Source organism: Ursus maritimus, unplaced genomic scaffold (assembly GCF_017311325.1).
Source record: "Ursus maritimus isolate PB19 unplaced genomic scaffold, ASM1731132v1 scaffold_28, whole genome shotgun sequence".
Taxonomy (NCBI): domain Eukaryota; kingdom Metazoa; phylum Chordata; class Mammalia; order Carnivora; family Ursidae; genus Ursus; species Ursus maritimus.
In genome coordinates this window covers 19,422,359-19,494,447 of record NW_024425341.1, presented here as the reverse complement: position 1 = coordinate 19,494,447, position 72,089 = coordinate 19,422,359, and the positions used below count along the sequence as shown (strand labels likewise).

Genomic DNA, 72,089 nt, shown 5'->3' with positions numbered 1-72,089 from the left:
TATAGGGTATTGATTAATTCTAGGGAGAGGTTTTGAGGTATCTATTTGAACCCTGATGGGAGGTATGCTGTAGACTCTGCCAATCTCGTTTGAAGGTTTTGCCCATAGAGAGGATGGTAGCTGATCCAATAGGAATAAATGAGTAGCAACCCCAGACTCAGCTGGAGTGTCGTCAGAGACTGAACATAGACAAGATGGCAAGGGCTCATTTATTTTCCCTTGTTCACCATTTTGGGTACTACTGTCAAATACTGGAATTATTTTCCCCTTTTGAGAAATGTTGTGGTGTGATATTTTTCTAAGAAATCTCAGCCCAGTAAATGAATAGAGTCAGAAGAAATAAGGGGAAAAGAGTGTGAATCTCTCAGAGGCCTACAGAAAGGGATAGACTCATAGGAACCCGCTGAGGTTTCTCAGAGGCTCCCACTCTCCGAGCTGTTTGGGGGGCTCTGTGGCAGGGCTGCTTTAAGCAGTGGGGTTAGGCACCGAGAGTGTAGCTCTAGTGTCCGTGAGGACAGAGACATTCATCCCCAGTCTGGAGAGTAGTGTCCCCAAGCTGATTAAGAGAGGATTGGGAAGAGCCCCATCATCGGGGCTTAAGAGGACATTGAAAAGGTTGGCTAGAGGGCTGAAGGTATCCAAACTCTTAAATTTGTTACAATTTTTTTTTCCAAAGTCCTGGCTTCTTGCAATGATAGCTTCTGGTTTGGTTGAAGGACCTTCATTGACTGGAGTTGGACATTGAAAATGTTAGCAGTCCTTCCTCCAGCTGACTGATCCAGCATGTGAGCAAGCTGGTTTGCCAGGTCAATTAAATCTGGAGTGGACCTCCTTTTCCATTTTATCCTGGTCCCTCTAACTAAAAGGAAAAGATCCCAGATTAGCTCATGAATAAGTAAAGTTAAATGCTACCCGGGTGATTTCGGCATTTAAAGGAAGACCAGAATTTTCTTTAAAGACAATTTGGAGTTTGTTGTAATAATCGTGAATGGATTGATCAGGCTTTTGGGCATGAGTATGAATTTTGTTTCAGTCAACAGACTCAGGAAAAGTCATTATAATTGCTCTGTGAAGATTCCCAGCAGGTTTTCTAGCATCTTGCCGAAAGTTAGGGATCTAGTTCTCTAAATCCACTTAGGGTATTCTCCGTGAGCTAGCTTCATCCGATGTTTAGCCTGGCCCTCACCAACAAGCATGTGGACCAATTGATACATAATTGAGAAACCAGGTTGGTAAGTTTGAATAACTACATTAAATTCTTTGCAAACCAATGGAGGTGCTCAGAAATTTCAGGAAGTTCTTTAACTATGGCTCTCAGTTCAGCCTAGACCTGGGAAGATCAGAAACTTGGGTTCTACTTAGATCTTCAGAAGACTTGACTTTAAAGGGGCACGTTGTAATAGGTTCGGGAGAGGAGGTGATAGAGGGAGTTTCAGAGGCGAGGAAGCAATGAGCCAAAACAGCTCCAAGGGTACTGCACCTGTTTGCTCACCCACCCTGGAGCTGTCGGGGGTCTTCTCTAGGTCCCATCTCTGATCACCAAGTAAAATAAACAAGTTGTGGCAAAACTATAGGCAGGTCTGAGGACAAAGGAGAGGCACGCTTTCAGGAGGAAGAGGGTTAAGTCGGGAAGGCTGTTAAGAACTAAAAGTCCATTCGAGTGTCACCAAAACCCAAGTTCAATTGCTTGCTGCTGGAAAGCCAATACTCAAGGAACAAGCATTAGTGGGAAACGAAAGGTTTGCCCTCTTTAGGAAGCTGGCAGTATGGAAAGATGGCGCACTCATGTCCAAAGACCATCTCCCAAGTCCCAGATCAAGCAGGGGGTTTTGAAGGGAGAGGCACAGAGATGTGGTAAGGGTTGGTGTGCCCGGGCAGCATTCTTGATATGGACTCAAGCACACTTGCTGGCATCAGGGAAGGCTGCTTTCCAGCGTGGTCAAGCTTAATCTTCTGGGAACCTGGTTCCTTGTTTCCCCAGGGTCAGTGTTCTGTTGACATGTCAAGCTATAATTGGTCAAGTTATAAGCTAGGGGACACAGTTTAATGAGTTAAATATACATAGAGTTTATGCTACTTGGAACACAAGTTATAGGAATAATCCAGGAGTTCCAAGTACGGTGGCTTTTCTTTGGAGCTATTGCCAATGAGGAAAGCATCTCTTCCTCTGGCTGGAGTAGCAAGGTAGTATCCATGTGCAAGGTCAAATCCACGTTTGGGTCTGCAATTGAGTACAATTGGTAGGGTGTGGGAGCTCCCCCTGTGGAAACCTCCCGACTCTTTAGTGAGACTTATTATTAATTTTTACAGTGTCAGAAGAAAATGTGTTTTTTTTTTAAAAAAAGAAAACAAAAGAGAATTCTTTGAAATTTATAAAAGTGGTAATTTAAGTCATAAATTTTGAAGGCTAACATTGAAGAAATTCCATGAATTCCACAAAATTCCATGAACATAAAAAAGTAGGTAAAAAATAGGGGATGAAAGAAATTTAAAGTTGAGAACAAAGCTAAGTGGGGAAATCTGTCTAATGGGATTTTCAGAAAAAGAAAAGAGGTGTTGTGTGATTTCCCAATGATGTATCTTGGTGGGGCCTTTCAGACCACGTATTATGATGGGTACTTGGTAAACATTTCAGTAAAGAGACCGGTTATCCCATTCTGGGAAACGTTCTTACAGAGCTTTCCATGGCAGCAGAGTTCATTGTCATTTCTTAAAATTTACTTTTATTTTTTATTTTAATTCCAGTATAGTTAATATGCAGTGTTACATTAGTTTCAGGCGTACGATATAGTGATTGAACGGTTCCGCACATCACCCGGGGCTCATCTAAGGAGGGCACTTGTTAACCCATCACCTGTTTCACCCAACCCCCCACCCACCTCCCCTCTGGCAACCACCAGTTTGTTTCCTATAGTTAAGAGTCTGTTTCTTGGTTTGCCTCTCTCTTGCTCTTTTTTTTTTCCTTTTGCTCATTTGTTTCATTTCTTATTTTTCACGTATGAGTGAAATCATATGGTATTCATCTTTCTCTGACTTATTTCACCTAGCATTATACTCTCTAGTCCATCCCTGTCATTGTAAATGGCAAGATTTCATTCTTTTTTTTACGGTGAATAATGTCCCATTTGTGTGTGTGTGTGTGTGTGTGTGTGTGTGTGTGTATAAAAATATACCACCTCTTCCTTACCCATCCATCAATCAATGGACACTTTGGCGGCTTTTATATCTTGGCTATTGTAAATAATGTTGCTAAAAACATCAGGGTGCGTGTATCCCTTTGAATTAGTGTTTTTGTATTCTTTGGGTAAATTTCCAGTAGTTCAATTACTGGGTCGTAGGGTAGCTCTATTTTTTCCTTTTTGAGGACACTTCATATATTTTCCACAGTGGCTGCACCAGTGTGCATTCCTACCAACAGTGCTAGAAGGTTCCTTTTTATCCACATCCTCTCCAACACTTTCTTCTTGCATTTTTGGTTCTAGCCATTCGGACAGGGGTGAGGTGATATCTCATTGTAGTTTTGATTCGCAATCCCTGATGGTAAGTGATGAACATCTTTTCATGTGTCTGTTGGCCATCTGGGTGTCTTCTTTGGAGAAATAGCTGTTCGTATCTTCTTCCCATTTTTTAATTGGATTATTTGTTTTTTGGGTGTTGATTTGTGTACTTGCCTTATATATCTTGGACACTAACCCTTTATTGGATATATCATTTGCAGATATTTTCTCTGATTCGGGAGGTTGTCTTTTAGTTTCGCTGGTTGTTTCCTTCGCTGTGCAGAAGCTTTCTATTTTGATGTAGTCACGATAGTTTCTTTTTGCTTTTATATCCCTTGCCTCAGGAGACGTACCTAGAAAAATGTTATGACCAGCATCAATGACATACTGCCTGTGCTCTCTTCTAGGGTTTTTATAGGTTTCAGGTCTCACATTTAGGTCTTTAACCTATTTTGAGTTTATTTCCGTGTATGGTGTTAGAAAGTGACCCAGTTTTATTCTTTTGCGAGTAAGCAGACCAGTTTTCCCAACACCATTTTTCAAAGAGACTTTTTCCCATTGGATATTCTTTCCTGCTTTGTTGAAGATTAATTGACCATACAGTTGTGGGTTTATTTCTGGGTTTTCTATTCGGTTTCGTTGATCTAGGTGTCGATTTTTGTGCCAGTACCATACTGTGTTGATCACTACATCTTTGTAATAGAACTTGAACTCTGGAATTATGTCTCCAGCTTTACTTTTCCTTTTCAAGATCGCTTCGGCTATTTGCGGTCTTTTGTGGTTCCATACAAATTTTAGGATTGTTTGTTCTAGCTCTGGAAAAAATGCTGGTGGTGTTTTGGTAAGAATTGCATTAAATGTGTAGATTGCTTTGGGTTTTATAGACATCTTAACAATATTTGTTCTTCCATTCCATGACCATGGAATGTCTTTCCATTTCTTTGCGTTATTTCAATTTCTTTCATCAGTGTTTTATAATTTTCAGAGTACAGGTCTTTCTCCTCTTGAGGTTTTTTCCTAGGTATCTTATTATTTTTGGTGCAATTGTAAATGGGATTGTTTTCTTAATTTCTCTTCTACTTCATTATTAGTATATAGAAATGCAACAGATTTCTGCCCATTGGTTTTGTATCCTGTGCCTTTACTGAATTCATTGATCAGTTTTAGTAGGTTTTGTTTGGTGGAGTTCTTAGGATTTTCTATATAGAGTATCAGGTCATCCACAAAGAGTGAAAGTTTTACTTCTTTGCCAATTTGGATGCCCTTTATTTCTCTTTATTGTCTGAATGCTGAGGCTGGGACTTCCAGTACTATGTTGAGTAAAAGTGGTGAGAGTGGACATCCTCGTTCCTGACCTTAAGAGGAAAACTATCAGTTTTGCCCATTGAGTACGATGTTCACCGTGGATTTTTCATACATGGCCTTTATTAAGTTGAGGTATGTTCCCTCTAGACCTACTTTGTTGAGGGCTTTTATAGTGAATGAATGTTGTACTGCGTCAGATGTGTCTACTGAAATTATCATAAGATTTTTATCATTCCTCTTGTTGATGCGATGTGTCATGTCAGTTGATTTGTGAACATCGAACCACCCTTGCATCCCAGGAATAAATCCTACTTGATCGTGGTGAATGATTGTGTTTAATGTACTGTTGGATTCAGTGTGCTGACATTTTGTTGAGGATTTTTGTATCTGTGTTCATCAGAGATATTGGCCTGTTGTTCTTTTTTCATAGTATCTTTATCCGGTTTTGGTATCAGGGTGATATTGGCCTCATAGAATGAATTTGGAAGTTTTCTTCCTTCTATTTTTTGGGATAGTTTAAGAAGAATAGCTCCTAACTCTTCATTAAATGTTTGGTGGAATTTACCTGTGAAGCCCTCTGGTTCTGGGCGTTGTTTTGGGGGAGGTTTTTTGTTTTTTTGTTGTTATTGCTTCAATGTCCTTGCTGGTAATCAATCTGTTCAAGTTTTCTATTTCTTCCTGCTTCAGTTTTGGGAGGTTATACGTTTCTAGGAATTTATCCATTTCTTCCAGATTGTCTACTGGCTGATAGTTTTTCATATTCTCTCTTACAAGTGTATTTTGGTAGTGGTGTTATTTCTCTCATTTCTGATTTTGTTTGAGTCTTTTTTTTTTTTTTTTTTGGATGAGTCTGGCTAGAGGTTTATCAGTTTTGTTGATCTTTTGAACAGACAATAATCTCATTGATCTGTTCTATTTTTTTCAGTTTCTGTTCTTTATTTCTATTCTAATCTTCATTATTTCCTTCCTTCTGCTGGTTTAGGGTTTCATTTGTTCTTTTTTTTTTTAGCTCCTTTAGATGTAAGGTTAGTTTATTTGAGACTTTTCTTCTTGAGATAGGCTTGTAGTGCTATAAACGTCCCTCTAAGAACCACTTTTGCTTCATCCCAAAGGTTTTGGGCTGTTGAGTTTTCATTTTTGTTTCCATGCATTTTTAGATTTTTTTTTAAAAAAGATTTTACTTATTTATTTGAGAGAGAGCATGCAAGAGAGCATGAGAAGTGGGGAGGGGGAGAGGGAGAGGGAGAAACAGAGTCCCTGCTGAACAGGGAGCCTGATGTGGGACTTGATGCCAGGATGCTGGGACCATGACCTGAGCTGAAGGCAGACGCTTAACCAAGTGAGCCACCCAGGTGCCCTCTTCTTTGATTTCTTGGTTGACTCTTTCATTGCTTATTAGCATGTTGCTTAACCTCCATGTATTTGTGGTCTTTCCAGATTTTTGTGGTTAATTTCTAGTTTCATGGTGTTGTGGTCAGAAAAGATGCATAGTATGACTTAGGTCCTTCTGAATTTGAAGCTTGTTTTGTGACCTATCATGTGATATATTCTAGAGAATGTTCCATGTACACTTGAAAAGAGTGTGTATTCTGAAGGGTTCGTATTTAAATGCTTCATAATATTCTGTTGTCCAGAACTAAATAGCATATTTATTCCTTCTTCTAATGAGCATTTAACTGTTTTCTATTTCTTGGCATTACAAATAACACTGCTATAAACATCCTATAATCCTTTTCCTTGCAGGTGTTTTACTCTTTCTCCAAGAAATATACCTCAAAACAAAATTTCTGGATCACAGAATATGAACATTTTAATTTAAAATCCAAAGGTTGCCTCTTCCTCCCAACACACAAATTTACACTGTCACCCACAGAGTCCAGTGGTGCCATTTTCCCCATACCTTAGCCAATACTGGGTGCTAATGGTCTTTTAAATTGTTTTCCAGCCTAATAGGTTATAAAAATGAGGTCTCATTATTATCTTAATTTGCATTTTCCTGAAAATTACTGAGGTTGGACAGTTTATCATTTGTATTTCTTATTCTATGTTCTCTGAATTGGCCATTCATATCTTTTGGATATTGGATTATTTTTTTCTTACTGATTTATAGGAGCTATTTCTGTGTTCTGCATAGACGCTTTTATCTTACACTTGTAATATTTTATTCTAATCAGTTTTGTCTTTTAGGTTGAGGATGTCTTAATTATACAGAAGTGTGTAATAAGTATGTCGTCAAAATTATCTAGGTTTTGTGTCTTACTTACCTGCAACTTAAAATAGACTTTTGTATATTTTTCTGCAAAACTCGTCTTACTTTTTTATGTTTAGCACTTTATTCTTCAGGAATTAACTGTGGTACAATAATAATCTTACTATGTTTTCCTGAATGAATTCACTGGCCGCAACATTATTTATTGAATAACCTAACCTTTTCTCATTAAGGTGAAATGACACTATGATGAATGGTATGTGGGTCTGGTCCATTGATCTACTTGTCTGCTCTAGGCCAATACCACGTTTTTCTTATTCTTCATTATAGTTTTATGCTATATTTTAATATTGCCTCAAGAATACGCTCCCTCGCTCTTCCTTTTTAAAGGACTGATTAAAAAAACCTACTTTGTATTTTTAGTCCTTTTTTTTCCTGGGGTGTTGAAAACCATTTCATTCCGTTTGAACACTCCCTCCTGCCCTTTTCTCTAGGATTGCCGTAGATGCAAGGGGGTGGATGGGCTCAGGGCACCATCTCAGGGACCTGCTTGTGCGTGACTGTGGTATATTCCCTGCAATGCACTCTGCTTCCTCCCTAGAAAGCCCAGAGTTTTACTTTTTTTCTTTTTCAAATTTTGCTAAGCCATTTCTTCCATTAGGGCTCCTGTCTAATGGAGAAGGTCACAGCACAACAGAAATGACTAAAAATACAGTGGGTATGTACGGAACTGTTAATTTACACATTATCACAGAAGAAGGAAGTCCATGTTCTGTATCGGGAGTTTGGATGAGCTTTTCCAAGACTGTGGATCCTTCACATTTAGTGAATCTTACATCTGATCTGCTTTACAGTTTTCTTTCAAATGTTACACAGTCCAGTCGACTCAGTGAATGTCGATATTTTCTATTAGCCTGACATTGACCAGATTCCTTGTAAACTATCAGCCTGGTCTTATTGTGTCAAAGAGTCTTTGGCCTTTTTCCTGAATTGGGCTTCATTATAAAGAGTTCTTTTCTTATCTGATAATACCTTTTGATGAGTCATCAAGGTTAAACAGCACCACTCTGAAAATTCCTCTTGCCACCCAAACACGTGATTTTGCTCCTTTGACACAATCACCCTATCCGAATTTGTAAACAAGTTGTTCTTTTAGGCTACTGGAGATGAAATCTTCATGACTTGCCACTTAGGTTTGCCCTAAAATCAAAGGCATTAACCCCAGACAGTCTACAAAGAAGATAAACTAATTGCTAGTTTCTCGTTCTCATCATGTTAAACTCCCAACATTTATTTTATTAATACATAAGCTAATATTCCCTAATAAGTTTGCAGCAGAGATCAATGTATGTGTTTCTTTGCATTTATGGGGTAATCAAACATTATATGTGCTTATTGATGTAGGGAAGTTTATGAAATTTCAGATAGTATCTGAGTTATTTCTCGTCTGGGACGTTGGCAGAATCATCCCAGGCTAACTGGGCTTTTGTGCCCAAGTGTACCCATCTTCCTTAGTAATTACTGTAGTTTATAGAGAATTCTAGGTTTTCACTCATGCTGCTCCATCTAGTTCATTCCTCTTCCCCCAGTTAAACACATTTCCTCTTTAAGACAGCCTAGAGTCCCTAATTCCAGCAGCCTTGTACAACACCATTGCCACCCAACCCAACACTCACAGCCTCACACCAATCAAGTGAGCATTTTTAGAATTCACATAATACCCCACATAATACCCCAGGTGTTTCTCCATTCCTTGTTTCTACTATAATGAGCTGTCCCTGAGGGCAGGGATTTGGTGTTACTTTGGTTGTCAAGCACTTGGTGGGACTACTGAATGTTCGTTGTGTGAATGAATACAGAAATCACAGTTGCCCTGGAAGAAAATTTAAAGGTGGTTCTATAGCCAAAGCTCTCCTGGCCGTGGGTGTTTCTCAGGCTGTGGGGTCAGGGACTGGCTTGAATTTAAAATGTGACAGAAGTCAGAGTGGACCACAGGAATGACAGTGTCAAGCACAGTCATTAAGAGGCATAAAGAACATAATAAAAAGATATTATTAAAAAAAAAAAAAGAGGCATAAAGAACAATAACATGGTGGGGGCCTAGGTGGCTCAGTCAGTTAAATGTTGCCGTAGGCTCAGGTCATGATCTCAGGGTCCTGGGAATCCCTGCTCAGTGGGGAGCCTTTCCCTCTCTCCCTCTGCCTGCTGCTCCCCCTACTTTTGCTCGTGCTCTTTCACTCTCTCTCTCAAATAAATAAAATCTTTAAAAAGTCCAACTTGACAACTCACTGCAGTATTTCATACTTTACCATCAGCAGCAAGAAAGTATCAACCAAATGGGGTATAAACTAGTAAGATTGGGTTAAAGAATGTGCCACATCTTATCTTTAAATGGTATCATCTTACTAGAGCATGAAGCTTGAGATTTGGTATTTATTCATCTATTTGTGTCAATTTTTACAGATTTTGAATCTTTGAAAGCTCATGGGGAATTTTTAGATTTATTAATATTTATTGCTACAACTGAGGAAATGTGGCAGGTGGTGCTTCCTACTGCATTGGTTTTTTTCCAGTTTTCTACCAATTTAGGATGCAGAAACCTCTGGTAAGCCTCTTCTGTCTAAAACATGTCCAAACAGTGAACAGAGCGCTTACAGGGCTGGGTAATTAGAATGATGGGAAAATTTTGCTTCTTTTTAAATGTCTATATTATTTAATTTTCTTTGAAAAATGTACATTATACCAATATTAAAACAAACGACTGAATAACCCTCTAAATCAGCTTGTGGTGGGTGGTCTGCCTAACCCACACTTTCCAGGGTTTGGGCAGTATTCTTCACAGCATTTACAAGCCTTTCTGGGGGAGGGGGAGGGAAGGAGGTCTGAGCCTTGACACTTCCAAGCAAGCCCCCTTATTTCCTCTTATTTTTCCAGCCCCCAAGGACTCTGCAGGAAACAGGCTAGAAAGGGCTCTAAAAGCTTGACATTTCAGCCTGCAGTTGATCTTCCCGGACACTAGGTGGCACTTATGTGTCTCTACAGAGAAACCATCTAGACAGAATTTTTTTAAAAATTAGGAACATTGGACAAATCACCAGATGAACCCAAGGAGAAATGGGGTATGTGTGTTTCCTTGACACATTTTTATGAGCAGATCGGAAAATTTTATCTCGGTAAGAAATTCTAGTTTCTCCTCAATTAGGAAAAGATAACATTCTGATATCTGTGTGAACATCCCCGTATCTAAACTCTAAACTCATATATAAGCTTATGGACATTGACTTAATCAAAATGTGCATTGTGTATACATACTCACTTCATTCCAAATCTTTGGGTGCCCCCATGCAGTAAAAAGTCAAGACATGTCTTAGACTTAGCCTCCCCCACAGCATAACTGGGAAACATCTGCTTCCTTCCAAACTTTGGGTTACATTGCAAATCAAGCTTCCATTATTGAACACAAGATGGCGCCAAACCCAGCCCCAACCAGTTCCTGGATTTTCCGAATAGCTGACAGTAATGCCACCACACTTAGACTCAGAGCATTTTTTGACCTTCCTAATGTATGCTGGTGTCCTCATTAAGACATATACACACATGCATTACTGATAAGGGCAAAAAAAAAAAAATGTAACACACATGTTTATTAACAGTAGAGAAATAAATTGTGGTAGGTTTATAAAATGGAATGCTATACAGCAAGGATAATGAGCAAACTATAATATTGATTGAAATAAGCTGGACACAGAATATGATTCCATTTTTGTACATTTAAAAACAGGCAGAATGAATCAATGGTTTTAGAAATTAAGGTAGTAGTTAAATTTGGGGAGGAGGTGAGATTAGTAATTCAGAGTGGCTACAAGAGGAACTTTTAGGTAGTAGTTATGTCCTTGTTCGTCAACTAGGTATCTTCATTTTGTGATAGTTCATTAAGCTATACATTTATGGTCTGTTCACTTTTCTATATGTCATACTTTGAATTAAAAAGTTAAAATACATATAAATCTTGTTCTTAACATCTCTGAACAACCCAGAGATTTAAAATCAACAGGCATGAGATTTTAGGGTCTCTCTAAATGTTATATATACATAGCAAATCTCAACAAACAGTAAATTGGTCAACCAATTTCATCTACTAATTAAAGATATTTTGATATTCTGGATGCGGATATTTTTGTTATAAACTTTTGAGTGCAGAAATAACATGGGGTCAGCCAAATGTGAATAGCTTTTTGTGCTCTGTCACATAGGGGAAAACATCACGGTGAGATGAATAGGTGAATATCTGAGAAAGGATGCTTTCTAGGAGAAAGTTCTAGTTCTTTCTAATGCCTTTGTAATTTGACATCGCCCACTGCTTCAATGGCTTCTAGGTCCGCTTTTCCCCTCCCCCACTCTCCTTTTGGCCACACTGTAAGCCATACAAAACTCCTTGTGGTTCCTCTGATGCCTTTATGTGAACCACTACCCCCCCCCACCTCCCCATTTCTCCCCCTGTCCAATGCCGGCCATTTTTCACTTACCTGCTATGCTCACTTCATCTGCTTCACAGCTGCCACCTCCCCAGATAGCAAGGCCAATCCTGGCACATTAATTGGGCACTTGACACATCTATGGACCTGTTTTTCCTACAAAACTATAAGCTTCTAAAAGGCTAATTCAAGTATCCCAAGTACCTGTCCCAATGTTGAAACAAGATACATGCTAACGCATATCTTTAGAACCCAAGGTCTAACTGTGAACAAGAGGGTGTCACTTATAGTGATCTAGATTTTCTCTATTTGGCATTCCTAACCTTCATACATTGCCAACAATATGAAACACAGGTGGCATTAGAATCTGCGAAATTAAGAATGAAAATAACTTACAGACTGCATTGTCCCAATAAATACACAGATACCTATGACTTCATAAAATTTTTATTCCCCGGGGGTGCCTGGGTGGCACAGCGGTTAAGCTTCTGCCTTCAGCTTAGGGCGTGATCCCGGCATTATGGGATCGAGCCCCACATCAGGCTCCTCTGCTATGAGCCTGCTTCTTCATCTCCCACTCCCCCTGCTTGTGTTCCCTCTCTCGCTGGCTGTCTCTATCTCTGTCAAATAAATAAAATCTTTAAAAAAAAATTTTTTTTATTCCCCGATCCCATTGATGTTTTAATATTGAAAATCTTTTTTAAAAACATTTTAATTCTAGTATAATTAACATACAGTGTATATTAGTTTTAGGTATTCAATATAGTGACTCAGCAATGCTCTCCATCACTCAGTGCTCATCATGGTAAGTGTGCTCTCAGTCCCCTTCACCTATTTCCCTCACCTGCCTCCCCTCTGGTAACCATCAGGTTCTCTATAAGAATCTATGTTTTGGGGGGGCACCTGGGTGGCAGAGTCAGTTGAGCATTGGACTCTTGGTTTTGGCTCAGGTTGTAATCTCATGGGTCATGGGATGGAGCCCCGTGTCTGGCTCCATGCTCAGTGGGGAGTCTGCTTGAAGATTCTCTCCCTCTGCCCCTCCTCCTACTCACACATGCACATGCTCTCTCCCTCTCTTTCTAAATCTTTAAAAAAATATTTTCTGTAACTTTTTTCTTTGCTTGTTTGTTTCTTCCACAGATGAGCAAGATCATGGTATTTGTCTTTCTCTTACTGACTTCACTTAGCATTACACCCTCTAGATCCAGCCATGTTGTCGCAAATGGCAAGATTTCATTCTTTTTTATGACTAATATTCCATTGTGTGTATGGGTGTGTGTGTGTATATGTGTATGTATACATATATATGTATATACATCACTTTTTCTTTATCTGTTCATCTATCAATGAACCCTTGGATTGCTGCCATAATTTGGCTATTGTTAATAATCCTGCGATAAACGTAGGGGTGCATATAGCTTTTTGAAATAGTGTTTTAATGTCTTTTGGGTACATACTCAGTAGTGAAATTACTAGATAATATAGTAGTCCTATTTTTAATTTTTTAAAAAGATTTTATTTATTTGACAGAGAGAGACAGCCAGCGAGAGAGGGAACACAAGCAGGGGGAGTGGGAGAGGAAGAAGCAGGCTCCCAGCGGAGGAGCCTGATGTGGGGCTCGATCCCAGAATGCCAGGATCACACCCTGAGCCAAAGGCAGCCGCTTAACGACTGAGCCACCCAGGCGCCCCCTATTTTTAATTTTTTGAGGAATCTCCATACTGTTATCCTTAGTGGCTACACCGGTTTGCATTTCCATCAACAGTGCACAAGTGTTCCTTTTTCTCCATGTCCTTGCTAACACTTGTTTGTTGTGTTTTTGATTTTAGCCATTCTGACGGATGTGAGGAGATACTGTGGTTTGGATTCGCATTTCTCTGGTGATTAGTGACGTTTAGCATCTTTCCATGTGGATGTTGGCTATTTGTATGTCTTTGGAGAAATAGCTGTCCATGTCTTCTGCCCATTTTTAAATTAGATAATTTGGGGTTTTTTGGTGTTGTACAAGTTCTTTATATACTTTGGATACTAACCCTTTATCAGATATGTCATTTTGCATGTTTCTTCTCCCATGTAGGAGGTTGCCTTTTATTTTTGTTGATTGTTTCCTTTGCTGTGCAAAAGTTTTTGTTTTGATGTAGTCCCACTAGTTTATTTTTGCATTCTTTCCCTTAGGGAACATATCTAGAAAAACGTTGCTGTGGCCAATGTCAGAGAAACTACTGCCTGTGCTCTCTTCTCCGATTTTTATGGTTTCAGGTCTCACGTGTAGTTTCTTTTTGTGTATGGTGTTAGGCAGTGGTTCTGTTTCATTCTTTTGCACGTAGCTGTCCAGTTTTTGCAATACCACTTGTTAAAGACACTTTTTCTTAGTATCTCATTGTGCTGTTTCATCATTAGTGTATAGAAATGCAAGAGATTTCCACACAATGATTTTGTATCCTGCAACCTTAGTGAATTCATTGATGAGTTCTAGTAGTTTTTTGGTGGAGTCTTTAAGGTTTTCTGTTTATAATATCATGTCCTCTGCAAATAGTGAAAGTTTCACTTCCACCTTACCAATTTGGATGTCTTTTATTTGTTTTTGTTGTCTGATTGCTGTGACTAGAACTTCCAGTACTATGTTGAGTAAAAGTGGTAAGAGTGGACATCCTTATCTTGTTCTTGATTTAGGGGAAAAGTTCTCAGTTTTTCCCCACTGAGTATGATGTTAGTTATGGGTTTTTTATATATGGCCTTTACTATGTTGAGGTGTGTTCCCTCTAGACCTTCTTTGTTGAGGGTTTTTATCATGAATGGACATTGTACCTTGTCAGATGCTTTCTCTGCATCTATTAAAATGATCTTTAAAATATATCACATCAGCAAGGGAAGGATCGTGTTCATGGATTTGCCACTATTGAATCACCCTGGTATCCCCAGAATAAATCCCACTTCATTGTGATGAATGATTTTTTAATGTGCTGTTGGATTTGATTTGCTAATACTTTTTTTTAGGATTTTGGCATTTATGTTCATCAGAGATAATCGGCCTGTAGTTCTCTTTCTTTATAGTGTCTTGTCTGGTTTTGTTATCAGGGTTTTGCTGGCCTCATAGAATGAACTGGGAAGCTTTCCTTCCTCTTCTATTTTTTTGAAATAGTTTCAGAAGAATAGCTATTCTTTAAATGTTTGCTAGAATTCGCCTGTGAAGCCATCTGGCCCTGGACTTCTATTTGTGGGAGTTTTCTGATTACTGATACAATTTCATTGCTGGTAATTGGTCTGTTCAAATTTTCTATTTTTTCCTGATTGTTTTGGGAGCTTGTGTTACTCAGAATCTATCCATTTCGTCTAGGTTATCCAATTTGTTGGCATATAATTTCTCATCATATTCTCTTATCCTTTGTCTTTCTGTGATGTTGGTCATTTCTCTTTCATTTCTCATTTTGTTTGAATTTTCTCTCTCCTTCCCTCCCTCTCTCTTTCTGTCTCAATGAATCTGGCTAACGCTTTATCAATTTTGTTATATTTTCAAAGAATCAGCTCCTGGTTTCATTCATCTGCTCTAGTAGGGTATTTTTAGTTTCCATATCATTTATTTCTGTTCTTTTTTTTTTTTTTTTTAAGATTTTATTTATTTGACAGAGATAGAGACAGCCAGCGAGAGAGGGAACACAAGCAGGGGGAGTGGGAGAGGAAGAAGCAGGCTCCCAGCGGAGGAGCCCGATGTGGGACTCGATCCCGGAACGCCAGGATCACGCCCTGAGCCGAAGGCAGACGCTTTAACGACTGCGCCACCCAGGCGCCCCTATTTCTGTTCTAATCATTATTTCCTTCCTTCTACTGGTTTTGGGTTTTGTCTGTTGTTCTTTTTCTAGCTTCTTTAGATGTAAGGTTGACCCATTGTTTAGTAGCATGTTATTTAACCTCCCTTCATTTGTTTTCTTTCCAGACTTTTTTCTTGTGGCTGCTTTTTGCTTTCATAGCATGGTTGGAAAAGATGCCTGGTGTGACAGCAAACTGTCTGAATTAGTTGAGGCCTTTGAGGTCTAACATGTGATCTATTCTGGAGAATGTCCCATGTACACTTGAAAAGAATATGTACTCTGCTGTTTTAGGCTGGAATGTTCTGAATATACCTGTTAGATCCATCTGGTGCGGCATTTCATTCAAAGCCACCTCTTCCTTGTCGATCTTCTATTTAGATAATCTATCCATTGATGTAAGTGCTGTGTTAAAGTCCCCTGCTGTTACTGTATTATTATCAGTGTTTTCCTTTATGTTTATTATTAGCTGCTTTGTTTTGGCTGCTCCCATGTTGGGTACATAAATATTTACAATTGTATCTTCTGTGGGCTTGTTTCCTTTATGATTATGTAGTGTTATTCTTTCTCTCTTGTGACAGTCTTTGTTTTAAAGTCTCTTGTCTGGGGTGCCTGGGTGGCACAGTGGTTAAGCACCTGCCTTCGGCTCAGGGCGTGATCCCGGCATTATGGGATCGAGCCCCACATCAGGCTCCTCTGCTATGAGCCTGCTTCTTCCTCTCCCACTCCCCCTGCTTGTGTTCCCTCTCTTGCTGGCTGTCTCTATCTCTGTTGAATAAATAAATAAAATCTTTAAAAAAATAAAAATAAAAAATAAATAAAAAATATATAAAAATTACATCTTGTCTGATGTAATTATTGCTACTCACGTTCTTTTCACTTCCATTTACATAATAACTGCTTTTCCATTCCTTTCAATCTGCAGGCGTCTTTAGTGTTGAATGAGTCTTGTAGGCAGCGTGTAGATGGGTCTTCCTTTTTTTAAATCTATTCTGTCTCCCTATGTTTTTTTATTGGAGCAGTTAGTACATTTATATTCAAAGGGAATTATTGATAGGTATGTACTTATTGCCATTTTTGTTACTTGTTTTACAGTTGTTTTTGTAGTTCTTCTCTGATCCTTTTTTCTCTGGCTTTCTTCTGCCATGGTTTGCTGGCTTTCTTTAGTGGTATACTTGGATTTCTTTTTATTTTTTTAGATATCACTGGGTTTTCATTTTTGGTTACCGTTTGGTTTCTATATAACATCTTGTGCATGTAGCCGTCTACATTAGGGTGATGATTGCTTATGTTTAAACCTATTCGAAAAGCACTACATTTTTACTCCTCTCCTGCCACCACATTTTAGATATGTGGTGCCATAGCTTACATCCTTTTATTTTTTTAATCCCTTGATTGATTTTTACAGATACCCTTAATTTTACTGCTTTTGTGCTTCCTCCTTTTCTTACTGCTGCTTATGGTCTTTCCATTCCACTTAAGGAATCCCCTTTAACGTTACATGTAGTCCTGGCTTAGTGGCCATGAATTCCTTTAACTTTTGTTTGGCTGGGAAACTCTTTATCTCTCTTTCTGTACTGGATGATAGCCTTGCTGGACAGAGTAGTCTTGGTTGCAGGTTCTTCTGTTTTCAGCATTTTGAGTATATTATGCCCCTCCCCTCTGGCCTGCAGAGCTTCTGCTGAAAAATCTGCTGATAACCTTATGGGGTCTCCTTTGTATGTTACTGGCTTTGTTTGTTTTCTCTTGCTGCTTTTAAAATTCTCTTAATCACTTTTTTGCCATTTTAATTACTATGTGTCTTGGTACTGGACTTCCCGGGGTTGATTTTTTTGGGGTTGTCTGTGCCTCCTGTATCTGCATTTCTTTTTCCATCCCCAGATTCAGAAAGCTTTCAGCTGTTGTTTCTCTAATTTTCTGCCCTCTTTACTCTGATGCATCTCCTTCTGGGATCCCCATAATGCAAATGGTGCTATACTTGATGGTGTCACTGAGTTCCCTTCGTCTAGTCTCATTTTTAATTTTTTTTTTCCTCTGTTCTCTTCAGCCTGATTGCTATGCATTACCGTGTCCTCCAGGCTGCAGATCCATTCTTCTGCTTCCTGTAGTCTATCTATTCCCTGGAGTATGTTTTCGATCTCAGTTATTGAATTCTTCATCTCTGATACATTCTTTTTTATGTTCTCTATCTCGTTGTGGAGGGCCTCACTGGGATCCTCTACTCTTTCTTTCAAGTCCAGTGACTATCTTTATGACCATTAAATTCTCGATCAAGCATATTACCTATCTCCATTTTGTTTAGCTCTCTTGCTGTGTTTTTGTCCCATTCTTTCATTTGGGACATATTCTTCTGTCTACTCCTTCTGTCTAACTCTGTGTCCATTTCTGTGTGTTGGGAAAGTCAGCCAAGTCTCCTGCTCTTGAAAGTAGTGGCCTTATGAAGAAGAGGTCCTATAGTGTCCTACAGTACAAGTCCCCTGTTCACCAGAACCTGGCACTTCAGGGGATGTCTCCTATGTGTGTTGTTAGAGTCCTACTGTTGTGACTGAGATACTTTTGCCTTTAGACGAGTCATCTGCAATCGCTCTCTTTGCCTGTTGTGGGCAGAGTTTGAACCCTGTGTTGTTGGCCAGTCCGAGCTGCCTTGGGCTTGAGTTGAGTCAGACCAGGTGTTTGCCAGAGATGCAGTAGTGCCCAGCGGCAGGTGCTTTCCCTGTGTTGTCCCCTGAGAAGGTATTGTTGTTGAGTGGGGCCTTCCGTCAGACCATTTGACTGCTCCCAGCCCATTGCTGGGGCAGCAGTTGACCTGGTGTATGTTTTTCTTCCCCTCTCCCTGTGGCAGGAGTCACTTTGGGGTGGTGCTGACCCTGTGGTGGCTGCTTGCACAACGCCACTCTTGTGCTAGTTTGGATAAACCCCCTGGAAGGTGTGTTGGAGGGGCCGAGTCCACAGGAGAACTCGGGCATGAGGCACACCGTTAGCAAGCTAGGTAGACTGTTGGAATTGAGCTTGTTCCCACAGATATCGCTGTATCTAGGCTGGGGGGCAGGAGAGGGAGGTGGCACCTGGCAGCTCTTTTGTCCTAAGAGAAGTCTTCCAATGATCCCTGCCCCTCTGGCGTACACTCTGATATTAATAAATAAATCTTTCCATCACTCCAGGCATCTTTCAGATTGCTGCTTCTATGCTGTATCTAGTGGGTCTGTTTGCTGTGCTGTCTCCTTAAGGGCAGGAGCTCAGTTTCCTATTGCCCTCCTGGCTCTCCCAGAGCCAAGCCCACTGACTTTTAAAATTCCAGGTGTTAAGCCTCACTGATTGTAAGAACTCATGCAGTTAGGCCCCTGTGGTTTTCAAAGCTAAATGTTGTCAGGGATTGGTCTTCTCAGTGTGAGTCCCCTGCACCTGGGGTGGTTGCTGTTAGGTCTACTGCTCTCGCTCTCCCTTCTGTGTGCCTGCAACACCCCTCCCTCACACGGACCTTAGTGCAGTTTGCTCCTGACCTCCTCTGCCTTCCTTGATGTGGCCTCTTCTCTACATTTGCTTTGGAGAATCTGGTCTGCCAGTCTTTGGGTCATTATTTACACCGACTGGGTGTTATCTAGATGTATCCAAATGGCGAGGTGAGCCTGTGATGCCCCTTCTCTGCCATTTTCCCCCAGTCTGAAACCTTACCAAGTTGCTGGTAACATGAAATGATTTTTTCATGTATATCCAGCTTGCTAGTCATCCGGTACATGTTTATTGAGTAACTAGTATACGTCCAAGGTGCTGGAAGCATTCCGATATTTTGACTTGGGGTGGATGGGTGGGTTTTCCTGTCTGTCTCACATTTACCAGCTAGTCTAAGTGGATTTATAAATAAATGTTCCTGGATCCGAAAGCATGATTATTTTGACTCTGACCTGCTGATTTTTCTCTAAGTCCCTTCCTTGGCGATTTTATCTCTGCCTACAAATTCTCCTCCTCTAGTGCCTAGAATCAGTTCTAATCTGAACAAGGACATTTTCAAGCAGTTGCACACAGCCTTTGCATCGTAATCCGTATCAGTATGAAGTGAAGGCTGCGTTAATAACCTGAGGCTGCCGTAGCAGAGTGCACGCCTTGTTCACTACAGCTTTGTAGTAAATCTTGGAATCAGGAGGTGTGAGTACTTCGACTTTTTTATATTGTTTTAGCATTTCCATTAATTTTAGGATTGGTTTGTTCAATTCTTCAAAACAAAGGCATCTATGTGCATAAGGAATATTGGTCTATAGTTTTTTTGTGGTATCTTTGTGGAGCCAGGAATAAATCTGATTTTTAAGAAACCTACGAAATAGAGAAAAATTATAACACAATATTCTGGAATGAATTTCTTATCATTAAGGTAGCATTTGAAAAGATTAAAGAACATTTCTAATCAAAACATTAAAAATCACATTTAACTGTGGGGCATAGGTGGCTCAGTTGATTAGGCAACTGACTCTTGATTTTTGTCTCTGGTCACGATCGCAGGGTCATGAGATCAAGCCCTATGCTGGCGTGGAGTTTGCTTGATATCCCTCCCTCCTTCTGTGCCCCTCCCCCCTCTTCCGGCCTCTCTAGAAAAAAGAAAAATCAGCATTAACCTGAAATATGATAGAAAGTAGAAGAAAGTCATCTTAGCAATGAGGACTTAATTACATTATGCTCAAATAAGAACACATTTAAGTAAATATATTGACTGACTTTGAGGAGGATAATAAAAACAGTGTAGGGAACTGAAAACAAAAAGGTAAGAAGGATACAAGAGAAAGTAAGAGATATAGAAGATAGGGAAGAGCAGCCAATAGAAGAAAATCAAATTATTGTTTAGAATTATATTCAGGAGAACTTTTTAGAAATAAGCGGTCTGAATCTACACATTAAGAGTCCACCGTGTAGGGGCGCCTGGTGGCATAGCGGTTAAGCGTCTGCCTTCGGCTCAGGGCGTGATCCCGGCGTTATGGGATCGAGCCCCACATTAGGCTCCTCCACTGGGAGCCTGCTTCTTCCTCTCCCACTCCCCCTGCTTGTGTTCCCTCTCTCGCTGGCTGTCTCTGTCTCTGTCGAATAAATAAAATCTTTACAAAAAAAAAAAAAGTCCCCTGTGTACCTAAGAAAAATGAACTATAGTGTTCAAGGGTGAGTCCTAGCCTTACAAGCTATTAGACTCAAAGGAATTCTTGTTTTTAAATTGGAGGCTCCAGGTAAAAATCTAGGTCACTTGCCAGACTGATTTTGTGTTCTTTTGTTATGCATACACAAACACGCACGCACACATGCACGCACGCACGCCTGCTGTGGTATCTGGTACTTAGGAGGAGCTCGGTTAATAGCAACTATTGCAACTATTTCACTTGCCACTTACGGCCCTATTTGGGGGTTGAGCATTTGAGTGCAAGAGGTAAATCACAGGTGTTTTCTAATTCCACTGATGTGGAAATATTCTTGGAACTAAAGGTATGTTTTTCTTTTACTCCCTGGGTTACGTAAGAAGTTCTTAAAACCTTTCACCTTGCCATTTTGTTTCTTTTTGTCCTTGCTTAGACATGTCCTAGCATGTTCTGTTCAACAATGGTTTACACTGTATGCCACCACATCATGATTTCTTTACCTTCATACTCAATTTGTTGGTGATAGTAAAATTCACTTCAGTAGCCCCACATACACACACCTTTTCCCTCCCTCCCTCCCTCTCTCTCATCCTTCCTTCTTTGCCTTTTGGAAGTATCTGATCTGCTTTTGCTTTCTTGGAGTATCTTAACTAATTTCAGTGGCACTGGTTTATAATGAATCAAGTGGATTAAAGTTTGGTTATTATTCATTGCGTACTCAGCAATAAAGGCATTTCAAAAAACGCAGAAGCTCTTTTAAATATGGGGCACATAAACATATGAGATTTTTCTGATTTAAATGTTTTATGCCATTGTTGTTTGTTTTGTTTTAATTTGGATCTCTGCTAGTTGAAACTACATGAGGGGATAAGAATATCCTACATGAAATCTGAGTAAACTATACAAAACATGGAAAAAGTACAATACATGATGAATGTTATAATCAGAACAGGAAGCAAGTAATTAATATAGGGGTAAAGCAGAAAGAGCATTCGTGCTGCTTGAGAAGTTAGGCATTTGTTTAACAGGAGAGTGATTTCTTTTTTTTCAGCCTTGGAGGATAATTTTCACGGTATTGTATGAAAGAATATGGCTTCTATGGCAAGATACCAGTGCATAGGGGTATTGGAGGAGGGTTCTTGGAGACTGTGTCAAGAAAGCTGTGACAAAAATGCAGTAAGAGGCTGGGGAGCGCTGTAGGCTGAGGGCAGAGCTAAACAGGTTAGACGTTATCCTTCCGCTGACAAGGAGCATCAGAGGTTTTCAAGCCCAGGAACAGGATGATTGGATCAGAATTTTAGAAACCTTCTTCCTGAAGTGGTGAAGGGGGTAAACGATGGAGAGACTATCAGAATAATTCATGAGAAGAGGTGGTCTACACAAGTAGTCTTCAAATATTTTTGCTCATGAAGTCCCTAAAAAATTTGAAAAACAATGTTCCTCTTCACATGTTTTAAGTGGAAGTATAGTTTTTATCATAAATTTAGATAATGACAAAATGCAATTTTCAGCTTATAGTAACAATATTTTAAAATAAAACAGTATAAGACTGTTTTTAAATGTATTCAATGGAGTAAATATGATAGCAATTTGATTTGGTTTTGATGACTACAGCTTTGTAGTATAACTTGAAATCTGGGATCGTGATACCTCCAGTTTTGTTTTTCTATTTCAAGACCACTTTGGCTATTCAGGGTCTTTTGTGGTTCATACACATTTTAGGATTATTATTCTGTGAAAAATGCTGCTGGTACTCTGATAGGAATTGCATTAAATCTGTAGAATGCTTTTGGTAATATGGACATTTTAACAATATTTGTTCTTTAGTCCAGTCCACAGGCATGAAATATCTTTCCATTTGTTTATGTCCTCTTCAGTTTCTTTCATCCATGTTTTCGTTTTCACAGTACAGGTCTTTCACCTCTTCAGTAAAATTTATTCTTAATTTCTCTGCTGATTCATTATTAGTGTGTAGAAAGGCAATGAATTTCTATATATTGATTTTGTATCCTGCGACCTTACTGAATTCATTTATCAGTTTTAGTAGGTTTTTTGATGGATTCTTTAAGGTATTCTGTATATAGTATCATATCTCTGCAAATAGTTAAAGTTGTACTTCTTTACCAATTTGGACAGCTTTCATTCCCTTTTCTTATCTGATTGCTGTGGCTAGAACTTCTAATATTATGTTGAATAAAAGCAGTGAGAGTGAACATTCTTGTCTTGTTTCTGATGTTAGGGAAAAGCTCTCAGTTTTCACCATTATGATGTTAATTATGGGTTTTTTGTATATGGACTTTATTATGTTGAGGTATCATGAATGGACTTTATACTTGGTCACATGCTTTTTCTGTGTCTATTGAGATGAACATATGCTTTTTATCCTTTCTCTTGTTGATGCGGTGTATCATGTTGATTGATTTGGGAATATTGAACCATGCTTGCAGCCCAGGAGTAAATCCCACTTGGTCTTGGTGATGATTGTTTTTAATGTACTGTTGGATTTGGTTTACTAATCCTTTTTGATGATTTTGGCATCCACATTCATCAGAGAAATTGGCTTATAGTTTTGGCTGTTTTTGTCTGTTTTGGGTGTTTCTATTTCTGGTGTGTGTGTGTGTGTGTGTGTGTGTGTTGTTGTTGTTGTTGTTGTTGTTTTTTGTAGAGTCTTCATCTGCTTTTGGTATGAGGGCAATTCTGGCCTCATGGGATGAATCTGGAAGCTTGCTGTCCTCTTCTGTTTTTTGGAATAGTTTGACTCTTCATTAAATATCTGGTAGTATTTGCCTGTAAAGCTGTATGGTCTTGGACTTTTCTTTGTTGGAAGTTTTTTGGTTACTGATTCAATATCATTGCCAGTAATTGGTCTGTTCAAATTTTCTATTTCTTCCTGCTTCAGTTTGGGAGGGTTATATGTTTGTAGGAATTTATCCATTTCTTCAAGATTCTCCATTTGTTTATATAACTTTTCATAATATTCTCCAATCCTTTGTCTTTCTGTGGCGTTGGTTATTTCTCCTTTCATTTCCGTTTTGAGTCCTCTCTCTCTTTCTCTTTGATGAATATCTATAAAGGTTTATCAGTTTTCTTTTAAACAACCAGTTCCTGGTTTCATTAATTTGTTCTCTTTTTTTAGTTTTTATTTCACTGGTTTGGGTTTGTCATTCTTCTAGCTCCTGTAGGTGTAAGATTAGTTTGCGATTTTTCTTCCTTCTTGAGGTAGGCCTGTGCTGCTATCAGCTTCCCTCTTAGAATAGCTTTTGCTGCATGCCAGAGATTTGGGACCATTGTGTTTTCATTTTCATTTGTCTTCATGTGTTTTTTTGAAATACTCTTTGGTATCTTGGTTGATCCATTTACTTTTTAGTAGCATGTTATTTAACCTACATGTATTTGTGTTCATTCCATTTTTTCTTGTGTTTTATTTCTAGTTTCATAGCATTGTGGTTGGAAAAGATGTGTGGAATGTCTTCAGTGTTTCTGAATTTGTCAGTGCTTGTTTTGCAGCCTAATATGTGATCTATTCTGAAGAATGTTCTGTGCACTTGAAAAGAATGTGTACTCTGCTGTTTTAGGATGGAATGTTCTGACTATATCAGGTTCATCTTGTCCAATGTGTCATTCAAAGTCATTGTTTCCTTGTTGATTTTCTGTTTAGAGGATCTATTCATTGGTGTAAGTGGGGCGTGAAAGCATTTTACTCTTATTATATTACTATCAATTACTTTCCTTGTTAACAGGTGCTTTATGTGTTTGGGTGCTCCCATGTTGAGTGCATCAACATTTACAATAGTTATATCTTCTTGGATTGTTCCCTTCATGATGATGTGGTGTTCTTCTTTGTCTCTTGTTACATTATTTAAGGTCTATTTTGTCCCATATGAGTCTTGCTACCCCCGCTTTCTTTTCACTTCCATTTGCGTAATAACTGCTTTCCCATCCCTTCACTTTCAATCTGCAGGTGTCTTTAGGTCTGAAATGAGTTTTTTGTAGGCAGCAGATAGATGAGTTTTGCTTTTGTATACATTCTGTCACCCTGTGTCTTTTGATGGAATGTTTAGTTCATCATTTACATTCAAGGTATTTTTTTTTTTTTTGAGAGAGAGAGAGAGAGCATGAACAGGCAGTGGAGAGGGGTAGAGGGAGAGCGAGAGAATCTTAAGCAGGTTCCACCCCAGCACAGAGCCCTACATGGGGCTTGTTCTCAGAACCCTGAGATCATGACCTGAGCGGAAATCAAGAGTCAGACACTTAACTGATTGAGACACCGTACCCCTCCGCCCAAGGTAATTATTGATAGGTGTGTTCTTACTGGCATTTTGTTACTTGCTGTAGGATTGTTTTCTGTCTTCCTTTCTTCTCTACTCTTCTTTCATGGTTTATTGGCTTGCTTTAGTGAGATATTTGTATTCCATTTCTTTATTTTTTGCAATTCTGTTACCAGTTTTTATAATTTAATGGTTACCATTAGGTTTCTATATGACATCTTGTGCACATAGCCGTCTATATTTCGTGGCTAAGTTTGAACACATTCTAAAAGCACTAAACTTTTACTCCTCCCTCACCCCCCATTTTAGATATATAGGTCATAATTTACATCTTTTATTGAAACCCTTGACTGATGTTTATAGATATAATTTTTGCTTTTGTGTTTCCTACTTTTCTTATTCCTGCTTATTGATTTTTCTTTCCACTCAAAGAGTGCCCTTTAATATTTTTTTGTAAGGCTGGTTTAGTGGTGAAGCATTCCTTTAAGGTTTTTTTTTTTTTTTTTTGGTCTGAGAAACTCTTTCTCTCTACTGTTCTGAATGATAGCCTTGCTGGGTGTACTATTCTGTCATAGGTGTTTCTCTTTCCACACTTTGAACATGCTACTGCCTTCTGGTTTGTGCAGTCTCTACTGAAAAAGCCTCTGATAACTGTTACACAGAAGGGAAACCCCATAAAGTTTTCTTTTCTCTTGCTACTTTTAAAATCCTCTTTATCACTATTTTTTGCTATTTCTCCAGATTAGGGAAATTTTCAGCCATTTCTCCCAATTTTCGGCCCCCTTTGTTCTCTCTTCTCCTTCTGGGGTCCCTTTAATGTGTGTATTAGTACGCTTGGTGGGGGTCACTGAGTTCCCTTAGTCTCTTCTCATTTTATTTCTTATGAAATGTTTTTCTTTCTCCTATTCAGCTTGATTCCTTTCCATTACTCCCTCCTCCAGGTCGCCGATCTATTCTTCTGCTTCCCCTAGTCTACTACTTATTCCCTATAGTGTATTTTAATTTCAGTTATCAAGTTCTTCATTCCTGATTGGTTCTTGTTTGTGTTTTCTGTCTCTTTGCTGAGGGCCTCACTGAGATTCTCCACTCTTTTCTCAAGGCCAGGGAGTACCTTTATGATCACTATTTTAATTCTCTCTCAGACATGTTACTTGACTCCATTTCATTTAGGCCCCAAGGTTTTGTCCTCTTCTTTCATTTGGGACCTATTCTTCCGTCTCCTCATTTTGTCCAACTCTCTGTGTCTGTTTCTGGGTGTTCGTTAAGTCAGCTATGTCTCCTGCTCTTGCAAGGAAGAAGAGGTCTTAGAGTGCCCTGCAGGACAATGTCCCATGTGCCTGAGCTGTGTTTGACTTCAGTCATCTGCAATGGCTTTCTTTGCCTATTGTGGGCAGGATTTGATGCCCGTGAAGTTAGTGTGCCAGTTTGGGGCTGCCTCGGGCTTGTGTTGAGTCAGACCAGATGTCTGCCAGAGCTGTGACAGCACTAACCTGTCAGCGCTCTCCGTGTTGTCCCCTATGAGGCCTTTGTTGGTGGGTGGGGCCTGCAGACAGACCATATGTCTGCTCCCCAGCTATTGCTGGGACGAATGTCAAACTGATGTGTAGTTATTTTCCCTCTTCAGTGGCTTGAGTCAGTCTGGAGTGGTCTTGGCCCTGTTGGGTTGCTTGTACACTGCCAGGCTTGTAGCACCACTTTGGGTGGTCTCCTGCTGATGGTGGGTTAGAGGGGCTGGGTCTGTAAGAGAACGGGGGAGCTGGTTTCACTGTGAGCAAGCTAGGGAGAGAGTATGGGAGCTGCACTGGTTCCTGAGGTGTCTGGGTATCTAGGCTGGGGGGTGGGGAAGGAGGTGGTATCTGACAGTTCTTTTGTTCTCGGAGAAGTCTCTTAAAGACCCTGCCCCTGCAGTGCATGTTCTGAGGTGAGTAACTAAGTTTCCTTCCTGTATACCCCAGTCTTCTTTCAAACTGCTTCTATGCTATATCTCAGTGTGGATGTTTGTTGTACTGTCTCTTTAAGGATGGGGACTCAGTTTCCTATTGTATTCCTGCTCTCCCAGAGTGGAGTCTGCTAATTTTTAAAGTTCCAGGTGTTATACCACTGATTATATGAACTTGAGATGTTAGGCCCCTCTGGTTTTCAAAAACAAATGTTGGGGGGATTCCTCTTCCCAGTGTCCCTCTTCCCATGGGTCCCCCATGCCTGGGGTGCTTGGCGTGGGGTCTGTACTTCTCCCTTTTCTGTGCTTGCAGTGGTCCCCCTCCCCCCTGTGGACCTTCTCATAGGTCAGCTCGGTGTCCGACCTCATCTGCCCTTACTACTGTTTTTGATGTGGCATCTTGACATTCAGCTTTTGAGAGTTTGTTCTGCCAGTCTGTGGGTCACTTTCTGGGTTACTTCCACTGGTTGGGTGTTATCTAGGTGTGTCTGTGGGACAAGGGGAGTTGAGCATCCTCTTACTCGGCCATCTTTCCTGGAAGTCCTTCGGTTACTATGGTTACAATAGGTTTTCACATTTCCTAATACTGAATAGTGAGAGGATAATGCCAAATACCCTGAGAGGTTTTTTAAAGATCTGTGCCTCTACAATCATTCTTTACTACTTGACTGTTTCCAATTTCTGGCCTTCAATCTTTTGTGTACTTGAAACATGATGAAGTTGATCAGTACAACCCGGATGTTCACAAAGTTTCATGGGGTCACAATTTCAAATAGTAAATCCCAGGAGTAATGTAGTTGTAGATTGAACAGATTAAGCTCTAGATGGCTGGCCATCCCTACAGGAAAGACATACAGGATTTCTAAAGAAAACTGTATTACCCGTTGATTTATTGATTTCACTTTTACACAGTATTTTCTACTTTTTTAATATACCAGGGTAATCATGGTATAATTATACTTCTGAATTGTACTTTTTCACACAGTCTATTTGTTACCAATAATAGGCATTGGTTGTTTCTAAGTTTTTGCTGTTCTAGAAACATTAGAAGAATACCATCATTCACGTGGATTCTATTTTCTTGAATTAATGTACTTCCTCTAAAATAAGATGGGTCAAAGAATATGACCATTTTAATGATCCTTGATACACTGCAATCTCTTAAAGAGATTGTTAGCAATTTACACTGCTCCCAAAAGTATGGCTAAGCCGGATTTGGCCATCTCAGAATCTGGGTGAGGTGCTTACGAACAAGTTCTAATTTCATCGCTGTAAAATGCACTTCCTGTCACATGTGAAGCCTGCTGTGTCAGAAAGTCAAGTGAATCATTTCCAGACCCTTCCTTATACGTTGACCTTCTTAGATGTATTATAACTTGATATGGCAGTAAGGTCGGGCCAGATGCCTAGGTTCAAAGTCAGTTTCACCGCACATTAGCTGTGTAAATCCTCTGACAATTACTGAACCACTTCGTCTTTGAGTTTTCTCATCTGTACAAGAATGCCTCCTTCACAGCATTTTTCTGTGGATTAAATATGGTCTTACTCCATTTTGAAAGTAAGCCTGTATGTTCTTTTAAGTACCCTAAATCATGACCCCCCAAAATCCTTATGCATACATTTAATTTTGGTGAACAGCCAAAAGCTTTTTGGAGGCAGGTCTGCAAGAGAACTCATTTATTAAGCTGAGTTATAAATGTTTTATGTATAAAAATGCTTAAAATTTTTAAAGCGTTGGCATTTAAGCATTGCCTTATGAAGAAAATGCATATTGAATTCACATCATGAGACCAGTCCTCTCATTGCAAATCAATGCCACTGGCAAGGCCACAAATATTCTGTTTGTCCTCAGTCTACCTGTGTAGGTTTGCCTGGTTATTTCCTTTTAAATGGATCAATTTGGTCCCTGAGAAAGCAAGATTTTTGTCTTGAGTCTGAGAAAATTACTTGTATTATTTGCTGCTTCTCTTCCACTCTCCTTAAGAAACTTCTATTAGATGGATGTTAAAATTTTGAATCTATCCTCCATGTCTCCTACTTTAACAGATCTCTCCTTATGTTCTGGAAGGGGCCCCAATTCAGCCTTCCACCTCATTAATTCATTCTTTGCATTCATTCTTCCATTTAGCTCACCTACTTATTTTTAGGATTCATTCACTGATTCAACAAACTTCTATTGAATGTTTCTGTGGTACCAGGTTTTGTCTAAAAACGTTTTTTAGATTTCCAGATTTTTTGGAATTACATATCCTCAAATCTAAGGCTATTAAGTTTGTTGTCTAATTTAGAGTTTTTCCTCAAATTTCTGGGATTTGTCTATTGATCTTTGTCATTCGGGACCCCTGTTCATTCTTTCGGGACTGCTGGTTCAGTCACAGGTCGCCTGCCTCTGTCGACTGTGGGAGAACCCGGGAACACACGGCCCCGTGAGGTAGTTCGGGAGTCTGCAGTCTTAGCGGGAGGGCTCTCCATCCTACTGGGGAGCTGTAGCTGATGTTTCATGGGTCTTCTCTGGCCCAGTGTCCGCATTCTGCAGTTTGGCGAGAGAACCGCTGTTGCTGCCTACTGCTCAGCCCGAGTAGGGAAGAAGCCACGTGATCTACCTTTGTCAGGTATTAGCTCCCCAAGAAATCCTCTTGAGTTTTCTAAGACCCTCCTCTAGTTTGGGGTATTGTCCTCTACTTCTGCAAAGCCGTGTTCTCCTCTGTCTTCTAGATCATGTCCTGTTCCTCGATATCAGAAATTCCTCAAAAGCATTTGTCAATCGGTGGATTTTTGGTTTCACAATGTCAGTAGATTTCATTTCTTTTACTGTCACTTTGTCGGATTTGGGGAAGAAGAGAAGGCAGAGGTATCGCTCAGTCTAACCATCTTTATGCGGTCTCTTCGTTTTTTTTTTTTTTTAAAGATTTTTTATTTATTTATGTGACAGCCAGCGAGAGAGGGAACACAAGCAGGGGGAGTGGGAGAGGAAGAAGCAGGCTCATAGCGGAGGAGCCCGATGTGGGGCTCGATCCCGGAACGCCGGGATCACTCCCTGAGCTGAAGGCAGACGCTTAACGACTGCGCTACCCAGGCGCCCCTATGCGGTCTCTCTTCTTAATTAATTGGCATTTCAGTTCAGTGGTCAGCCTACTAAATTGTCTAGACTGCTAGACGCCAGTCATAATACTCACGAGAGGCTTTCTGCACGATTCAGTACCTCCTGTAAGTGCCATTCGCAAAGTACAAGGAAGGCGCTATGGAGTTCAGAGCTGTTTTGAGTGAAGGCATCCAGGTTCCTTGAAGAACAGGAAGATATGGACGTGTAGAGATGGGCGTATGAAGAGAAGAGCAGTAACTAGCTACTTTGACTTAATGTTGAAAAGTGACAGCACTTAGTCACTTAGACTCTGTCGGATTTGTTTCCCTTTCTGGATAAATGGTTCCTAAGGTACAATAGGAAAATAATTGTCCCGGGATCCAGGTGAATCTGTAGACATGACAACACTCATGAATTCCCACCAGTGTGTACACGTATATCGAGATCATTTCATGCCCATTTGTGCGTCTGCGTGCACGTATCATAAATGTAGATTCAGCACCTGGTAAATCTACTTCCTTCTCCTACATAGTCTGAGAACTACAGGAAAACCTGGCATGTATATTACTACTCCGGACACTACTCAACAGGCATTTGATAGTTTATTGTAAGAAAGTTTAACACTTCAGAACTACTGATAAGGTACTTTTGGGGAATGGCCCACTCTTTAGACAAATTCTCAGCATAATTGTGGGGGCAAAGGATGGTTCATTAGGCCGTCATTTCTGAATGTATTTTTTGTAAGAATATTCACTGTTCAGTGGCTTATTTATATTTGGAAAATCCTACCTGGGAAATTGGGGCCTGATGTTTAATCAGGAGTCTTAAATGGGGATAACATGAAGAATTTTGTCTTTATCCTAAAGGGACATGGCTTTTCTAAATGTTGAAAAATAGCAGCCTAAAGCTGCCTTAAGACACTGCATTGTTTGGTCAAAAATGACCCAAAGTATTTTGAAAGCTATAATCTTATATCTCATGTCACAAAACAGTAAGCAAAACTCATCTGATCTTTATGACACCTAAAGTTTAAGAAAAAAATTATTATGAATTTAGCTTTTATTCAAAATTAAATAAGCAAAAGCAAAAGTTTAAGAAACTTTTACAAAGTACTTACATAAAAGAAAGTTAATAGGGACAGTCACAAGTTTGCAACAAATAATTACAAAAGTATCTCGGGCAGCATGAATATAAACCATGTCCGAGCATGGTGATCTAACTGTGATATGAATAAGGCATAACTAACATTTGCACCAAGACCAGAATTAAAAAATAAAACATACTTTAAAAGCTTAGTTCTACATTAAGCTTCTTCTCGTCCCCCAGATCCTTAATGGGTTTATCCTATGTAATTCTTTTAAACACATCGTGTCAAACTATAAATTATATAGATGGGCAGTTAATGTGAAAAGCCCCCTAAAATGTACAAACTAACTGGTACTGAATTGAGTTCTCCATTTACCTTTATGTACAATTAAATGTAAACCATATTTTCACAGTTTTAAGTGTTTTATGAATAGATGCACAGTACCATGGCAGGTTTGCAATTGTTCCTGAAAACTGGCTCTAGGTTCCGCATCCAAAGCCTGTTGGCCTCTAGGATGCAAGTATTTACATAAATAAGAAACTGTGTCATAGTCAAGACAGTTCGGCAAGAGCAGTATTTCCAACCAAGAGAGATACTCAATACCATAGTTTACATACTTGTGCAAACAGAAGCATTAGGACAGATAAATCTGAGGCAAATTCAACTTGCAAAAACTTGCATCGCTACTGTTGTAAACTTGGGCAATAACCAACCCTCGGCAAGCTCTGCTCTCTATGGCTTTTTTTTTTTTCTTTTAAAATTTTAAAGCCAGAGAAAATGCACACACACGCGCACACACACACCCCACATACACACAGTTCTCGTTTCGTCTTAGAATATGGTACATAGTGCAACTTCATCACAATGTAGAGGTTTGACACACATTCAGTGCGTGTTTTTCTGTGCAAGTTCTTAGTGGTCTAAGTCCTAGTCGAAGGTATTCATTTGCAGAACCACATGATTCAGGAGGTTGAAGGAAAAAAAAATTTCATTACATTTCTCAAACCAGCACTGGATGTGCAAAAGGCAGCAGACAATCTGGCCGTCAACGCAGCCGGATTAGGGTAACTTTAAAGGAAGATCCAAGCAGTTACTTAGATTGGTCTCTAGAAAAATAGGTCAGTATGTGCTGTATCTTTGTCAAGCGTTCTTTCAAAGACTTCATCGACAAAACGGACAGCTGGTATCGGGGATCCACAGGAAGAACGGCGAGAAGCCACCAACACCACGCGGGTCCATTCGGGGTTGCCTAAAAATAATCACGTTGATAGTATTCATAACTACACACCTCTGTGACAAAAACAGTAACCAACAAGCTAGTCTTCACTGTGTGTCCAGTCCTATCTCGAGTGCTTTTAACAGGCACGTAAGGAAGGCGATTATGCCATGTAAGTGGGGAAACTGACCACCAGACATGTGAACTGTCCACGACTGAAATCCAGACCTCTCTGGCCAGCACTCCTTCCTCTGCACGTGCTGCCTTCCTTTTTCTCAGGGGTTTCTCAGCTTCAGGCTGCTGGCATTTGGGAACCGTCCTGTGCACCGGCAGCCTGTTCAGCAGTACGGCTGACCTCCAGCCACTAAGATGCCAGTGGCAGCACCTCCCAGTGGTGACAGTACATCATCTCCAGTTGCATGAGGAGTGAAGTAGTAAATGTGAGGAGACAGAGCAAGGGGAAAAGTAGCCGAGCCCTTAACGAGAAAGGCACTGCCATGTGTGCCGCAGGGACAAAACTGTCCTGAGAACTTAAAAGTACATATTTAAAGGATTAAGCTAATTGATATTTAAAAATGTCTTCAGAGCACTGTGGGATCCTAGTCAAGATATAAGAAAAGGCCTCAGTCTCTAGTTTTGTTTGAAAAATAAACATTTCCAGCAAAGAAGTCGCTCTGACGTTGCAGGGCTGAGTAGTGGCTATTGAAAGAGCTTGGAATTTATACAAAAGAATTTTTAAGCCACTTCTGTTGCACACTGGATTGCTTTTTAATAGAACCTGAGGTTTCAGAATGACAAAAGGGGCTCCTGAGAGCAATGTGGATCCCTCCAGAATCAAACTAAAGTTGCTATATTTGTGGACTATCTGTTCTTAGCATCCTACCACCTCCTTCTTGCATTTCAGAGAGGTCAGAAACAGCCCCTCACACGGTTCTGGGTTAGACTTTTCTGTGAGATGTGGAGGTTGGAAGAGAAGAAACTTGCAAAGTGTTGACAGATCTGCAGGAGTCTTTCAGAGAATTAAGAACCGCCTGCTACAGACTGATACTGGTGGGCACTCCCTGCGTCAGGCCGAGACCTATGGTGGCAGGCTTCCTGTGTCCCGTCAGTGAGGTCCCTGATCTTCACTCCTCCAGCTCTGCCAACAGCCGTGTCAACTCCACACCCTACAATAAACGCCCCCTGCCTGGATTATACGGCGTGGCTGCTTTTGTTTTCCTGACCAAGTCTCAACTCCCAACGATACTACCAGAAAGCAGTGCTAGAAGAATGAAATAACTTTGGGAAAGTAAGGCTGAGTTTCTACATTTAAAATTTACTTCTTCAGTTTTATGATTATCAAAGGCTATTTCTATCACGTTTAATCAGATTCAGGTGGCCAGGATCAAACAAACAGATGTGGGACAACTGCTAGGATGTGGGACACGGAAGGAGAACTCGATTCGGAGACGGTCAGATGTTAGAATTCTAAGTTCCAGTGAAGGATTCAATTGGGACTCAGACTTGGGCCAGCCTCTGAAAACCGGAATGAGAGGCAGTGTCCATCACAGTGGGATCTAGTCTCTCTCCATCGTCATCCATTTATTTATAGCCATTCCCTTAGGAAATCTACCTTCTGACCATAAGCATTTTATCCAATTCGAAATGCTTAGCTCTAAAAGTTAGTGTTTGGATGGCTCTATCATCAGATTTTCCAGAACGGGGATACTTCTTTTTGTGCGTCTTACAGTGCCGACTGCACTGGTCTGCTTGCACAGAAAGTGCCTTCTAGACATGTAAACCCTAAGTACTTGAGCAAGACCATCAGAATAGTTTCCTGAGGACCGAAGTATTAAATGTGAAGAGACACTAATGAATTGAAGTAGCAAGGAAAAAAAAGTTGGAGATGAAAGAAGACTTCTAGAAAGTAGAGAAAATGAGACATCTCTCAACTGTCAAAGAAGAACACCTGACTGGCTCCAAGGAACTAGGTCTCTTAATCCCAATTTACTAGGTGGGTACCATTTTACTAGAATGTTCCACCTTTCATTCCTTATGCCTCCTTCAAGCAAATCCCCCGTTCAGGGCTTTCTCCTTCCGTGCAGTCACGGCTACAGCTACCTCAGCCGACAACTCTGTCCTTCCCCATTCCTGTACAAACTGTAGTGGACACCACTGCACTAGAAAATAGGGTCATGATTTTAAAGACAGCAGGACAAAGGAAATGCTGTGCCAAAGGGAAAACAAAAACACTTTAAAATCTTATTTGAGTTTATTTTAAAAAGTGAGACTTTTGGAAACAATATCAAAGCCATCATACCTGAAGGTTTTCCTCCCTCCCGGGCATTGAGCCAAAGTGCTGAAGAATTTGGCTTCGAAATCTGTCTCTTAAATTCTGAAACCAGCTGCAGGCTTGTGAGTATACCAAGTCATGAAGCTGTCTGAGAGTCTTGATCTCCTCTTCACTCTCAACCTAGAAACACAACAGTCAGTAAGACTTGTGTCTAGTCTTCCTGTCCATTATCACTAACCCTACAGAAATGAAAAATAATTTAAAAATAGGCAGTACCTATTTCAGTGCTGGATCAGAGTATTATGCAATATATATTCTGCATTTCTGCCTCCCCTAGTGCCTGTGGCCGGATGAAAGCCACACCAGCTGAGCGCCACCCCGCCTGGTCGATGAGGAAATGCAATACTGCAGAACCCCCCCAACAGCCCCCAACTGGGAGCACTACTCCTGAGTGAGTTCTTGGATAAAGGTCTACACGAGTTTGGAACTCCTTTTTGTCTTTATGGATTAATGGCTTTTGAAAAGAATGGAACAACAACAACAAAAAATACAGTTGCTACAATTAAAGGGGGGGGTTTAAGGCATGGATAACATGGCAGAAAGCAGTAATAGGATGGAAAACAAGCATGACGACACCTCTTACCAGGGAACTGGATTAAAACAACAACAGACAAACCAGTATGTCAAAGGAAGAGAATAAATTACGCCGCGATGAAGTGCTCGCTGTGCAGGGCTGCGGCTGCCCCCCGTCACCCCTCCCTGCCCCCTACTGCGTCACCAAACTGCACACACACAATTTCAGTGCATCAGCCTGGCAGACAAAGCTCCAGGAGTAGCCTCACAGAACACAGGAGAGAAAATAGAGCCTTAACTCATCCATCTTACACTGATTTCTTTAGCACGCACCTTCTACCCCACCCGCTCCGTGCCAGGGAGCGCTCTATTTCACATACATTAATTCATCTGAACAAATACCAGGCCTGACTCAGCCTTTCATACTTCAAGAATGACTCACTATAAAAACAACAAAGGGGCTCTGAAAACATACTTTCTATTTTTGAAAGATTTGAAATGAAAAAACTAAAAAGCACCTGCTTTTTGCACAATGTGAATGTACTTAATGCTTCTGAACTATAGACTTAAAAACAGTTCAACTGGTAAATTTTGTGAATAAAAGGTAGAGGGACCACACAATTGAATTCGGATCTTGGAATGACTACACAAGATTCAGTCCCCTGCTAACACACATTGGTATTTGATAGAAATAAACTTGTGACTGGTTAAAACCATTAAAAAAGAAACCTACTTTGCACCCTGCCAAAATTCAAGGAAACAAACCACAGGCTGGAGAAAACAAGGAATGACACAAAGGATAAGTGCCTGAGATGGAAAAACGGAGCCGGCTAAAAGCAAGCAGAACTTCAGGAGAAGTCACAGAAGACAGAATTACTACAGACACTAAGGAAAAAAAGAAAAGGCTTTGCTGTAAGAACAAATTTGAGAAGCTTTTCCAGAAGAGACAAGAAATCATTATATAGATGAGGCATTAGGATGAGGAAAAATTATTAGTCCGAAGACTCCAAGGACCGAGAACGGTCTCTAAACATCAAGTCCATATGTGAAGATGTCATCAAGTCCATATGTGAAGATGTAAACTTACGAAAAGCTAAAACGGGGCATTACTTTCACGGAGAATATTGCCTGTAGCACGTGCTTCCGTGAACCAAGCATCACGCATGCCTGAGGCACAGACAGTATCAGTCAGCTCAGAATTTCAACTCACACAGTACTTTGTGCAATAGGCCAAAAGTGTCCCCACAGCATCTTAATAATAAGGCAGGACGGGCAATCCAGCACCATGACAAAGCACAGCGCTTGGGAGCGAGCGAGCGAGCTTTCAGTCGCTTTTATTACTCTACCTGTAGGCTCTTCGGCAAATTAACACTTTATTTTACCTTCCTCATCTGCTAGCTGAGTTTTGAAAATTCAATGAGCTTCTGTTTGTAGAAGCGCTTAATGCCAACATTCAATAAACGATTAAAAATGAAGGGCCCAAAACAGTGGGAGCATAAGATCGACGGTTTTATAATGTCCTTCCAAAAGAAACTGCCTTTAATTTGGTACCTAAACCAACTGCAGATGGTGAATTAGATATGTCAAAAGGGCCACATGAACCCTGTCCAAGAAGATTATCGCAGTAAACCTCCCCAGATAAGCCAGTGCCGATAAATATAGTGATGGCACCTTCTCCGTGGGGCCCTAGACTTTGAACACATCACCCAGCTGTGCCTCTTATCATGAAGGTTGTCACACACACACAAGTTTTTAAAGGATTTTGTGTTTACGTTTATGTCTGCCGATTGTATCAGTCTTGACTACCGAATTTAATTAAAAAAGGGCAGGGATTAGCAGCTTTCGTAATTTATATGGGCTGAAAGTTCAATTCAGTCAATGCTGTTGTTCGGTGCCAACCGTGCCCACCTGCTTCTAGGCACCATGCTGGTTGCAGAGCCTGCAGAAATGAAGATCTACGTTCCGGACACCCAAGTTCGCCTGGAACTCTCGGCGAGAAAGAGCAAGATAAGAAAAAGGTAACTTAGAGCTCGTCTCTACAAGTTATCGATGAGGATCTCTGATAGGAAGGACTGTTTTAAAAAAGATCAGCCTGTGTGCCCGTACAGTGCCTAGGGCACAGTGTACCGAGGTGTGCTCAAAAAGCATTTTTTCATACCTTAACATCTTCCAGATATTCAATGTCTGCAGTGCAATATCCATCTTTCATTCCTCTTTTTAAAACCCTAAACCGCTTTCCTCCAACAGTATCAACCACAGACCTTCCATCGGGTAAGAAATGGACATTCCTAATCTGTAACATACAACCATAGTCTGCAAAACTAAAAGAGAAATTCTGATTAATACCCGAGTTTAAGCAACAGGCGTGCACGTTCTCAATATAAACAAAAACATTTATGTACAAAAAAACATACCTATTTTGTGTATCACTGACACACATCCCAAACTGTTTAGTTCCAGTTTGTATACTTCTTCGAATCATCAATCTGTATCTTGGCTCAAATACATGAAGAGGGCAAGGCACAGTGGGGTAGGCCATAGTGCAAACAAATATTGGAACATTCTTGGTCAAGCTGAAGAAGAAAAAAGTTTCATTATCACACATCAGAACATAAAAATAGTGAAGCTTGCAACATTATAAAAAATTAGCTCTAAATGAGGTGATTTTTATTTTTGCCAAGAACAAGAATCAGCATCTCCTTCATGAAGATCACACAGATGCAATATCAATACTAAAAATCTATGTGATCCTTTTATAAAAGTAAATCTGAAGTTAAGGTACCAGGTTATTATATAGAGCTAAAGTATCTTTACAAATAAAAAGTATATTTTGTATTAAAAACCTGTTTAAAATATTTGTAACAGTGAATCTTTTATCCATAAAATACTCTTAGCGAAGAAAAAATGAGCTCCTACAATAGACAAAAAGCAAATCCTTAAGATTCGTAGTGCATTTGAAAACACTTCAAATGCACTATCAGAGAAACTCGGTAACTTTTTTCAGATAATTAAAATTAGAGAATCTTTTTCACCGCCAGATTGGCAGGAAATCAGAAGGATAAAGGCAACACCCAGTTCCGGCAAGCTGGTGGGAAAAACTGGCAGGGTGGAGGCGGTCTGAAACCGTACAACCATGCTGAAGAAGAATTTGGCTGCACGCGTCAAAAACTTTAAAAAGTTCATATCCTTTGAACTTCTAGAAATAATTAATTCTACAAGCACTTTAAGAATGTTTTCTGTTAACACTGTATACAGCAACCAAAACTTAGAAGAGGGGACTAGTAAAAAAAAAAAAAAAAATTTGACATAACCACAAAATGAAATACTGTGCTTTCAGTAAAAGATCTATACATGTTGACTTGGAAAAAAATAAGAAAAGGAGACTATAGACTAACATGAATAAAATGGCCCCATTTTTGTTTGGCATATATCCTTGCAGATTTTAATATATATAAATACAAAACGCCCACGGTGGTTCCTTTCGGGTTATAGATTGTGACCTCCCTCCTCCCCCCTACAGGCTCATTTATAATATTTTCTAGTTTTTCTTCAAAAAGACAAAGACAAAACCGTGTAAAAGTATTATTTCATAATGCAAGTGCTAGTTCCTCTTTTAAAAATGTGCATTCTACCGTCAGTGAGCACTCTATCTGGTTTTCTTTCAGTTCGTACGTTGACAAACAGTATACCTATTAATTAGTAAAACTTTTAAGTATCTCTTAAAAACAGCCCGTTAGTAAGCAGCTAGCCTCCCCCCTCCAACTTCTCTGCATCTCACCCGGCCCCCATTACTACTTCATCTGTCAGGTTGTGTCACTCTAGGATTTCAAAAGTACGTCTGAGGCTTTCGTATGTCCAGCTTTTTGCAGGGTTGATCCGATAGGTTCAGAATCATATCAGAATATATTCTATCATAAAATCACACAAAACCGTTCCATGGAGGACAAATCCGTATCCATTTCGGTAAAGAGAAGATTGGAAATCGTTCTATGGAAGGCCACTGGCCCAGTGAAGACAGTCGGTGGACACATACTAAGTTTGCAAGCACAATTTTTTCTTAGAAAGTAAGAAAAAATGTATTTTGAAAAATAATGGAAACAAAAAGGTATTAAGTAAAAACGGCATGTAAAATTTGCAGTTCTGTTCTTTAGTGCGTCCAGTTCAAAGAGAGTGAACGAAAAAGAGTTAAGAAATTAAATACCTAGGAAAGAAATTTAGAGAGACTCATGTGACTGGAGCAAGAGGGAAAGACATGAAGGGAAAAGAACGGAAGAGAAGGACAAGGAAGAAAGAATACAGAGCAACAAAAGCAGGTCCAACCTACCCAGCCCCGACTAGCCATGGTGGGTTCGCTCTTCACTGTGGTCTAAACCAGCTGTACCCCTCTCTCCCCACGTTCCCTCCTGACACCAGCTTAATCTGCTACCCGTCAATAATCCTCACTGATGGAGAATTTGGCCCCTCCTCGATCACTCTTTCCAATTTCAGTCTGAGGCCTCAAGGTCCCACCCCTTCCCGACCTCTAATTGGCTACCGTGCCTGCCAATCAGGGCCAGTTCTCCTCAAGCCTCCTCTCGCCCTGCCTGGTACCTGAAGGCTCCATTCCCGTTCCACTGCCTGAAGTCACTGTAGGAAATCCCTCCTCCGCCTAAAAGCCTGCTGGGGGCAAAGAGCTGAGTGGACAACCTCCAGTGGAAGATCTGGAAGTTACCAAAGAAACCTTTAAAAACTTCTGTCTGTGGAGGAGAGGGGAAGCTGACCAGGATGTGTTTTAAGTACGCCTTTGGCTAGACTGGGTTGAACTCCAGACAGGATCCAGCTTGCTGGGAGGACGGCCCTCCTTACTGTGTCAAAGGGCGGGGATTACGTTAACTTTATGAGAAGAAACTTACTGTGAGAGCTCAGCAGTTTCTTCATCATATATTTTTTTTCTCTCAGACAGCTCATCAGGCAGATACTTCACTATCAATTCTTCCAACAGCTGTGTGACACAGTACCTCCTATCTGCTAGATACTAAAAGACAATATTATTTACATTCCAGTACTTTTCCTACGGTATAAAACAGGCAAAACAGTTGAACTGAATAAAGCCTTAATTACATATTTATACAGGCGATTCTGAATTAATGGGTGAGGGGGAACATGACAATGGATGGTGCTAAACAGGTCCACGTGCCCAGACTGTGCCCGAGACCCTTCAAGCGCCACGGCTGCAGTGGCGACTGTGCCCTGTTCAGAAGACCCTTGTCTTGCTGTGGCCACAACCCTTTCTTAGCAGCAGTCACGCCTGCCCTGCCCTCAAGTTGCCCACCGAGGCCAACTCCTATCGCACAGCTCCTGGGTACTCAAACTAGCATTTTACCTGAGAAACACAAATAAGCTAAGGGATAAAGAAAAGAGGGCACATGCCTTATTTAGGAAAGGCACAACGATGCCCTTTTTTGTTCCCGATTTCGGTGGCAGAGTTTCCGATCATTTTTCTTTCAGATTTTCCTTCCGCTGTCACCTCTCACTTAGACCCTCATGGAGAGGTTGCTTCCCCCCGACTCTATATAAAATGGGACATGTGTCCTACTCCCTCAACACTCGGAAAAACTGCCACTAGCGCATTTCTGTCATTCTCTATTCCAACTGCTAAAAGCCATCCCTCTCTCTAGAGCCTGCCTGTCCTGCGAGGTCTGGCTCCCACTTCACCTTTTCCATGAAGCCTGCCTTAACTATTTTTCTGTCTCCCACGATGCCCATTTTTACCACATAAAAGGCAGTTAACACATCCTGCACCGTTACTACATGGACAAGGAGACATTATATTTCTGTAGGTGAGTTAAAAACTGCCTAAGGCCGGGCACCAGGTCAGAGTGTGTGTACAGAATTTTGGAACAAGAAAATGACCAATATAAATTTCCTACAACTAGCCAGGAACAACTCTTGGGAGATAATCACAAGATAAAGAGAAGCCATACTTTCGATCTACAGATGCAGCAAAAATAAGGGTTTATCATTATCCAATGAAGAACAGAGGAGGAGGAGGAGGGAATGCGAGAGGTTGGGAAACGGGTAACAGAAGTGGTTTTCAAACTTTAGCATGAATCAGGGCTTGTTAAAATGCAGATTGCTGAGCCCTAGCCCAGAGTTTCTGATTTAGCGGCTCTGGAATAGGGTCTGAGAATTTGTATTTCTAACAAGTTCCCAGGTTCGAAAACCATGGGGCTATATATTATATATAATAATATATAATGTAATACTTATGTACTAAATTTGGGGAAATACCACCTCTTTTACATTACCGATAGGAATCTAAACTTGTACAATATTTCTGGGGGACCTAGGCAATGTGGCAATTGGTTTCAAGAGTCTTATGAATATATGGCTTTTGATCAATAATTCAACCTTCCAGAAATTTTATCCTAAGGAAATAGTCAAAGACGCAAAGCATAGTATATAAAAAAAGAACAAAACAACTTATATACTCAATGATAGGGAAATGTCAAATCAATGGACTATTATGCTGCTACAAAAATCCTATCTTTAAAATATATTCAAATGAAAAAATGAGCAAAAAAAAATAAGTAGGAAAAATGTAAAACTATAGAGCATACCACTTGTTCTTTAAAATATATATATTAGATTTTACCTATTATATAACAGGGTATCTTTAAGATATAGGATAAAGTTATTTTCAAACAGGATGTTAATTGTATTTTTAAATAATATGCTTATTTTGTTTTCCTTCAAACTCCAGACATTTTTTAAGGTGAGCTATCTCTACATTTAAAGCCATGTATCTAGTTATTAACTTGAGAGAAAGCATAATAAATATACTACAGAGTATCTAAAAACCTGGAAACACAGGAAAAAACAGCATGACTAGAGTACGTCACCTGAAAGTGTATCCGCTGAAATGTAACTAACTCTTTACAAATGAGTTTATCTTGTTTCTGGACTTTCTGAAAATTCTGTATAGGTTTTATGTTTTACATACCGGCATGTTATGTAAGACCCGTATCAAATGTAATACTACACATATGCTATTATGATATCTGTACAGAGCTGCGTTTTCTATATAGGAAATAACTACGTACATTCAACTGCAACATGTCTTATCAATTTTTCACTCATAAATTTGGAAGGCACTTTTTTCTTTAAGCGATCTTGTCACCCACCAGAGACAGGATCACTCTCCCTGATCAATGCTATCCTCGCATTTGGAGATTAGAATTCTAACACCTGGGCCTCACCTTATGGGGGCTCCAGTCACCCAAGCAGGATTGGGAGAATGTTGTCTTCCCATTGGTTACAGAAGATATGCACCTGAGATCTAGCTATTATTTCCCTAACACAGGTTACTAGCATTGACCATTGACTATACAAGGGGCGTGGGAAGCTGTGCCTCCCTCTCTTCTGTCCAGTATACCACTTTCTAGAGCTGGGCTGCCCAAAGGGTAGCCACCAGTCACGTGCCCACTTACATAAGAATTAATTAAAATTTATAATACAGTTCTTCGGTCACACTAGCCACATTTCAAGTGCTTAATTACCAGTTGTGGCTAGTGGCTACCCTGCTGGACAGCACGGATATAGAGCATTTCCATCCATGCAAAAAATTCTGTTGGACAGAGTTGGTCCATTCGTTAAGGGGGTAGGACTAGGGCTGAAATCTAGCCTATTATTAAGGGTGGAAGGCAGGGCACTTGGGTTTCCCCAGTACTGTTATCATTAAAATGGAACCAATTCTAGACCAGGTACTTGACCATCCCCCACCTTGTTAAAAAAATAAGTACATAGGCGTGGCCTCCAGGACTGCCCTACTTTCCCCTGTGCTCTCTCAACTCACATTTCTCCAGCACTAGCATTTGGGTAATGAAACATTATCCTTCTTGGTCACTTAGCATAATTTATTCTGAACATGATAATCGCTATTTCTGTGGCCAAATACAAATCAATGTTGCCAAGCTTAAGACCAATAAATAGATAAATATACAAATGTTTACCTCTTTTAAGCTTTCTTTGCAAAGAGGACAATATGGTGTATGATCTAAGCAACGCTCAAGGCAATTCTTACAGAATGAGTGTCCGCAGGGGGTTGTTACTGGCTCGAAAAACAACCTGAAATCAACCAAAATACCTGTTAGTTTTCACGGTAAACTATCCATTGGGAAAAGTGAACATGTAATGGAACCGTAACACTAATCTCTAAGGAGGAGGAAGAAGGGTCTAGTGGGCAGGAGAGGAAGGAAGGGGCAGTGATAAATATAATTATACCCTCCTGAACCTTTTAGGAGTTCTCATCAACAGGGGTCCCCTGCTAAGGGCCTACAGCTATACTGACTAATGGAACAGCCCCTCACCACATGGGGCTACGAGCACTTGAAATGTGGCTGGTCCGAACTGAGAAGTACAATCAATGTAAAACACACACCAGATTTCAGAGACTATGTACAAAAGAAAAAATGTAAAATATTCACAATTATTAGTTGCATAGCTTCTTATTTTATCATCACTTTAAAATGGCTTAATATGCTTATAAAAGCCTTACTACATAAAACTCATTAAAAAGAATAACCCAATAAACCTTACAGTTGAATCTTAAATATTAGACTTAATACAGTATGTAATACAGAATAACTGATTTTACTTACATTCTAATTCTTTCCTGAAACATGATACTTCTGAATTTCCTAGAAGTATCGTTAGATACATAGGTACTTGAGAAGTCATCTGGCCTACTACCCTCAACTCACGGTTGAAGAAGCCAAGGCTCAGGGGTAGGGGACCTGCTCGGAACGCAGCTAGTTCAGCGACCGGCCTGACGTGGCCAGCACCAGGTCTCCTGATTCTCCACGCACTGTTCCCTTGACTCTACCATAACTTAAGTGGAAAATGTTCTTTCGAAACTATTAGTCTTCTAGAATTACAAGCATTATGCACAATGGAAATCTTTATCCAATTTTACTTAATTATAAAATCCTTTTTAAGATACAAAAACAAGACAGAATCATATACGTATGTTAGAATTTTTACCCGAATCTACAACCATGGATGTCTCTACATTTCAATATGTGTAACTTCTTTAGTACTTTCCAATTTCCTAGACACTTTTTTATATTTGTCATGTGATTCTTAAAACACCTGCAATGGAGGCTACACAAATACTGACCCTACTTTCTAAGTAAGGAAAATCCAAATAATGTTCAGAGATTCAGTTATTCGCCCAAGGCGTGCAAGGTATTTCTGTCTTTTGATTTAGTCCAGTAGTCTGTCACTTTGCAATGCCTATTAGAGTGGATTAACTTTATCTACTCTGTATTTTATTTAATATAAAATAGTCATCATTTATAAAACTTTATGTACTTACCTCATGCAGAGAGAACACTCGAAATCTGAGACGTCAATTAATTCTTCTGGGATGTCACCAGAAGTTAATGAAAATGCACAGACTTCATTATGAGTTTCTATTAAAACAAAGAGACAGGACTATCATCTTTAGGAAAAAGTTTAAAGACCATTCTAAATAAGTCAATGTGTTCTCCGTGACTGTAGTGACATCTTTACCTCCTTGTTTTTTAAGCTTATTTCTTCCATCTTCGTCTACAATCACATCCTGGTCTAAAAGAGACAACTTTCTTTTCAGCAGAGCACCTTTTTCTTGAACAGAGAGTAAAGGTTCTGAGGACACTCTTTTTAAGCAGTCCTCTCTGGCAGGCATTTCTGTTGAATTTATAGCCTGTGCTGACCAAGCACGGTTTAAGTTTGCTCTGATAAGCTCTGACGTGCCCTCTGGTACTTCTTCGTTCTACAAAAATACAATAAACAAGGGTAACTAGATTTCTTCACTATCCTTTATCGCTCTCACCAAGAATCAACGGAAATGAAATTCCAATGTCTCATAAGGTTCATTTTACTGTTCAATTAAAAACACCAACTTTTAATTCTAAAACCCTGATAAATAAATGACGTTTACCTGTAATTACCTAGCCCTGGACATCAAGCCGATATATGTTATAATGAGGCTTACGCAATTATGCTAATATACTAGTTCCAACCCTGAGGCAACCAAAAGAAATACCATGTTTCACATTTTCCACAAGGCAAAGTTCTCTGATATGCAGGGTGACTAATGAACAAATATTTTACGTAAACATTTTAGTGTAACATAAAAGGCTACAAAATCTAAGACAGTGCCGAATAGATTAAAAGTGCCTACGCGGATTCTAGTACTCCAGACAAAGAAAGTGAGAATGTTAGCGTGTAAAGAAGCAGATGCACTAAAGCCATGAAAACCCTTTCTCCCCCCTTACCTGCTCTGGACTAAACTCACTGGCAGAGTGAGACTCTGCCATTACCGAAGGAAAACCAAAAGGTTTGTTTTTACTACATGACAGTGAGCTCCAGGAAGAGTCCTTCAGGCCTTCTTTTAAGTTCTCAGGTGATAGTAAATCACATAAAATCTGTAAGAGAAATATTATAAAAGTGATGGAAAATATAAAATATGTGGTTAAGGATAATTTCAAGTTATCTAATATTTATGAAACTTTAGAAAATTCATAGACATTGTTTTCAATGAGCAGAGGAGGAAGAGATTAAGTAATAAGCAGAACTGCCAAATTATTTGAAAGTCTTGTAAAACCAAGGTGTGCCTTACATGGGGGTCAGATCACCTCTAAGAAGTAATTCAACAGGAAGGCGTCGGGGCAGCTAGACTACTAGCCTGAGAAGGTACCCAAAATTAAAACTGACTTTTTAATGAAGGATTGTAAAAAGAAGAGATTTTAAGGGAAGTAGAAAACATTTACCTCTGAACTTTAGTGAGTCCTATCCTGTCAAAATGGTTCATGGTTCACCCCAAAGCATATTGTAAGTCTGGACTCAGAGTGTCTAAGTGAACTAAAGAACTTGTCTAACTACAAAACTCTTAAAATTCCACACGTTTATACTAAATTTAGCTTCTCACTGAACAAGTAACCTGCACAGGCAGCTACCAGTGCCCAGCTCTGGGATGGGAGCACCGTATGGCAACCCGTAATAGCTGGGAGTTAACCTGGAAGGCAGCTGTCATATTAAAATTTCTGGGTGCTTCTATCAGGAATACATCTATACATCTAAACTCCCCAAGGGGAAAAAATAAAAAAACAAAACCCAACAACAACAACAAAAAAAACACGGTAGGTTAAGTTAGGAGAAGAACCTGGCTAGAAGGAAATGAGGACTCAAATGTTTTTGATTGTCAAATAAGCTGTATTTAATGAACAGCGGAGCATTTCTTAAGTCTAAATCCAGAAGTTTGGTTTTTCAGTTGTACTATCTCTCAAACTCACAAAAATGAGATTACTCATGAATCATTACAATGTAAATAAAAAGGAGATATATTCAATGTAAATAAAAGTGCTTATCTGGTAGGAGGTCAAGAAATACCCCCTTTAATGAACAAACATTTTAAAATTTGTACGGTTTTACATTTCTCCTGGTTTAAAAAAAAAAGTATTAAACACTCACCTACTCTAGAACCCAGCAGATCCACTAGGGATTTACCAAAGCGATAGAAAAACATGTCCACAAAATGACCTGTACAAGAATGTTAGTTCATTACCAGCAACTGGTAGCAACCCAAATGAAAATCACTGAGACCATAAATTGGGGTATGTTTCTACAATAGAATACTTTGTGAACAATTAAAAAAAAAATTGCTGATGTATCTCAAAACCATCGTGTTCTGCAAAAAAAAAAAAAAAAAAAAAAAAAGGCCAGACACAAGAGTACATGTTGTGTGATTCCACTTGCGTGAAGTTCTAGAATAGGCAAAACCACTCTATGGTAATAAACAGTAGTTGCCTCTGGGAGCAGGAATATAGGGGATTTGCTGAAAAGGGGCTGACAACTTTCTAGCATGATGGAGATATTCTACATCTTAACTGGGGTGCTGTCACATGGATGCATAATCTCCAAGATTCACTGGACTGCATTACATGTAAAATACAGCACAATTTACAAAAGGCATATTGGGAGAAAAATATTTCAAAGCATCAGCTGTTTTGCATTCACCTAACCTGACCTAAAGGTCAATTTTTAAATATTTACAGAAATATAAGGATATTTTGTAGCATGGATAATGCAAAATTAGAAGTCCTTAAAAAGTCTGCAGTCTCCCCAAGGAGAGACCATTAACAAATATAAAAGCCAGAATACACACTAAGTAAACAATTGTTTAATCAATGGGCTAGAATGTATGTGCAAACAAACTCACGGAGGATATACTGATGTTAGCTGTTTCATAAGGCATCGGGGATCGGAGAAAAATTTCAAAGTTGTCATACTTCCAAGTGCACAAGAATCTCCCTGGGTGCTTGTAAAACTATGCCCAAATTCCAGAGATTCTAATTCCAAAGGTCTGTGGTGAAGTCCAGGAATCGTTACATTTACCAAGCACCCAAGGTGATTCTGACAAAAAGCCACAATGTAAAAACCACTATCAAGATGATAAATAATGTGGCATGTTTTGTGGATACTGAGGAGAGCATCGTGACGGCACTACAATGATATCAGGGTAGATTTTCCAAAAAAAATTCTTCAAAGACTCTCGTCTTTTCAGATGCTCTGTGAATATGTTTGATAAAAGCTGAATGCTACTCTCATGTTAGCATAGCAAAACCTCTGAAAACTTTTGAAGAAACCTATTTAACTTGGTTTAAGCCAATGTTCCCCAAAGTCATTTCATCAGAGAACTCCTCCCTTTTTTATTTAACACCTGCTAACACACCATAAAAAAACCCTGGAAAGTGATATGTGGATTACTGAGAAAATTAAGGCAGAACAAACTGGGGCAATACTATGGGCAACCATGAAGATAAGCAAAACTTAGACTAGAAATTAAAGGCAAAAAGCAGGTCAATAAAAATTCCTGAGTAGGGGTCCCAAAGTAAGAAGAGAAAGGGCTGGAAAACTTCCCTTAACCTGTGGAAGAAAACGGAATTTCCAGGTCCAGGAAGCACAGGGTTCCAAAGAAGATGAACCCAAAGTGATCCACACCAAGACACATTAGAACGGAAACAGAAAAATTTCAAGACAGAATCCTAAAAGCAGCAAAAGAAAAAAACTTATATGAAAGGGAAACCCCATAGGCCATCAGACTTATCACCAGAAGCTCTGCAGGCCAGAAGTGGCATGACCTATTGAAAGGGCTGAAAGGAAAAAACTTCCATCTGAGAATTCTTTACCCAGCAAGACTGTCATTCAGAACTGAAAAAACAGATTAACAGTGTTCCAGACAAGCAAAGGCCAATGGAATACATCACCACCACACTGGTCCTACAAGACATGTTAAAGGCATTTCTCTGAACTGAGAAGAAGTGGCACTAATTAATAAGAAGAAAACATATCAAAGTAAACATCTCAGTGGAAAACATACAGTAAAGGTAAGTAGATTAATCACTTATAAAGCAAGTATGAAGTTTAAAAGACAAAAATCATAAAATTAAAACTAGAATAACTGGTTAAGAGATGCATAAAATAAACAAATGTATAAAGTGACATTAAAAATACAGAAGGGGGGGATGTAAAGTTTGGAATATGTTCAAATTTAAGTTGCTATCAACTCAAAACAGACCATTACATACGAAGGAAGTTATATGAACCTTACGGTGACCACAGTGCAAAAACTGACAGTAAACATGCAAAAGAAAATGAGAACATAACCTAAGCATAACACTAAAGAAAGCCATAAAACCACAAGGTAAGAGAGAGAAGAAAGGAAGAGAGAGGAATGATGAAAACAGCCAAAAAAGAATTAACAAAATGGCAATATACACATACCTATCAAGATTTACTCTAAAGGCAAATAGACCACACTCTCCAGTCAAAGGACACAGGGTGCCTGAATAGATAAGAACATAAGATCCATCTATACGCCGCCTGCTAGAGATTCACTTCACAAGTAAGGACACACGCACTCTGAAAGTGAATGGATGGAAAAAGATGTTCCAAGCAAATGGAAGTGAAAAGAAAGCTGGTACAGCCAAATGGATAACAGACAAAACAGACTTTAAAACGAGGACTTCAATAATAGGGAAGGGTATTCCATGATGATAAACAAGATCCAACAAGAAAACGTAATATTCATAAACCTATATACACCCACTATAGGAACACCGAGATATACAAAGCAAATAAAATGGACCTAAAGGGAGAAACTGACAGTAAGACAATAATAATGAAGGACTTCACCGCTCCATTTACATCAATGGATAGATCATCCTGACAGAAAATTAACAAGGAACCATTGGCCTTAAACAACACATTAGACCATAACAGATATATACAGAACATTGCATCCAAATTGCATCCAAAGATTTCAAGTGCACACGGAACATTTTCCAGAATAGATCACGTTAGGCCGGAAACAAGCCTCAAATTAAAGAATACTGAAATCATATCAAGCATCTTCTCCAACCAAAATGGTATGAAACTAATGATTACTTACAAGGGGAAAAAACAAACCCAAAATGTTGAGATTAAACCTCATGCTACTGAACAACAAATGGTCCATCAAATAAATCAAAGAAGAAATTTTAAAAATAGCTAGAGACAAATGAAAACAGAAGTACCATGTACTAAAATCTTTGGGATGCAGCAAAAGGTGTTCTAAGGGGTCTACCTCAGGAAATAAGAAAAATCTCAAACAATCTAACTTTATACCTAAAGAAGCTAGAAAAAAAGGAACAAAGCCCAAAGTCCTAGAAGAAAGGAAATAATAAAGATCACAGCAGAGATAAATGAAATACAAACAAAAGAGAGGGAAGATTAAAGAACTAAGAGCTGGGTCATTGAACACATTAACAAAATTGACAAATGTCAAGACTAAAAAGAAAAAAAGAGGGCTCTTGCATTAGAGAGAAATAAAAAATTTGGACAGAGCAATTCCTAGCAATGAACTGAATCAGTAATTAAAAACCTCCCAATAAGCAAAAGTCCAGGAGCAGATGGCTTCACAGAGGAATTCTAACCAAACATTTAGTAAGAGTTAATATCTATTCTCAAACTCTTCCAAAAAACCCAAAGGAAGGATAGATTCCAAATTCATTCTATGAGGTCAGCGTTATCTTGACACCAAAACCAGATAAAGACAATACAAAAAAAGAAAACTATAGGCCAGTATCTCTGATGGAAATAGATGCAGAAATCCTCAACAAGATACTAGCAAACAGGATCCAACAGCATGTTAAAAAAAACCATTCATCATGATCACATGGGATTTATTCCTGGGATGCAAGGGTGGTTCAATACTCACAAATCAATCAATGTGATACATCACATCAGTAAGAGAAAGGATAAAAACCAAATGATCGTTTCAATAGAGGCAGAAAAAGCATTTGACAAGGTAGAACATCCATTCATGATAAAACCCCTTAAAGTAGGTTTAGAGGGAACACACCTCAACATAATAAAGGCCATATGTGAAAAACCCATAGGTAGCATCATACTCAGTCATGAAAACCTGAGAGCTTTCCACCTAAGGTCAGGAAAAAGACAAGGATGTCCACTCTCACCACTTTTACGTAACATAGTACTGGAAGTCCTAGCCACAGCAATCAGATTAAGAAAAAGGTATGAAGGCATCCAAATTGGTAAGGAGGAATTAAAATTCACTATTTGCAGGACATGATACTCTATATAGAAAACCCAAAGACTCCACCAAAAAACTGCTAGAACTGATAAATGAATTCAGTTAAGTTGCAAGATACAAAATCGATGTGTAGCAATCCGTTGCACTTCTATACACTCACAAAGGAAATTAGGAAAACAATCCCATTTACAGTTGCACCAAAAACAATAAGATACCAGGAATAAACCTAACCAAAGAGGTAAAAGACCTGTACTATGAAAACCATAAAACATGGATGAAAGAAAGTGATGACAGAAAGGAATGGAAAGACATTCCATGCTCATGGATTGGAAGAACAAACGTTAAAATGTCTGTACTATCTAAAGCAATCTACAGATTTAATATAATCCCTATCAAAATACTAACACCATTTTTCACAGAACTGGAAACTCCTAAAATCTGTATGGAACCACAAAAGACCCCAAATAGCCAAAGCAATTTTGAGAAAGAAAAGCAAAGCTAGAGGCATCACAATTAAGACTTCAAGTATATTACAAAGCTGTAGTAATCAAAACAGTATGGTATTAGCACAAAAACAGACAGATAGATTAATGGAGCAGAATAGAAAACCCAGAAATAAACTCACGATTATATGGACAATAAATCTTCAACGAAGCAGGAAAGACTATCCAATGAGAAAAAGTCTCTTTAACCAACGGTATTAGGAAAACTAGTCAGCTACATGCAAAAGAATGAAACTGGACCACTTTTTTTGTTTTCCACTTTCTTACACCATACACAAAATTAAACTCCAAATGGATTAAAAATCTAAATGTGAGACCTAAAACTGTAAAAATCCTAGAAGATAGCACTGGCAATGATGTCTTTGACATTGGTCATAGCAACACTTTTCTAGGTAGGTCTCCTGAGGCAAGGGAAACAAAAGCAAAAATAAACTATTGGGACTTCTTCAAAATAAGAAGCTTCTGCACAGTGAATGAAAGCATCAACAAAACAAAAAGACAACCTGCTGAATGGGAGAAGATATTTGCAAGTAATATACCCAACAAGATGTTAAAATCCAAAATATATAAAGAACTTACACAACTCACCAACCCCCAAAAGTAATCCAATTAAAATGGCCACAGGACATATATAGACATTTCTCCAAAGACACACAGATGGCCAAGAGATACATGAAAAGCTGCTCAACATCCCTAGTCATCAGGGACATGCAAATCAAAACCACAATAAGATATCACCTTACACCTGTCAAATGGCTAAAATCAAAAACACAAGAAATAAAAAGTGTTGGCCAGGACATGGAGAAAAAGAAACACTTACGCACTATGGATAGGAATGCAAACTGGTGCAGCCACTGTGAAAAAGTTTGTGGAGGTCCCTCAAAAAACTAAAAATAGAAATACCATATGACCCACTATGGAAATACCATAATACCACTACTTGGTATTTACCCAAAGAAAACAAAACACTAATTCGAAAAGATGTATACACGCTATGTTTATTGCAGCATTATTCACAATAGCCAAGCTATGGAAGCAACAGATGAATGAATAAAGAAGAGGTGTATATACACAATGGACAATTACTCAGTAATAAAAAAGAATGAAATCTTGCCATTTGCAACAACATGGACAGATCTAGAGGACATAATGCTAAATGAAATAAGTCAGTCACAGAAAGATAAATACCATTGATTTCACTCATAAGTGGAATTTAAAGAACAAAACAAATGAAGAAAAGAAGAAACAAAAACAGACTTAAATATAGAGAATGGGTGACTGTCAGAGGGGAAGTGGATGGGAGGACGGGTAAAATAGATGAAGCGATTAAGAATACATTTAAAATGATAAGCACTGAGTAAGGTATAGAACTGTTGAATCACTATAGTGTACACGTGAAACTGATATAACACTATGTCAATTATACCAGAATAAAAAAAAAGTAAAAAAAACCTGTCAAATAAAAAAAAAAAAAAGAGGGCTCTGATAAAATCAGAAATGAGATGTTATGACTGACACCACCAAAATATAAAGGATTATAAGACACTACTACAATTATATGCCAACAAACTGGACAACCTAGAAGAAATGAATAAATTTGTAGAAACACACAATCTTCCAAGACTGAATCATGAAGAAACAGAACACCTGAGTAGGTCAGTTACTAGTGAGAAGATTGAATCCGTGATCAAAAACCTCCCAACAAACAGAAGTCCAGGACCTGATGGCTTCCTAGTGAATTCTACCAAACATTCAAAGATTTTTTTTTTAAAGATTTTATTTATTTGACAGAGAGAGAGACAGCCAGCGAGAGAGGGAACACAGCAGGGGGAGTGGGAGAGGAAGAAGCAGGCTCCCAGCGGAGGAGCCTGACGTGGGGCTCGATCCCAGAACGCCGGGATCACGCCCTGAGCCGAAGGCAGACGCTTAACGACTGAACCACCCAGGTGCCCCCAAACATTCAAAGATTTAATACCTATCCTTCTCAACTCTTCCAAAAAACTGAAGAAGGAGCACTTCCCCAAATCATTTTGAGGCCAGCAAGCCGACAAGAAACCACAGAAAAAGAAAATTACAGGCCCTTATCAGTGACTTACATTAATGCAAAAATCCTCCAGAAAATATTAGCAAACTGAATTTAGAAATACAGCAAAAGTTCATACTCAATGATCAAATGGGATTTATTCCAGGGATCCTCTTAGATTGGAGGAATTACTATTGTTAAAATGTCCATACTCCCCAAAGCAATCTATAGATTCAATGTAATCCCTATCAAAATCTCAATGGTATTTTTCCTAGAACTAGACCAAATAGTTCTAAAATTGTAGAAAATCACAAAAGATCCCAAATACCCAAAGCAATCTTGATAAAGGAGAACAATGCTGATTTCAAACTACAGAACAAAGCTATAGTCATCAAAACAATATGATAGTGGCATAAGAATGCACACACACACATCAATGAACCAGAATTAAACCCACACATATATAGACAATTTACAACAAAGGAGCTAAGACCATACGATGGAGAAACAAGTCTCTTCAATAAATGGTGCTGGGGAAAGCTGGATAGCCACATGCAAAAGAATGAAACTAGACCAGTATCCTTCACCATACACAGAAATAAGCTCAAACGGATTAAAGACTTGAATAGAAGACCTGAAACCGTAAAATTCCCAGGAGAAAACATAGGTGGTAAGCTCCTCAATATGGGTTTTAGCAGTACTTTGTGAATCTGACTCCAAAGGCAAGGAAGAGAGCAATAGTAAACCAATGGGACTGCATCAAACTAAAAAGCTTCGCACAGCAAAAGAAATCATCATCAAAACAAAAAGGCAACCTATTGAATGGGAGATTTTTGCAAATCATGTGTCTGATAAGGGATTAATATCCAAGATATATAAAGAATTCCTACAACTCAACAAAAAATCCTAATTTAAAAAAGGGTAGAGGATCTGAATAGACATTTTTTTCCAAAGACAGACAGACAGATGGCCAACAGGAACGTAAAAGGACGCTCAACATCACTAATCAGGGAAATACAAATCTAAACCACAATGAGGTATCATCTCACAATGGTTAGAATGGCTATTATCAAAAAGATAAGCGATAACAAGGCTTGGAGAGAATGTGGAGAAAAGTGGACCCTGAATACAGTTGTTGGCAAAGCCACTATGGAAAACAGTATGGAGATTCCTCAAGAAATTAAGACTAGAACTGTAGTGTGTAGCTGTTCCACTTCTGGGTATTTATCTTCAGAATGCAACAACACTGACTTGAAAAGATGTGTGCATTCTCATGTTCAGTGCAGCATTATTTACAATAGCTGAGAAATGGAAACAATCTGAATGTCCATCAATGGTTGGATGAATAAAGACATGGTATACCTATCCAGTGGACTACCACTTAGCCCCGGGGGAAAAAAAAAGCTATCTTGCTATTTGTGACAACAGAACGGACCCTGAAGGTATTATGCTAAGTGAAATAAGTCAGATGGAGAAAGATAAACATGGTATGACTTCACTCATATGTGGAATCTTAAAACAACAAAGAAAACCCAAAAAAGAAATGAACAAACCAAACAAAAACTCACAAATATGGCGAACAGATTGGTGGTTATCAAAGAGGAAGGGGGTTGGGTGAAATGGGGGAGGGAGCACCTGCATGGTGACAGATGGCAAACAGCCTTTTAGTGGTGATCTCTTATAATGTTGTACATGGAAACGTATACGATGTTATGTACCAGTTTTGCTTTAATTAAAAAAAATTTTTTCTGAGCAGGAATATCATGACAACAATTAAGGATGATTAGTTTGGCTCCAATCAAACTAGTAGAAAACACCTCAATTCAAGCAAAAATAACGTTTAAATACGTGCAAATAAAATGTTTTGATCTCAGTAAAAACTCTACACGCTAAGTATATGACCCTGAAAACCACTTGTCAAATTGCTACTAAATTTGACTCACTGGACTCCTTATGTTCTTACCTCGCTTCTAATTAGCATTTTTAAAAACACCTGTGTCTTAGACCGGCCTTGAACTATTAAAATTGGTAAACTGATTACCTTTTCTACTTCCAGCTTTGCAGGCGCAAAATCCTCATCAAGGGCTAAGCACTGAAGAAACAGCTGTAAGGCGTCGCTTAAAAAACCAGCATCCTGGAGTACTTTTCCTTTCCTGAAGTAGACCTGCAATGAAAGCACAAATACATAACTTTTACTGACAGAATTATTTTTTGAAAAATCAGTATCAAGAAAAAAAAAAACGGTTTGCTTGGAAATGTGCATTTTGAAACTCTGAATGACTCTGAGGAGCCCAAAGCACTTCAAGGGTATATTTACACACTTCCCTGGAGAAGCACTGACGGAGGAATGACTTCAAAACCATTAATTACATCACTTCAGTAATAAATCCAGAGGATTTCTTCTTTTTAAGTCTTAAAGTTGTTCATACAGATCATTTTCTGTCTTATCCCTAATACGTATTCGCCTTGTACTAACCAGCAAGCCAGCATGGGATCGGTCTCGTTTTTCGTATTACTTTATAATCTTTTAGAGCATCCTCCCTATATTGACCTCAAAGGCATGGTTTCAAATGGGGAAAAAGTCATATAAAATAGTAACTTCCAGCTTAAAGAACTTATATGCGACATGACTGATTTGCCTTGGCAATTTTGATAAAAAAAATTAGTAAACGGATTACATATATTTGCCTCAAGTCTTTTTTAAAAGCATATGGCAAGGCAACCTCCTTTGTCCCCATTCACTGTATTAAATCACTGCCTCATCTGGTCCCCACGATGATGCCTCCATTTTCCAGCCTGAAGGACCTCTTCTCTTTCTATCCATATACCTCCTCCATCGATTTTCAATTCGGATCCATTTTTACAGTGGGACCAGTTGTATCTCTTTGAGGAAATTATGCACACTCAAGTCTCTCATCTTTTTTCTCTGTGCCTTAAAATCGGGTTGTTCTTTTGTTAGGAAACAAAGGTCTCTTATGATTTAAAACATTGGTAGATAGGCATCCACTCAAAACACTAACCCTAGATTTCTAGAACTATTTTATTTAAAGAGTCAACAAATCTGTTTCGTTAAAACTTTTAACCATAACCAAATGCATGTTCCCTACAGGTGAAATTTTTAAATGTATGTAAATGTAAAACAGTAACTTTACCTCAGGCCAATTTGGCAGTTGAAAGAGAACTGCATTTAAATCTTCTATGGCTGCTTTAAACTCTTGGAGACCAGCGTATGATTCCGCTCGGTAAATTTTTAGAGTCACATCACTGGGCTCTGAAACAAATATTTTATAAAGGTTTATTCTTAAAATATTATTATCCAATCCACAAAATACATACTAGATTAAGAACTCAGTGATTCCAGCCAACAACCACCAAAGTAGAGTATAGGTGCAACCCACTTACATGTCGAATTTTATCTAGAAGTTCTATCGTATGACTATATGTAGACAATTTTAGCACAGGAAATGATGGTTTTTAAGTACTGGAAATATTTTATAATATGAATAATCACCTCTAAGAAAACAAGTGTTTTCTTAAAATAGGGCATTCTGTACAGATTGGAAAAACAGGTCTTAGATGTTTAGAAGATTTGCCTTTTTGTGGTAAATCTTTTTTTTTTTTTAAGATTTTATTTATTTATTTGATAGAGAGAGAGACAGCCAGCGAGAGAGGGAACACAAGCAGGGGGAGTGGGAGAGGAAGAAGCAGACTCCCAGCGTAGGAGCCCGATGTGGGGCTCGATCCCAGGACCCTGGGATCACGCCCTGAGCCGAAGGCAGACGCTTAACAACCGAGCCACCAGGCTCCCCTAAATCTTATTTTTTTATACCTTAATTTCTAAATGCTCACTTACAAACAACCATCTGTGCAACTACTGCACACGGATATCCCACAGTAACAAAGCCTGACCAAGGCTCAAACTTAGGAGCGTGTACAATGGTCCTGATTCTGGAGGAAATGGGTTGATAATTAAAGAGGTCAAAATTTTAATTCCTGCCATTAGCAAAAATGGTATTGGATCATTCCCAAACGGATTTAATTTCAAATGTTTCAGAGAAAAAAGCTTTGTTGATAATTTGACTACCATCCTCTACATCTTTACTTGAGAAACCGAATTAGTATCCGCTGGCATTCGGAATTTCAGTCAGCTGGCATCACCCGTGACACTACCATCAATTGTTACAGGTACAGAGATTCTTAAAACTGAAGTCTAAGCCAAAAACTAATCTTCAGCTCATCTACAGACAAAATTAATCTGACTCTTCTTTTAAAGCTATTCATCTTTGAAGCCTTCAAAAATATATGCTTATGAAATAAAGCACTTATTGTGAAAAGGGTATAAAGACCCATAATGCCTCATTAAAAAAAGAAAAAAAACTATTATAAAACGCAATAGCTCCCTGGTTCACTCTACTTTTTAAATGATTGCTTTCCTACAGATAACTCTCAGCAATGAGACTGGCCTTTTTCAGCTGATGCTTAAGAATTGGGACTATATTGTTCCTTCGAATTTATACCAATGACAATTTTCAAAGAAGAATGAAATATTTCAAGAAAATATTTCATGCTTCCTAAATAAAAAAGACATGTCTAGAATATTTTGTCTTTTGTTTCTTAAAGTAATATAATTGGAAACCATTATCTCTGAATAAAAACACATGGAAACTGAGAGCTCAATATGATTCATCAATCAAGAATGAAGAGCCCTGGTACAAAACTTGACCCTGTAGGTGTTCAAAAGATTTTATTTTATCCCTGTCTTTGAAGAGCTTACAATCCAATTAGAAAATTTTATTTTATTGTGAAATGGGATCATGTAATCTTGATTTGACAAAAAACTGGAGTTCAGAAAATTGAGAGCAGCACAGGCCAAAATAGTCCAAGAATGAGCAGTCAATGCAAAAGCATCAAAAAAAAACCAAAAAAACAAAAAAACAAACCCTGACCCATTAAGGACTGCTCCCCCAGAGCTGGGGCGCTTCCAACAGTATCCCTGAGACCCCCTTCTCTGCATCTCAGAGAGAGGAAGTTCACTGTTGCAGCAAGCAGCCCTTCCCATTCTTGGTTCCCTTAGGGGCTTTTTTTTTTTTTTTTTTTTTTTTTTTTTTTTAAAGATTTTATTTATTTATGTGACAGAGAGACAGCCAGCGAGAGAGGGAACACAGCAGGGGGAGTGGGAGAGGAAGAAGCAGGCTCATAGCGGAAGAGCCTGATGTGGGACTCGATCCCGGATCGCCAGGATCACGCCCTGAGCCGAAGGCAGACGCTTTAACGACTGCGCTACCCAGGCGCCCCCTTAGGGGCTTTTTTATTTCAATTTTTTCTTTTACAGCAGGTCCCCCCAGCATCACACTTGATGAGATGCACATTCGAAACTTTTGACTATCAAACCCTTTCATCAATGCCTTCACCACTCAGTCCAGCCTCCTCTGGTTAGCACTGAAGCCAGCGTCCGAGGACGCCTGTCGCTGACAACACCCAGCCAACGTATTGCACTTCTCCACTCTGACCAAAGTGAACAAAGACCGTTTCCCCTCTCCTCTCAACATAAACACAGGCTCTTGAGATCCCTAAAGGTGGGCCTAAAAAGTTAGTATGTATTGGAAGAAGAGAAAAGGTACACATAAAATGACAAGAGGGCTAGATTTTAAAAGTCTTGTTCCCCAATTCTTCGTAGGTAACATTTTTATTAAGAACTTCAAATCTTAATGGAATAATTATTTTAAATGACTTTATAAGGGGGAAAAAAACACCTCATCAAGTGAGTTGAAATTCCTAAAGCTTCTTAAGAGATTAGGGTCACCCCACCCACTTATTCCAAACCCTTAACTCTAAAAAGAGAGTCAGATGCACTAGTTGAGACCCCTGAATCATCAAAGCAAACAGTGTATGCCATCCATGTAAACTTTTGCAAAAGGCAACTGTAAACCACCCCCCCAAAACAAAAACCCAAAAAGCAACTATCAGCCCAGCTGTGTTAGTAACTCCAAGTTTGAAAGAGTCAACAAATGTTTCCAGTATGTTCTCCACCTGGCCTTGAGGACCCTGGAGTGAACAAGTCACCTCACTGAGCATGCTATCAGGGAGGGGCCTCTCAGGCCACTACTGCAGGTACCCTAGTGCCTGGCATATTACAGACCCAATTTGTTGAAAAAGTAAAGAAATACAAAGATGTGGTTTAGGCTAACTGTACTAAAAACATGATTTAACTCCCAGATCTTTATCTTCAGTTCTGAGCTTTTCAACCTGCCTTCAGATTCACCAAATTTCCAACTGCTTGCTATAATTTCCTCAAACTCAGTACATTTCCACTAAAAAAGAAAAAAGAAAAAAGAAAAAAATCTTGGGGCACCTTGGTGGCTCAGTCAGTTAAGCATCTGCCTTTGGCTCAGGTCATGATCCCAGGGTCCTGGGATCGAGCCTCACACCGGCCTCCCTGCTCAGCGAGGGGCCTGTTTCTCCCTCTCCCTCTGTTCTTCCCCCTGCTTGTGCTCTGTCAAATGAATAAATCTTAAAAAAAAAAAAAAAGGTATTTTTACTGTATTCTCTACTAGTAACACCACTGACTTCTCAAATCAAATCCCCAACTTTGTCAATTTTACCTCCCATAATCTTTCTCCAATCTGTCCCTGGTCTTTTCCAATCTTACTGCTAACAGCCTTAGTAAGGGTCCGGATCCAAATCTCTAAGATTTTTGCAATAACTTGCTAACCACTCTCCCTACCTCCTGTCTTACCTTTATCTTCACCATCCAGATGATTAGATGGGTACTTTAGTACAACATACAAATTCCTACACACCCGGCTCCTGCCCCTCTCTCCAGCCTTACTTCCTGTCATTATCAACCTCCCAGTTTAGGCTCCAGTAATTCCTAACCTCACCCTGCCCCATGTCTGCCATTCTATTTCATGCCTCCTTCCTTGGCTCACACAACTCCCTCCTTGTCAGAGCTCTACTTCGATACCCCCACCTAGCCTTGGTCTGGGGAACTATTTCTCATCCAGCAGGACTCAGCTCACCAGTCTCTTCTCCAGATGCTTCCTTCTGAGTCTACCCTCCCTTGGCACATCACTAAGGATCAAGAGCAGGAGCTCTGAGGTCACACTGCCTGAATTCAACTTCTGGCCCCCTCACTTACCCACTGTGCCTGGGGCATACTGGCAAACACCTCTGTACCTGTTTCCTCAGCTACAAAATTGAGGGTGTTTTCTAAGATTTATTTTTATTGAAGAAACACCACTTACTATGTTCTGTTCTAAATGATTTGCCACCTTCAGAACAACCCTATGTGGGTCTAACACTGTCCACATTTTCACAGATAAGGAGACTGAGCACAGAGTGTTTAAGTAAGTTGCCCAAGATCAAAAAGCTAGGAAGTAGTGGATTCAAGATTCTCCCTCAGGCGGTCTGGCTCCAGAGTTCTTGCTGTTCACCTCTGCAAATAACAGTATTTACCTCACAGGATTACTCAAGAGTAAGTTAATACATGCAAAAGACTCAGAAGACGGCTTGGTACATTGTAACTGCTGGCTATTAGGACTGTGTTCCTTCACTGTATGTGCACTGCATTCAGTCTAAAATCTATTTTTGAGCTCCCTCCATTATTTCCTGTCTTTGTGTCCTCAAATCCTGGCTTTGCTAAATGTTTGCTGAACAAGGGGAAATTCATTAAAATCTATCCCCTTATGCTCCTTAATTCATGCTCCCATTTCCTCTTCTCTTAGACCCAGTAATATTGCCAGTCATCAGGCACATAAAAAAACTGAGATAAAATTCTGCTTCACATCTGAAGAAACCAGATCTTAAGCTGCCGAGGCATTTCACGGGCTGAGGAAACTCCAGAATCCCAATTACTCATCTTTGCTCCAATCCTAAGGTTGTTTCCTTAGTTCATCTTCAAGAAACGTTTTCAGATTATAAAAGTTATAGAACATTTACTTAGAAAATCTGAAAAAGCTACAATATTAAGAAACATCTTTTTCCCTCCATTAAGAAATAACCAGTGTTGGCCTAGAACCTATAGCTTTTTCCTATGTGTGCAGATTACATTTTTAATTTCATAGTTTTATGAACTCTACCCTAAATACAGTCTGCAACCTGCTTTTTGGTCAATGTAATTAAATCCACATAACTTTAAATGGTTGCAAAATATCCTACCAAATTCACAATCTATTTAAAAATACACTACTCAGCAGTTTTTATTTCCAATGTTTGCTAATATAAAAAGCACCACAGAGGCCCCTGGGTGGCTCAGCTGGTTGATCGTCAGACTCCTGATTTCCACTCAGGTCATGATCTCAGGATCCTGGGATGGAGCCCAGGCTTTGGCTCCACACTCAGCGGGGAGTGTGCTTGAGATTCTCTCCCTCTGCCCCTCCTCCCCACTTGTGTGCTCTATCTCTAAAATAAATAAATCTAAAAAAAAAAAAAAAGGTACTACAATAAACAACCATCTGTATGCCTTTACATATCTATTTCCTTAGTCACTGTCTGTAAAGTTGAATGGCTGTGTAGAAAATTATATATACGACGTTTCAATACATTCTGCTAGCCCTCCCTTTATAAAAACTTATTTTACACTCCCAAAAGCTGTGTATTTTTGTTTCCTAGAAAAATACAAAAAAAAAAATCATTGCTTTAATGTGCATTTAATAAGTCTGACCTTTGAAACTATATATTTATTGGCTAGACTGTTTATGCACAAGAATAAACATTCCATGTTCATAATCTTTTACTCATTCTTCTGCGTGTCTTTTTTTTAGATTTATATGTTGAGCTATTTCAACAATCTCAGTGGCTAACCAAAATGCCAAATTTCTTTACTTCTGTTACTTTCAAGTTCAGTATGGTAGGGCTTGGTTATCATAAAAGCCCCCTGAGTGTCTCAGTGTGTTAAGCAGCTGACTTTTGATTTCAGCTCATGATCTTGGGGCCCTGAAATTGAGCCCCCACCCAGGGTTTACGCTCAGTGGAGTCTGCCTGGGATCCTCTCTTGCCCTCTCCATCTGCCTCTGCCCCTTCCCCCCACCTCATGCTCTCTGTCTCTCTAAAATAAAATAAATAAATCATTAAACTAAAAGCTGCCAATTGACAAGTTATTAGTGATTGATTAACAAAGTCTAAGAATAGTAGTTTGGCATACTTAAGATCATAACCATAGGATTCAGAACACCTGGGTTTAGATTCCAGTTTGGACAGTTTACCTTACTCTTTAAAACTCAGTCTCCTCACCTATACAATGCTGGTGACACCTACGTCTTAAGACTATTGTGAAGACTACATAGACGATGCATGTTGACTGTTAACACAATGCCTGGCACACAAATGCTCAATAAACAAGACATATTATTAATATTACAAAATATTTCAAAGTAAGTTGAATAGCAATGAGATTAGCCCTCAATACAAGGCATTAGAAAGAAGTTGTTGTTGTTGTTTTTTTTTTTTTTTTTTTACCCAAATAAAGCTTTGCCAGGTGAGAAACATCTTTAGGGATTGGTAGTACAGACTGGACAAAAGGAAGGGAAAGGAAAAAAAAAAAAAAGACTGATCCCATCCTACCAAAGCGGGGGTGGAGGTGGTGGGAATTTGAACAGAAGCTTCTGTCTTGCATTTTACAGTGTAAGTAATTAAATGTAATTAAAGTAATTCACCTTTTACAGTTAAACATAGTAACAGTTTTAAAAAATATCTTTACAATGCAAGGCATAGAATACTATATAAATTCATTTAAATTTTCACTTGAATGTATCTAAGCCTCTTAGAAATAGTCCACTAAATAGAAAAACAATTCTGAATACACCAAATAACTAGAAATCTAAGATAAAAGAGTTTTGGTAAATTTTGCATTGTTTGATGAATAAAGAACAGATTTTAAAAACATGGAAATTATTTAAAACAGAGCACTTAATATTTACATAACCCGTTTTCTCATCTTCTAGATCAATAAGAACATGCCATTGTAACTGATCTTTGAAGGGACCCTGAGGCATTGCAAAAATCCTTAAAGTGACTTCTGAATTAAAGAAAAGGTGAATCAGACATCTACTGTATATAGGCTCAGTTTGTTAGAGGTCAATTAAGCAATAAACCCCTTTTCAATAAATACCAATTTGCTGTGATTTTAAAAGAAATTAAAAAAGAATACAACCTCTATAAAGACAGGGTGTTTATTTTGTCCACATCTGTATTTCCAGCACCTAAAATATGCCATGTATGTAGTAAGTACTCAGTAAATACCTGGGGAATAAGAATGCGTGAGATTTATGATTTATATGCTAATTTTTAAAATCAATTTGAGTCTTAGAAGCAATCTCCATACACCTGGTGCTTCTGCTTTCAGTTCTAACTTGGTTATTTACTTGCCTCAAGAAAGGCACTTAAAATTCTTGGAGCTCTCTTCTTCAGTCTGTGAGTCAGGAATGCTAAAGTTGCCCTCCTACCTCACATGATCTTTTGTAAGGATCAGTTAAGATAACGGAAATGAAAATATTTTGTGAACTATGAAACACCATATAAATGTCAATGTTTACTGTTCCAAGTGTTTTACAGATTAAGTTAGGACATACTAAGTTTACTGATTAATTAAATTTAAATCTCTTCATATTGAACTAGTTAAGATACTAAACACCTTTACATCTTAAGTGTATTCAGTATTTACCTATAATTTGACTCATCTTTTTATAACTAAAGCCTTTCAGTATCTGAATTTTATTGATGGATGCTAAAATATTACTACTGATTCACATATATAGGCTAGAATCAGGATTTAACCCTGATTCTGGCAATATTATTAATGTGGGAGAGAGGAGAGAACAGGACTTAACATCATAAAATTCAGATTTTAATTTTAGCTAAATCATCTTCTAGTTGTAACACAACTTTTACATTTTAAAATTGTATTTTTTTAAAGACTTTATTTATTTGAGAGAGACAGCAAGCCAGAGCCTGAGAGAGCATGAGCAGGCAGAGGGGGAGGGGCAGAGGGAGAAGCAGACACCCTATTGAGCAGGCAGCCCAATTCCCAAATTCAGGGCTGGATCCCAGGACCCTGATATTATGACCTGAGAGGAAGGCAGATGCTCAACCAACTGAGCCACCCAGGCGCCCCTAAAAGAATTTTAATTAATATTTACTAGGCATTTATTCTACCAGGCACCATTCTAAGCACTTTACATCTCAATTCTCCCAACAGCCGTGTTACTACCGTTTTCTCTCTATGAGTTATCTAGCTACGAGACACTATTCTCACTTTTCAAATAAGGAAACCAAAACAGAAAGGTTAGACACCCGGCCCAAGGTCAGAGAGCAAGCGAGGGCTGCGCTGGGACGCAAGCCCAGGCAGTCAGCCGCCAAGGTGAACAGCTTTAACCATTAGGCCACACTGCAACTCCACTGCCAGCTGCCTCAATTTCCTTGAGGTAAGGATACTCCATAGGATTCTTTGTGAAGATCAAATGATACATAACATTTTTTTAAATGCTTGATAATAGGCAATGACTACATAATTAATACTAAAGACAAAAATTTACAAGTATTTTAAAAGAACTGTTCTCCCCCTTATGATCTTTATTTTTTCAAAACCAGGTCAAACTGTAAATTAGTGTTCTTTTGTCTTCTTTTGGGAGACAGGGGTGTATATAGGGAGAAGGCAAGTCAGTGTAAAAATTCATTAAAAATAAAAGGAAAATAGCAAAGTGGGATCATTTCAATAGGCCCTTAAGTATAAAGATTCAACACAGAAAAGACTTTTACATAATAGCCCTGAATACTAAAGAGACAGAAAGTTATGAAACATCTGAGTTAATACCAAAAGATCAATAGATTAAATGTTATCTAAATATATTTCAATTCAACAGACACTTATGTAATCTCAATGGGAAACTTCTGATTTTGGAAAAGGTTTTCAAGCTTTCCTTTCTTGTCAACAGGGATAAATTTGGACGGGTGTGGGCTAACTGCAGACTAGATTATCTTATTCTAGTTAATAATATTTAGTTTTTCATAAGAATTCTACAAAGAAATTATAGTGAAGGTCTTTTTTCATTATCAACAATAATGAAAAGTATCATTAGTAACTACAACTGTACAATTACATAAACACATTTCAAATGCCTATCTAGTTAACTAGCTGACTCTGAAAAAGGTAAAGCCTAACTACAGATTTATAACTCTACTAAACATTTTTATTTACCCCACTTGATATCTATAGTTTACCAACTACAATTTGTTAACTCTAAGACTTTTTTCCCCTATGTTGCACTAAAAATGTATGGGATGAAAAGTTATCCTTGTTAGTAACATTCACACAGATTTTTGAGTATGGAATTAATTTTTGAAAGACCTCAGAAGAGGGAAAAATAGGCTAATGAGGTGAAAGAAGACTTGAGTTCTAGTTCCACAAAAGTAAGATTTAAGTAGCTGAATAGGCAAAATTCCCATGCTGACCATGCAAATTGTCTTTAAAAAAGGAGAGTAAATATGGGGTGTTTTTTTTTCTGTTAAAAATAATATCCTCAATCCAAGGGCCCAAATCTTCCTTAATTAAGATGACTGGTTATAGAACATTAAGCCAGACATTAAATTAGTAAGTGTGCTCACTGGTCTGTAGATAAGACCTGAATTCTTATTAAGTGCCTCAGTTAATTCTTATAGATGCAGCATTTAATACCGCATAGTGCTATCAGTAAGTTTCAGCCTTTATTTTATCCTAGCAACAAAGAAAACTTTCCAGGAAATTTGTCAAACATTTTCAGTGGATGAGCTATAAAGCCAGGACCAACCCTGGTGCAACATGTAGGAGAAATGGAGGATACAATGTTGCCTCTACAACCAGCTAGCTGTGTGACTGTAGACAAGTCATTTCACCGCCCTAGCTTCTGTTTCATTTTTAAAACGAGGACCATGGCCTAGATGGTCTACACTTCCTCACTCAAACTCTTTTTACCCAGAAAGGCGGAGCTGTCTGTATCAGAATTTTGTATTCCAACTAGTTTTCTTTTGTTCTAGGTCTGTTGTTCTACTCCATTTTATGACTGTCTACACTGCCCATAAAGACACTGAAAGACTATGAAAATATGCCAAGTTTATGTTTTTAACTCTGAAGGTATTAAAAAATATATTGTCATTAGTTCAAAATGACTAAGCACTTAGGATAAAAGACCAACAAAAACAGAGTTTCAGTTACACAGTTTAAAATGTACCTAATACCTAATATCAGTTTATATTTTAGATGTCTACTTTCTCCGGGATTAGTCCCTCCAACATTATTTCATGCCAGTAAAGACACCCATCTTGAAATATGCTTATTTAACACAAGATTTAACAGCGACACTATTGACATTTTGGGCCTGGTAACTGTGTGGGAGGCTGTCCGGGGCACTAGCAGCATCCCTAGCCTCTACCCACGAGATGAACCAGCACTACTCCCACGAGGGGTGGCAACCAAAAACGTCTCCAGGTATTACCAGATACTGCTCTAGATAATGTCCCCTGGGGGGTAAAAATCCCCCCTGGTGGGGGAACCACCGATAATAAAGAACTCTCCATGCTCCCTAGGTAAGTCTGGCAGTGTCCCCTTCTACAACCTAAAACCACCTTAAGAGCGCTAACCTAGGTTTGGAAGCCGAAGCTGCTTCTCGGAGGTGAAGAAACAGACAAAAGATCTAAAAGGCTTTTCCCCACAGCTTGATCAAGAGTGGAAAGGCAAACAAGCGTGTCAAAGAACTCATCAGAGACTACCTCTTCATCTTTACCGTGAACTAGGGGTATTCGAAAAGTAAGCACACGTGTGTTTACGAAATAAGTATGATCTGGAAGAGATAGGTAAACCATCAGGAGGAACCAATGCTGCAGACATTTTCAGGTAAGCCTGGACACCCCCGGGCAGCTCCGACACCCACCCCAAGCCCAGTGGCCGGCGGGGCCTCCCCGAGCTGGGTGCGGGCGCCGAGCTCCCGCCACGCCCACCCGACGTCACCCGTTACACAACCCCCACCCCCACCCAGCTTATGCAATTCTGCCCTCCCGCGGCTTCCAATTGCCCCAGTGACTTTTGTGGGGTACGACGGTAAACGTTGCACGCCCAGCCTCGGCTGGAGATCCTCTCGCCGCCCCGGCGGTCGTTTGCCCGCGGCTGGCCCGGCCCGGCCGGGCCTGGCCGACCAATTACAGGAAAGAGCGCGGCAGGAAGCGAGCGGCCGCGCCGGCTCGCCCAACTTCCACCCCATCCCGAGCTCCTGCGGCCTCGCCCCGACCACCCGCTCCGCTCGGGACGCTCCCTTCAGACCGCAAGGCCGCGGCCGAGGGAACCCCGAGCCTGTGCGCCCCTCCCCGCGCCGCGTCACAGTCGGCTCCGAAGGCGATCCCCATTGTGACCGAAGCACCCCGGGGCGCCGCCCCCTCCCACACCCTCCAGGACCCCGAAACCCTACAAGCGGGAGGCAGGCGGGCCTCGGTGAGGCAGAGAAGCCTCCCTGGGGCGCAGACCAGCTCCGGGTAGCCCGCCCGTCGGGGAAAGGAGGGTGGGGTCGGCCGGGCCCACGCCGCATCCCCGCACGGTCACCTGCTCGCAGCGCCTCGCAGGCGGCGGCCAGGGCCTCCCGGTAGCGCCCCTGGTGCAGCAGCTCCCCGAGCCGGCCGGCCGCGCGGGCTCGCTCCCGCTGGCCCGGGAACCACTTCTCGGCCAGGTGGTTGAGGACGACGCTGGTTCTGAAGCCCGAGGCGGCGATGGCGGCGGCCAGAGGCGGCGGCCGCGGGGTGGTGCCCTCAGCATCAGTGGCGGCGGCGGGCGGCAGCCGGTCCCGGCAGAGGCGGCAGCGGGCACGGAGCTCTCTCCGCAGGCAGCGACGGCAGTAGCTGTGGCCACAGGGCAGGGTCACCGGCTCGCTCAGGAAGCCCCGGCAGCCCAGGCAGCTGAGCAGCCCGCCGGCACCGGGGTCCGTGCCCGCTGCCAGGGTCGCGCTCCAGCCCAGCCCGTGGCGGAGCCGGTAGTTGAGCACCAGGCAGTCCACCAGGGTGCCGAGGCACTCGGGCCTGACCGGGGCCCCGCGGCGCAGCGCCGCCGCGTACGCCTCCAGCGCTCCCTTCAGGTGGCCGCCCAGCGCCAGCAGCTCGCCGCGGCGGAGCAGCAGCTCCCAGCGCTCCGACTCCGCCGCCGCGCGCTCCAGCCGGTTGCCGCTGCCGCCGCCCACTTCCCAGAACCGGCCCCGGCTCCGCGGCGTGGGGGCCATCTCCCGGCTCCCTCCTGGGGAGCTTCTCGCCACGTCCGGAGAAGACATGGCCCGCGGAGGGCTGCTCCTCCGCCGCCGCCCGCCGCCACGGTCGCGGAGCCTCCGGGGCGCGCGACTCCGCACGCGGCCCGCGAGCTGGGGGGCGTGGCGCGCGGACACAGCGGGGCGGCGCGCGCCCGGGAAGCCCCGGGGGCGGGGCCTGGCGGGGCGGGGCGGAGCTTCGCTGATGTGCCCGGGACTCCCCCGCACGGCCTGCGCCTGGGGTCCCGGAGGAGCTTACCGCCTGGCCCCGCCCCTTCCGAAGCCCCTCCTGGGGAGGAACGCGAGGTCAGATGATCCCCCAGCGGGGATCTAATTGGCTTCTCCCGAAACAGGGGCCTGGCTTGTAATTGAACAAAGGCTCTAGGAGCCCAGGCCTCCACCCGCCCCTCGCCTTTTCGCTGGACGCCTACCCTCACCTGCCAAGACTTCTCTCCTTAATGCTTGCTTCGTGGGTGCTTTTCTGCCGGCGGCTTGCCTACCGGGACTAAAGCCCAGATCGCCAGCACTCCCCTGACGTCCTGAGTGGGGACCCGCCCTCTCCTCCGGGCCAGTGGGAGCTTCCCCGAGTAGATGTCAGGTGCACTTCTGCATTTTTTTACACCCAAGTTACAGATGGACATATCGAGGCAGAGGACCTAAGAAAGCGCAAAGTCAGTCTGATGACTTACTGACTCCTCAAGTCCAGGCTAGGTCAACTTTAGAAACAAAATAACCCCACCCACGTTCCTGAGCAGACTGCTTCCAGACGGCAAGGCAGTTTTCCACAGTGGCAAGTTACTGCTGCCTTTCCAGTTTAAAACTCACCCCCATCTGGAGGAAGAAAACCCGCAGGTTCCCAAGGTGTCAGACGGCACTCTTCACATCTCATTCAATGCTCCACAGCTGGCTAAGGCCTATATTTGACATTTTTAAAGGGAAACCACCAAGATGAATAATTTTCATATGTCATTCACAATAAAACTACAACCCAAGCAGGGTCTGCGGTATCGCCAACAGAAGAAAAAAAAATGATCTGGGTTTTGTATAATGGACTATATTTCCTTTAAACTTGATGTCAGAGAGTTTAAAGCTCTCAGCTAAAAATATAGATTTGATTATAGGCTACTAGATTGTTAATGCTGGAAGTGACTTAGAACTTTTAGTCCTTTTTCAGATGGTTAGAAACAATGGCCCAGAAAGGGAAGGTTACCTGCCCCAAATCACACAGCTAATAACACACAGAGGCTCTGCTTCCTTCTCTCATTTCACTGTTAGGTTACTCTGTTAGATTGTAGAAATACATTACACGAGATTTTCAAAGTAAAGGAAGCTGGTAAATGGAATGTTAACCTGAGTGTGCTGTGCCTGAAATTGGCTAACGTTTAATTAACATCCTTCTTTATATGGAACAGGCAGTTAGGCTCAAAACTGCTTTGAGTTACATATGTTTTTACTACACAATGAGCAAATTCTGTAACTTCAGAAAAGATGTAGATATATTGCCCCAAAAGGAACAAGGAAAAAGCTAGCTGAGGTTCCCACTCCAACTCGGTGCAGAGGCAAACAGTTTCATTTACCATTCACATTGCACCTGAAACAAACTGTAGCCAAGAAACAAGGAGCAACTGCTAACCATTTGAGGTGGGGAATATTGGGATTAATTCATAAGCGTAACCTTGAATTTAATCCTCACCCCCCCATATTACTACCTTCCCTCAATATTAATAAGAATGACTTTAGTCAGATGCCCGCATACTCATTTCAGACTTGAAACAATAAGCGGTAAAACAAACATCCGTATGTAGATGGACATTGACTTTTGGTGATACATTCCTGTCCTTAGCAGCTGCCAAAAATGTACAATAGTAAATACTTAACACATGTGTTCATGATTACACATGAAGTATAAATTGATAAATACGCTTATATTTCTTTCAGATATAGTTCAAGTCAAGTTTTATTATGGAATTTCCCCCCAAAGTAAAATGTATGGTTCAGAAAATAGTGTGATGTATAGCATCTGTCCTTTGGAGTTTCTTTCCCTATTAATGTGACAGATAACCACCTCTGATTCTGGTGTGAAATAAAATGGTATAATTACAATAATGTGAGAGGGGGAAAAAATGGGACTGTGGGAGGAATCTTGCCGTGATCTCCTTGGCATTTGTGAATGGTTATAATTCATGTTTGCTGGTTTATACATTTACATAACTGGTTCTCATTTATGTAACTTATTTATGTAAGAGGCTGTACCGCCTCTGTGGCCTTTGTGTGCTGCACAATTTCCCTCTGAAACAGGAAGTCTGGGGCAAAACAATCACTGGCTGTAGACAGGTCACTCTTCCATCATTCTGTGCCACCAAAAGAGGTTATGTATGCACTTCGATGGGACTGCCTTTTAAATTAAGAGGAGAGAAAAATTAGTACCTTTCTTCATTCGTTTTCTAAAATTTGGACTTTGGTCTCTGGCTCACCAGGCAGGCTGCCGTGGAGGAGAGGGAACCCGTGAGCCAGCCTCCTGGCCAGCAGGAGTACCCTGGGGTGAAGCTCTCCCCTCTTTTCCTGTGAGCGTTCCTTGCTTCTATCTTTGCTAACAAAGTAGTAAAATCATGAGATTTGTATTTCATTTCAGTTTTTTAGTGTTGTCTTCTAAAATAGATCAGTTATGTAAGAGAGTAAGAAGAAAAGCATATCTGTTTCCTAACTTGGAAAATGCTTAGCACCACCGTTCCCTTCGTATCCCTGCCCTCCCCCCTGCCACACCAGAAGGAGACTTTTCCTGATATAGTTAGGTAAACTCCTATTTAAGAATAACGTAACATAGTGCTTTTCCTGGACACGAGTCAGCCGAAGATGTGTATTTGAGCCTCTTTTTTTTTTTTTTTTTTTTTTGCCGTGGGTGAATTTACCATTTGTTTCTTCACATTCTTACCATTAAAAAAGAAAGACTGAATTTAAGCTTTAAAGAGCCAGGCAAAATTATGTCCTCTTCCTGATTTATTGCAGTTGGTAACATTCTAGTCACTGCATGGAAAACAGTAAACTCTAAAGTCCAATATAATCAGTATACACCCACTCGCATATCTGAACATAAGGCACAGACGAAAGGGTCTTCAGAGACCACTTCTCACAGCCCTCATTTTATGTGTATGAGAACACCAAGATCTGAGAAAGTCCTGGTTTAATGGAAGTCCTACTGGAGGGGCAATCCGCAGACCTGGGGCCACCCATTTTTGTGCTATCTGGGAGGAAGTCACCTGGCCTCTCTGAGCCTCATTTGCCATCTGTAAAACGAGGGAACTGGAACCATCTCTCGGGTGCCTCTGCCCCGCCACTGAGCCCTAGGGGTTTGTCTGAACACAACTGAGAGGAGGCAGAGTCTTCCAAGCTCAGGGACACAGCAAGGCGACACCTGTTACGCGAAAATGTAACAGCAGAAGCTAGGCTGAGAACAGAAGAAGGGGGTATCAGGAAGCACACTTTGTTGAGGCACACCCAGCCCCATCCAGGTCACGGGGAACCAATCTCTATGACATGAGCATTCTCAGTCACAGAACAGGGATCTCCCACCGCACCCCTACTGTAATTCCGTGAGAGGCTGGAGAAAAGTCTGGGTTGGGGGGGGTGGTTATATAACTTGGGCATTTGTAGGGAAGTTTATGTAAGATGCTAAAAATACAGTATATGATTGCTATAATGGTGTTCTAAGTGAAAAGCCCTAATGAGGACAACCTGAGTAGGTTAAATAGAGGTGATGCTAAGTAGATATCTAAACCCAATTGTCTGCAGTGACTGCTGTCGAAGCAAGTACAGTTTACTACTCACTATTAAACTCTTCTGTTATCTTCATGGG

At 40.2% G+C, this 72,089-nt stretch overlaps 1 protein-coding gene across 1 annotated transcript; it reads right to left on the bottom strand.

Annotated features, from left to right (window-relative positions):
* Positions 1 to 30,280: 30,280 nt before the first annotated feature.
* On the bottom strand, positions 30,281 to 68,278 carry LONRF1 (LON peptidase N-terminal domain and ring finger 1). The gene is made up of 12 exons (XM_040643328.1): positions 67,549 to 68,278; positions 56,138 to 56,256; positions 55,027 to 55,149; positions 45,142 to 45,291; positions 44,396 to 44,636; positions 44,199 to 44,295; positions 42,835 to 42,949; positions 39,736 to 39,857; positions 37,258 to 37,416; positions 37,002 to 37,164; positions 34,298 to 34,450; positions 30,281 to 32,031 (listed from the first exon to the last, which is right to left on the bottom strand). The coding sequence occupies exons 1-12, from the start codon at positions 68,261 to 68,263 to the stop codon at positions 31,873 to 31,875; spliced, it is 2,316 nt and encodes a 771-aa protein (XP_040499262.1). The 5' UTR covers positions 68,264 to 68,278; the 3' UTR covers positions 30,281 to 31,872.
* Between the last annotated feature and the right edge of the window lie 3,811 nt (positions 68,279 to 72,089).

What these genes read in the sequence shown, in the direction of transcription:
- LONRF1 (XM_040643328.1), bottom strand. Translation starts at nt 68,263, where the DNA reads ATGTCTTCTCCGGACGTGGCGAGAAGCTCCCCAGGAGGGAGCCGGGAG. An exon ending in CAAAGCTGGAAGTAGAAAAG is followed by an intron (nt 45,292 to 55,026) that starts GTAATCAGTTTA and finishes TTTCTCTTACAG; the next exon opens with ATTTTATGTGATTTACTATC. An exon ending in AATATCTGGAAGATGTTAAG is followed by an intron (nt 34,451 to 37,001) that starts GTATGAAAAAAT and finishes TTGTGTTTCTAG; the next exon opens with GTTGAGAGTGAAGAGGAGAT.